The sequence below is a fragment of the Sturnira hondurensis genome, unplaced genomic scaffold (genome assembly GCF_014824575.4).
Source record: "Sturnira hondurensis isolate 20B ecotype Veracruz unplaced genomic scaffold, ASM1482457v3 Scaffold0006713, whole genome shotgun sequence".
NCBI classification, from domain to species: Eukaryota; Metazoa; Chordata; class Mammalia; order Chiroptera; family Phyllostomidae; genus Sturnira; species Sturnira hondurensis.
The window spans coordinates 4757791-4829879 of record NW_028079344.1 but is presented as its reverse complement, the minus strand read 5'-3'; the positions used below and the strand labels follow the sequence as shown (position 1 = coordinate 4829879).

Here is a 72089-nt window from a genome sequence, read left to right as displayed (position 1 = left end):
TCTCCTCACATGGCTAAGAGGAAGTCCTCACTTTGCCAAAACCGCCTGGCTCTCTCTGCCACCTGGGCAAGAGGGGGTCCTCACTCTGCTCAAAACTGCGTGGCTCTCCCTCCAATGGCTGCCACGTCTGTGTTTAAATCCCCACACCAGTCCTCCTTTGCAGCCCCATTTCCAACTCCTCCTACAATCGGTTACACCTGCCAGGACTCCCATATCCTCCCAGCTTTACTGGGCTGCCATCGTGAGTCTGGGGTGAGTCTGGGCAGGTGTGGCCCCAGGGTCTGGTGCCAATCAACTCCAAGCTCTCACACAGGTGCTGTAACTCAGGGGATCAGCCCCCAGTTACATCCTGGGTAGAAGTCACTCCCATCCCCCTGGCTCAAAGCATGGCCACAGCTATTTAACATATCTATGAAACCAGTTAAAGGTTATAGTTTTGTTAAATAACCATGCCAGAGGTTAGCTGCAAAACTGTTGCTATGCAAAACAGCTCTCAATGTCCCTGTTCCATTTGTCCCTTCCCCCAGCTGACACCTGGGTGGTGTGTTAATATTTCCCAGACACCTTGAGTTCTGGACCCCATTCCAAATCCTTTTGGGGGGGCTCCCCTCTTGGCTGTGCCCTGTTACAGAAGTACAGTTCCTCTCAGGTATTTGGTAGGAAAGCTTTGCCCTGCCCCCCGCCCCGCCCCACCACAAGGCTTTTTTCAGAAGTTGCTCCTGAAGTTCACCAGTCTCAATACCAGAGCTGATAGAAACAAAGCCAGTTTTGTACAAGTCCAATAATAGGATACCTTATGCAATCATTTGTATAATATTCAAATCTGGGAAGCTGGTCTACATTGGTAGAAGGCAGGCGGTGCCTTTGGAGGAAAGGGAAGAGCTATGGAAAAAGGACCTAGATAAAAGCTTCCACAGAAGTGCAAAGTGCTGAAACCAGCCTTGGGGTGGGAAATATTAGGGGAGATGAAGGAAGGAGGCAAGCGTGACAGATGTTCCTTTGAGCTGGGACTCTGGGTCTTGGTCACCACAGGGGCGCTGAGTGTGAGTGGGCTCAGTTACCTGTCCACCCACAAGGCTCTCTCTCTGGACGGCTCAGTGACAGGAAGTGCAGCAGAGGGCCAGGGAGGCGCTGAGTGCCCTACACCTGGGCTCAGTCTCCAATTCCAGCTCCAACAAAGTCACATTGTTCCTCCTCTGACACTTCAGAATCATCTTTGAAGAGCCTGCACATGGCCAATAGTGAATCCCTGAAAGTCCAGGGAGACTCCAGTTTCTTGTTGAGGAGAGGGGCCAGTCACCTGGGTGGGGAGGGGAAGATGCTGAAGAAGTCATGGGTGTGTAGGACAGCAAGAATCCAACCCAGCTTCTGCAAGTTTGCCTGGCTCTCAGGAAACAGGCCTCCCCCCCCACCCACACACACACAAAATGAGGGAAATTTGAACACTCCAACCAGAGTCTCAAGACCTTTACATATATGCTCTTATCCTCAGAATCTCATGTTATAGATGAAAGAAAATTGAGACCGTGGGAAGTCTGATTAATTTACTAAATTCATAGTTGGTAAGTTGCATGCTTAAATCTAAAATTGAGATCTGTTGGAGTTCAGAGCCTGCCTCTTCCTAGTGAGGCAGCGGATGTTGTGGGTGAGCGGGCTCTACCCACCCCAGGCAGACAGCTGCATCACCAGCCAGCCAGTCTCCAGTCCCTACTTCTTCCCTTTGCAGCCTATGAGGAAATTGAGTTTCTGCTTGAGCATGGTTATTAATAACAGCATCATTAGTGGCAAAGTCACACAAGGCAACAAAAAAAGCCCGTTTTACTTCATGAGCCGTGAGCTGTAAGTGCTCAGACAACCGACGATCAATAGGGTTTTATCTTAAGGTCAGACGGTCGGCTGATTCTGCCGAGGCCCCAGGCAAGATCCACACAGCTGTGGCAGCTCAGGCAGTCCCCCTTCCCCCAGCTCCTTCCCTTCCCCCAGCTCCTTCCCTCCTCCCTGCTTCTGCCTCAGGGAGCTGGCTCTCCTGGAGACTAGCGCCAGAGATCTTTTGTTACAAAGCGCTTTACAGATGACTGTGGATCCCTCTGGGTTGTGTGCAAGCTAGTTTATAGAGAGGCATTCAAGAGAGAAATTCCACAGGGCACCATAGGAACCCTTCCCTAGGAGGAGGAGCTGCTCATGGGAAGAATGGCAAGATGTTAAAAATACAACAAAAATTGCCTCTGTAAATGAGATACAAAATCTGTCTGGTTTTTTTCCTCCAATTTCTCAGGCCTCTTCCCTGTACTCAGCCACCAAGACCAAGTGAGGGACCATCATTTCAGCTTCAGACATCTCATTCTTGATTTTCAATAAGCCTACTCTGAGGACAGAGGGATGGCTGAATTCCTGGCAGAGAAAATACTTACAGTTTCTGTGGACTTTCACAGGCACAAACTTCCTGAGTAGCTGCCAAGACAGGTGAGCACAGAGGGCTGGGAGATCCTGCTCGGACTTGGAGGGCATCAAGTGGGGTGCTTCTGTAATGCCGAAGGAGGGTCTGCAGGCTGGGCCAGCACCCAAGCCACAGCAAGCTCACCCTGAACTAGCTGACTCAGCAGGTTGGTGGTTGCCATGGCAACAGGACAGTTACATTTCCCTCCCCTCCTTGGGAGAGTTCTAAGAAGAGGAAGGCCAGGGGTAGCTGTTACATTTGCTAGCAGGGGCATGATGGGTTCAGAGCCTTGGGAAAGAGCTTCAGGTGTATGTAAGACTTACAGCATTTTTTCCCCTAATGAATGAAAAAAATTATAAAATGGTGATGGTGGAGTAAAAGAAAGATAACACTAAAAACCTTAAAGGGACCAGCAGCTGGGCATGATGAAGGAAGGCATGGGATAGTGAGGAAACAATACCATGGTGGAGCTAAAAATCCTGGCCAAGGAGAAAAGGCAAAAGAAGAAAGGAACAACCTGGGCCTTTTGTGCCAAGGGAGGAAGCGAATGAGACGGGGAGGCACCTCCCTCAGCCTGCAGCTGGGGACAGTGAGTGACCAGGGAGGGGCAGGGAGTAGCCTTGGCAATGATAAAGCCTGGCTTTTGTTGCAGTTGGGACTGCTGCAGCCGCCCTCAGTGGGCAGGGCAAAACCAACAGCTTTGTATCCGTGCTGGTGATGGCTAGAGGTTTTGCACAGCCTTGAATTTAAAGTATTTCTTTCTATAAAATCAGACCTTTCTTGTAATGTCAAACTCGACTTAATTTAAGTGGCAATTTGTGCCACTTAAATTATATGCCAGGGCAAAATGCAAAAAAAGGTCAGGATAATTTTGAGTAGGCATGATTTATGGTTAATTTAGGCCAAAGCAGCAGGTTCATAGTTCCTATCAAATCTGCTCTCCAAATGACCGCCCTATCCATCAGGGGAGAGATGAGCTCTTCCAGGTGGCCAGTTAGGTGAAATAACAGGATTCATAGACATCCCCTAAGGACTTGCCCACACAGGCACCAAAACCTGTGTCCAGCCCTCCTGACTATTGAACGTGTAGATGAAAAGGGACCGAGTACTAGACCTGACAAACTCGGGGGAGGCCTGCACGGAGGGCATATAAACTCACAGGGAGACAGTAACCACATAGGATGGTGTGAACGTAAAAATTCCGAACAAAAAGTGAGTCGTGGCAGGTAGTCACGTTCTAGATCTGTGGCTTCTGAGACAAAGGAGACCAAGTCATCTTTGCCTTAAGCGAGCCTTTCTATTGTCTTTTGCACCTAAGCTAATGTACCTTTAAAACGTCAGTTATATTCGCCTCCAGATCCCTCAGGACACAATTTCCCACCAGAGGGCAAGGCCAGAGATGCCTCACTGGTCTTGTTCCCCAAATTCACCTCTATCTGCTTGTAATTTTACATATTAACTATTCGGCACCCAATGTAAAAGATGTGTCTCTCATCTTACTTTTTATCCAGTCCCAAGGATTTCTGTGCTTTGCTTTCTCTCGCCCCCTTGACCTACCACCAGCGAATTTCATGTAACCCTCCTGTGCCGCCTCCTCTTAGTCTAATGTACAAAATAAGGAGCAAAACCGCCATTCTCTGCAGCATTTCTCAAGGCGTTGAGATTTTGCTTCCTGGCAATTGTCATCAATTTGGCTCAAATAAACTCATAAAAATTCTCTACAGATTTAGGCAACTCTTTTAAATCCTCACCCAAGGACATTTTTTCATTGCTTTTAGAGAGAAAGGAAGGGAGGGAGAGAGACAGAAAAACATTGATGTGAGAGAGAGAGATGTCGATTGGTTGCTGTTAGAGTGGTCAGTGACTCGGGCTGTGAAGGAATTCACAAAGAGAAGAAAGTGTAGAGAATGCAGTTTTCATTCACTCTCCAAGTTTTCCCTCTCTCCTCAGAGTGGTGTGGTGTGGGAGATACACCAGCACTGAGGGTGGGGCTCTGGGCCTTCGCTGGATTGTAAAAAGGTGGGGGAGCTGCTGCCATGTGGCCCCTGGGCTGTTGGGGACCTAGGCACACAGGAGGTTTCGGTGGTTTTGCACACGCTGCAGTTGACTACAGTGTTATCTTTTGCCTGTGGCTGTGGGAGGCATTCAGTCACGTTCTGTTCTTGCTTTCTAGTAATTTCCAGTCCTGAGGACAGAAGCTCAGAAGAATGAAACAGCAGGCATGTCTAACAAGGTCATAGGCCTGCTGGGCAAAATGGTGCCACAATAGCAAATGGCACCGACTTTATCCTTTCAGTTACCTTCTCACACACACCCCAGCTGGGGATCAAACCAGCAGCCTGGGGATGTGCCCTGACTGGAATCAGACCTGCAACGTTTGAGTCTGGGGAGGATGCTCCAAGCAACTGAGCCCCACTGGCCAGGGTGGTTTGGACAGTTCTCACATCAGACAGAGGAGAGCAGAGACTGCTGCCTCAAAGTGGACCTCTGGGATACTGGTTATTTTAGGCTGGTTCATTTTAAGAAATGGCAGGCCTGAGAGAAGCTCTGAAAAACCAGTAGAATTTATACTTTGTAAAGAACACTTGCAGTTGTAAGAATGACTCCAGAAAGCAGGGTCTTAAATCTTACCCTTGCTTTTCCCCATAACCTCCCATGACTGACTTTCCACCCTCAGCATCTTCTTTTGTCTTTAGGGGAAAGTGGGGTTTAAAGTGATGTCTTCCACCATCCTGGTGAGTCACTCAGGGTTCCTGGGTCCCTCCCATGTGTACAGCAGGCATCCATGTTATTAAACTTTAATTTGTTTTCTCCTGCTAATCTGTCTCCTGTTAACTTGCTTGTTAGCCCAGCCAGAAGAAGCTTGACGGGTACAGTAAAATTTCCCTCCCCAACACTGTCTCACAGAGGCTAACCTGAAAAGCCCAAACTCTTGAGGAACAATGGCCAGTATATACTTTATAAATTCACTTGAATTTCTAAATCACAGTTATTAAATTATTAGCCATATAGGAACCTTTCTAGCTTTCCAGTCCATCAGAGAGACCACAACTTGAAGGAGTGCCTCATTCCAAAACCTGCTCTCAAACACTCTGTGGCTTTCTTTAAAGGATGTGGCAAAGAAGTTATCCAGTAGAACACAAAGTCATATATTCTTTGGTTTCTTTTTTTTTTATGAAAATGCTTTGTAAACCACAAAGCTCCTGATAAAGAACAGGTTTTATTATTAAAAGATAAAAGCACCAATCCTATTAATATACCTGTTAGAACTTCTTATATTAAAGTGACAAAATCTAACTCAAACTGGCTGAAACCACATGGGGGCAGTTTGACTTACTCAATTGAAAAGGGCTGAGGTGGACCTGATCCAGGGAAGGACCGCATTCAAATGATGGCAACAAGGGCCGCTTCCTCCTCATCTCCCACAGTGGCAGCCAGTCACATCTGAACGAGATACCATCTAGCAGGGGTGTCCAACCTGCAGCCTGCAGGCCCATGCAGCCCAGGATGACTTCGAATGTGGCTCAACATAAAATCACAAATTTACTTAAAACCTTTTTTTTGCTCATCAGTTTTCACTAGTGTTTGTGTATTTAATATGTGGTCTGAGACAACCCTTCTTCCAGTGTGGCCCAGAGATCCCACAAGGTTGGACACCCCGATAGAGGAAGGCTGGTTTGCTCCCAGGAGGTTCTGTTGGAGAGAGGTAGAGAGGGAGAGGAGTGACAAACTCTTTGGGGACTTAACACAAGTATCAAACTTTATTGGCCCTCTTTATATATCTGGGGGATAAGATGCCAATCGGATAAAAAGAATCAAGGCTTATCGATGGATCTGAAGGCAGAATCATGAAGCCAAACAAAACACATTTGAAGGAGTTTTTTTTTATCAGAAGGAAAATGAGTGGATGCTGAGTTGCATAAACAACTATTTATACAGCCCACCCTTTTGACTATTCAATACCCACACTCAATTATATCCCCATAAATATACCTTCAAAAGTACACACTCTCTACATAAATACAGTCAAAATCTTTTCCCAAAAGAGACAAATCACAATTTCATCTGGTCTGGTGATGCATGCATCAGCTTGCAGTGCCCATGGCGTCATGGATGAGACATGAGACAAACTCACATGGACTACTGAGTTCTGTGGAGGAAAAGGGACGGAATGGCTACTCTCTCAAGGGGGGAGTGCCTCAGAGCGGCTTGGCCACCCTCTCAAGGGGAGAATGCACTGACCCTCACCTAAGACAGGCTTTTATTGGGTTTAAATTGCACAGGAATACAGGTACAACTCATTAATCATTGTCAGGCAGTAAGGATCAAACGATAGATAGTATACAAAGAACTATTAGGGCTTCTTCTGAGTCAGGGTCTATCAGCTAAAAGGCTACAAAACTTTGGGAAACAAACTCACTTCCTGCTCAGACCCTTATCATTTAACTAAGAGCATTCTTAGCAAAGCAGGCTTCACAGGATTTTACATATTCTTTCTCAGGCCTGATCACCCTAGGAACCCACCATTTTCAGCACAGGGCTGCCCCACCCTCTGTCATTGTTTCAGGCTTAAGTCAGGCAGAGGAGGCAAGATAGCCAAGGAAATTTTGGAGACTTCTTTTGGACTCAGGGGAGTCAGGCCTCATCAAAGCTGAAGGGGGGAGAGTCCATCACCCCCTTTCTCCATAGCCCCCCAAGTTCTTCCCTGGAGCCTCCACGTGATCATGCCTGTCTTAGGTGGTTCCCCCCTTGGGGAATCTTAACCCATCATTGGCTAACTGATCAAGCATTAAGGGCCAGGTATGAAAAAAGGAGCAGAAGCTGCGCTCCTGCCAGGGAGATAAGCTTTGTCTCCTTAGTGGCTTATGGTCCGAAGATCACTCACTCAGCCTTAGCCATGGGGGGGTTACAGCTCCTGAAACCAGGCAGGGTTCTAGAGAACCCACCAGTCTGGTTCTCTAGACATTGTGCAGCTCTTGTGTATGAAACCCTTGTAGTCCTGTGTGGCCCAGTGAGGCTAAGTGGTAATTTCTCATTCAGTAACAATTTACTTTCAATATTATTTTGTATTAGTTTCAGGTGTACAGAATAGTGGTTAGACAAATCATATACTTCATAAAGTGTTTCCTCTGATATTTCTAGTACCCACCTGGCACTGTTATCATGCAAACCAGAGCTCGGCCACTTGGTGCCTCCAATCTACATGACCCAACAACTAGTGCTGAAGGAAACAGGTTTTTATTAACAGGGTTCCAACCTTGGGGTTGCTGAGAGCACTCCAGCGTAGAACCCTCCTCTCCCATAAGACTCAAAGCATTCCTTGCTTCCCAAAAGGCTACAAGCCAAAACCATGCCCAGAAGTTCCCCATGTTCTAATTTGTCCTTAAGCTGCTTGTGCAAATAGGTCTCCATCCTCTGGAATGTGCCCTTGCAGATTTCTTGGCCGCCATCTTCTCCTCTCACAGCAGCCCTCTCCTTCAGGATCTGGGGTGCACTGCTTCCCATCCCCATGTAGCAGTTCAGGAAACCATGTGCTGTGTTACACTGTCCCAGTGTGGGACCCCACCTCCAGGAGTGGGCTCCCATCCTCTGTGGGGTCTCAGTCCCTGGTGGGCCCCACAGCTCCTGATGCCACAAGTACTTCTCTCCATGTGGGGAGCAGGGCCAGAAGCTCAGAACATTCAAATGCTGAAAACCCAGGGGGAGAGAGAGCTTATACCAAGCTCTAAAGCCCCTTACCGAAAGTCCCCATACCAAGAATTGCCTTCTCTGTACGTCAGAGGCAGGAGTCTAGAACTCAGCATCGCTGGTCACAGTCCAGCTCCAGGCATCTCTCGTGTGTCTGTGCTTGGCCCAGCGGGTTCTTGCAGCTCCATCACTTTTGCTGCTGTCCTCTCCAGGCAGACCTCGTGGCTGACTCCTGTGCAGTCTTCCTCCTCCTCATGTCTTTCCCTTCTCTGACCTTCATCCCACCCTAATTTAAATGCTCAGTGGAACTTCCCACGTGACCTACACCCTGCTCTTCCTGTGGTGTGTTAGTGTCTGCCATTTTTGTCAGCTCCCCAGTGTCTTTGACCATCTTTCAGCTGCCATGTTTAGTCAGGGCAAAAGTTCCCAGTGACACACAGGCACCCAGGGTGGCCACCCACCCCCATGGCTATGTCACAAGTCACTGCACATTCTGATAGTCAGGTACACAATTCTGTATCTCCTAAGATCTTCTTTTCAGGAAGGCATGGCTACTAACTTGCCTTTTGTTATGCAATGTATCTTAAAGGCTGTACCATCTGCTTTCCCTGCCTGTAGATTATTTGTATTTAACCTTTGCCATTTTAATTATGATGTGTCTTGGTGTAGGCCTCTTATTTATTTTTAGGCAGAGGGAAAGGGAAGGAGAAAGAGAAGGAGAGAAACATCAGTGTGTGGTGGTTTCTCATGTACTCCCTACTAAGGACCTGGCCCGCACCCCAGGCATGTGCCCTGACTGGGAATTGAAGCAATGGCCCTTTGGTTCACAGGCTGGTGTTCGGTCACTGAGCCATGCCAGCCAGGGCCTCTTTGAGTTCATCTTGTTTGGGATTCTATGCACTTTCTGGACTTGTGTGTCTTTTTCTTTCACCAGGTTAGGGAGGTTTTCAGTTATTATTTTTTCAAATAGGTTCTTAATTCCTTGCTCTCTCTCTTCCCTCTCTGGGATCCCTGTGATGCAGATGTTATGGTTAATGTAGTCCCTAATGTCCCTTAAACTATCTTCCTTTTTTAAACATTTTCTCTTTTGCTGTTTCGAAGGAATATTATCTGCTACCTTGTCTGCCAAATTACTGATTTGATTCTTTGCTTCATCTAACCTGCTGTTGATTTCTCCTAGTATATTCTTCATTTCAGGTGTTATATTGTTTATTTCTTACTGGTTATTTTTATGTCCTCTATGTTCTTTTTTAATGCTTACTATCTCTTGTTTAACTCCTGAGTTCATCCATGCTTCTTCTATGTTCTTTTTAAAAAATATATATTTTATTGATTATACCATTACAGTTGTTCTATTCCCCTCTTCATTCCCCTCCACCCCCACGCTCCCTTCCCCACCATTCTCCCCCCCTTAGTTTATAACCTCGTGTCTCAAGTTCTTTAGAGTCTATATTTCCCCCACTATTCTCGCCCTCCCCCCTGTCTATTTTCTACCTACCATCTATGCTATTTTCTGTACCTTCTCCCCCCTTCTCCTCCTCCCACTCCCCTGTTGCTAACCCTCCATGTGTTCTTCATTTCTATGGTTCCACTCCTGATCTAGCTGTCCTCTTGGTTTACTTTTGTTTTAGGTGTGGTTGTTAATAACTGTGAGTTTGTTGTCCTTTCAATGTTCATATTTTTCACCTTCTTTTTCTTATATAAGTCCCTTTAGCATTTCATATAATAAGGGCTTGGTAATGATGAACTCCTTGAACTTGACCTTATCTGAGAAGCACTTTATCTGTCCTTCCATTCTAAATGAAAGTTTTGCTGGATAAAGCAATCTTGGCTGTAGGTCTTTGGATTTCATGACTTGGAATACTTCTTTCCAGCCCCTTCTTGCCTGTAAGGTCTCTTTTGAGAAATCCGCTGACAGTCTGATGGGTACTCCTTTGTAGGTGACTGTCCCCTTATCCCTTGCTGCTTCTAGGATTCTCTCCTTCATTTTAGTCTTGGCTAATGTAATTATGATGTGCCTTGGTGTGTTCCTTCTTGGGTCCAACTTCTTTGGCACTCTCTGAGCTTCCTGGATTTCCTGGAAGTCTATTTCCTTTGCCAGACTGGGGAAGTTCTCCTTTATTATTTGTTCAAATAAGTTTTCCACTCGTGGCTGTTTCTTTCCCCCTTCTGGTACCCCTATAATCCGGATGTTGGAATGTTTAAAGATGTCCTGGAGGTTCCTAAGCCTCTCCTCATTTTTTTGAATTCTCATTTCTTCATTCCTTTCTGGTTGGATGTTTCGTTCTTCCTTCTGGTCCATTCCATTGATTTGAGTCCCAGTTTCCTTTCCATCGCTATTGGTTTCCTGTGCATCTCCCTTCATTTCAATTAGTTTAGCCTTCATATGTTCCTCTAATTTGTGGCTGTAATCTACCAATTCTGTGAGCATCCTGATAAATAGTGTCTTAAATTGTGCTTCTGAGAGGCTGGCAAACTGTTGGTCGCTTAGAGTTATCAGCTCTGGGACTTTGAGTTCTTCTTGCGCCATCTTTTGGGCTGTTCGTGCCTGTTAAGTAGCAGGATAGGAGCCCTAGGTGTTCACCAGAGCAGGGCAACTCAGTTGCTGGGTTGTGACGCTGTATGTGGGGGTGGGGTCAAAGAGGAACAATGGTGTTCCATCTGCCGCCTCCCACCGCAGCCCCCACAGGTGGCCGGTGCCGCAGCTGCCACCGTCACCTGGACCCGCACGTTTCGTCCCACTGCACGTGAGTGTGCCACCGCTGTCAGCCCTCCACCACTGGATTCACCCCCTGGGGCCTGCGTGGTCCGTCTCACTGTGCATGAATGTGTGACCGCAGTCAGTCTGCCCCATACCCTGACTGGGTCCGGACTACTTGTGTGCCTAGGTCTGGGGATCTGTCCTGCCTGACCCTGCTCGCTGCTGGCTCCACCCCTCTTACCGGTCCGGTTGAACCGTTCGTCGTTGTCGGACTTCCGTATAGTTCAATTTTCTGTTCTTTGGCTGTGTCTTTGTTCTCCAAACCTTTGTTGTATTCAAACTTGGTTGTGGGAGAAGGCACAGTGTTTCTACCTATGCCTCCATCTTGGCGGAAGTCTTTCTTCTATGTTCTTGGGGCATCCTTATAATTATTGTGTTAAACTCTTTATCTGACAGATTGCTTGCCTCCATTTTATTTAGTTCTTTTTCCTAGGATTTCTTCTGTTCTTTGATTTGGGGCATGTTTCATTTTCTCCTCATTTTAGCTGACTCTCTTTCTTTCTTTCTTAATATATTTTATTAATTTATTTTTAGACTGAGGGGAAGAGATGGAGAAAGAGAAGGAGAAAACATCAATGTGTGGTTGCCTCTCATGTGCCCCCCCACCAGATACCTGGCCTGCAACCCAGGCACATGCCCTGATTGGGAATCAAACCAGTGGCACTTTAGTTTGCAGGCTGGCACTCAATCCACTGAGCCACACCAACCAGGGCTCTGTATTTGTTTCTGTGTAATAGGTAGATCTGCTGCATCTTCCAGTCTTGGTATGTTGGCCTAATGTAGTAGGTGTCTTGTGGGGCTCAATGGCACAGTCTGAGTACCTGAGCTAGGTGCTCCAGAATGTCCCTTGGGTGTGTTATATGAGCCCTCCTGTTTGATTGCTGTTGGCCTGTCCATGTTACGGTTGAATCTCAGGATGGCTGACTATGAGGTTTGACCCTAATCACAGCTTACCAGGTACCGTTCAGGGGTAAGTCCACAAAGTGAACTTTGTCCAACAGGTTCTGATGCCTGCTGAAATATCCCTTTGGGTTTGCTGCGTGGGGAGCTAATTGGGTCATGCTTAAATGTGGTCTGAATAAGCTTTTGGCTGTGTTGGTTCTGAGGCCTCTTGGGAGAGACTCTGGAACAGGTCAATGTCAGACACTGTCCTTGACCATTTTGGACTACCTGGTAGAAGTTACAAAGTGATTCACAATTTGTGGCTGCCTCTGCTGGGCCTGAGTGCATGTGGGAGGGGTCAAACTCCTTATCAAGGCTGGCTTTTACCAGCACCAGGCTTGAGTATAGGTCAGAAAAAGCCCAAGGCACCCTGAGATCTGCCTCTTCTTGCTTGCTGGCTGTTAGGGTCTATCAGTGAAAGAGCCTCTGGAGGTACACTAGTTGCATTAGGTAGGATCCCCATGAGCCACCAGGTAGGGGCAAGTGCTGTTTATCGAGTTGATAGAGGTTCAGACTTGGTGCTAGTGCTAGGTATTAGGGCACTCAGCAAGTCTCAGCATGCACCAAGGTCAGCCACTCCCTGCTTAGGGCCTTTGAACATTTGTTTTGGGGTGGGGGTCTCAGAGGGTTGTCAGTGTAAGGCAGCAGAGTTCATCAGGCTAAAAAGGATTAAAATTTGGCTGTGTGGAGGGAGGGCTCTGGTACCTGTCCGACATTCAGTGGGGGAAAAATGGACTTCCTCAAAAGCCTTTCAAGAAAGTCTGCACGGAGAGGCAAAGCTGGCTGAAGGTGGCAGACTCTTCTTAAAGCCAAGGGAGTGGCAGGGCAGGGCCACAGGGAGTTGGGTGGGAGGGTCATTTCTCCAGGCTGAAGCAATGGTGAGGGATTACCTGACCCAGGAAAGATGGCATCTGTGGGCAGTGTGGGAGAGCGACTCGGTTGACCAACGCAATTTCAGCTACTTGCCACAAGGAAAGCCAGATTGGTGAGACGGGTGCTGGTGGATAGGGAAGTGGTGTTTCAAGTGCCGGTCACCTGAGAATTTGGGAGACTCTTTTCTCAAAGCCTACCTTAACATCCCAGTGCAGGCAGAAGTTTTTCTAAGGAGGGAAAGAAGAACAAAGAGATCAAGGGAGATCAAGAGAACAAAGAGATCAACCCTCTGAAAAGGCCTCTACATGCAGACCAACAGAGTGTATTCCTGTGACGACCTCCAACTGGTGAAGTGATGGTCTGGTATGCATCGTCCTGGTTTTCATTATCCTGGTTTTATGTCATCCTGGTTTAATGGTTGAAGGTCAGTAAATCTCCCAGAGCTAGAATGACTGAAGGTTGGAGTCTAACTTTGAAGTTAGTTCCAAGGGTTCTTACACAAACATGCTATTTTGTTGGGAACCATCCTGCCTGGTTTCAGGAGCTGAAACCCCACCAACAGGCGAGAAGGCCCCATGGCTAGGGGACCTTGGGACCATAAGCCAGTAAGGAGACAAAATGTATCCACCCAGCCGAGGTACAGCCTCTGTCCCCTTTGCTTCATTCACCCTGCTTGGCCCTGGAGGATGGCTGGATAGTTAATGATGGGTAAGATTCCTCAAGAAAGGAAGAACCGGGGAGCACGGGGGGTGGGAGGGGATGGGAGTAATAGACAGAAAACTGTACTTGAAAAATAATTAAATAAAAAAAATTGGGGAAAAAAAGAGAAAGGAACAACCTAATACAGACACAGTTGTGAAGAGGCCATCAGGGAAGGACTTAGGGGATTGTGGAGAAGGGACAAGAAACTCTCACCCCTCAGCTTTATCATGGCCTGAGTCCTCATCCTATCTGTAAAAAGTCTCCTAATCTCTGGGCTGCCTTGCTTCCCTTGCCTGATTCAGGCCTGAAACAATGCCAAATGGGTGTGCAAACCTGTGCCAGAACTGGTGGTTCCTGGCAGGGGTGCGATTAGGCCTAAGAAAGAATGCACAAAGTCCTGTGAAACCTGCTTTGCTAAGAATGTCCAATTTAAATGTTAAGGCCCCAAACACAAAATAAATTTTTTTCCCAAGGTTTTACAGCCAATTGGTATCACCCTGTGTGCCAGACTCTGACTCAAAAGGACCCCTGTGATCCCAGAAATGTTATCTGTAAACCATACCTCCTTTCTTTGCTATGCATCCCTGTGCAAGCTAAACTCAATAAAAGCCCATTAAGAGAGAGGCTCAAGACCCTTCTCCTGAGAGAAACTGGTCAGCCTTTCCTCCCCAAACAGATCAGGTCTTGGTAGACTGATTCTGATCCACAGTGGCCCGAGGGAGCTCTGTGGGTAGAAGCCCCTCCCCCACCACTGTTTGTCTACAAGCTACATAATACAGTCAGAATTTATAGAAACAATGTCCAAAGAATGGTGGGTGGGTCACAATCCCCCACTGTTACATCAGCACAAGGTTAATGGTGCTGTCCTGCTAACCCTCTCCTAAAAGTTACATAACCCAATCTGTCCTCATAAGACTGCAGTCCACTCTGAGCCATTGTCCCTTTCTGTAGGAGTCCAGGGTGATTGCCCACAAATAAGATTTTGTGTGTTGACCCTTTCAGAGTGTGTCTGGGTTTCTGGCAGACTCCTGTATCTCTCTGATAGATAGAATCTTGACTGATTTTCACAGCCAGATGTTACGTGGGCACCTCTTCCCAGCTCTATTCTCTGGGATGTGGAACCTAGCTTGAGGTTGGGATCCCTCGCCTCTCATATGGGACCTTTTTAGTTGAGATATCCCTCCTGATTCTCAGCTGAGGCACCTGCGTGCTGAGCCAGCCCTTTTCCCATTGCCGCCCTTCCTACTAGTCTCAATGTGCATTATTCTGTAAATCCTTGGTTATAAGACTTTATTTTACCTAGTCTTCAGATAATTATTCAGGTTGAGCTTTCTATAATTTAGTTGTAATTCTGTTTGGTTCTGGGAGGAGGTGAGTGTAACTTTCACCTACTTTTCTGCCATCTTGGATCACTACCCATTTTTTAAAAAATTATTTTATTGTCGATCAATTACAGTTGTCTGCACTTACCCCCCCCCCCCATTCTTTTAACTGAGTTTAACTTATGCTCTTGTTTCCTGGAATTGACCCAATCAATGGTGTTAATATCTGCTGCTTTCTGAACCACAGTCCTGGGAAGCTTAGCATAACTGACCAAAGAATTTTTCCAGCCAGGACTGCAGATAGTCTATCATTCTGGCACTGAGTGCAGTGAAATACAATGCAATTTATTGTATATTGCTACACAATGGATAATGGGCAGCTTGTGCAGGAAAAATCCAAACTTCATGATCCAGGGTTCAGGTGGGTTTAAGAGGTTAGGGGGAACAGGTATGTGGAAGTGTTGGTGGGGTAAGTTCTAACTACAGGATCCTGAGCTTGGCTATTTGTGGTCATTAGCACTGGATCTTCCTGGACAACTGACCCTTTGCTTCTGAAAGGTTTCTGGTGTTCAAATTCTGGTTATGTCCCAGTCCTTTGGTTTCATGTGTATGCATGCTTGCATGTGAGACTGGTTCCAGATGCAGCTGGAGTTAAAAGTTCTCTCCTGTGCAGATACTCTGGCTGCATGACTTGTAGTTTTGACCTACCTTCTGTGAAACACAACCCAGTGCCTTGTTAAATGGGATGGGACCAACTGAGCTGGTTCTGTCATTGCACCAGCAGTTACCGGGTAAGGGCTCATCAGCTATAACCTTTTCCCTGAGGGTCTATCTGCTCAGAGACACTGGTTCTCTGACATCATGAGTTAGCACTTACAGCTCTATAAGAATACTTTAGAATCATATCTAGTATATATAAATAGCTTCTATGAATCAATAATAAAAAACAGATAACTCAATAGAAAAGTGGGGAAAACATTAAAAGCACGATGAAAGCCCTGGCTGGTGTAGCTCAGTGGATTGAGCACGGGCCTGCGAACCACACAATCGAGGTTCAATTCCACACAATCGAGGTTCAATTCCCAGTCGGGGCACATGCCTGGGTCTCAGGCCATTTCCCAGCAGGGGACTCACAAGAGGCAACCATACATTGATATTTCTCTCCTTCCCTTCCTCTCTAAAGATAAATAAATAAAACCTTAAACAAATAAAATAAAAGTACGATGAAATACCACTATATCCATAAGAGTGGATAAAATGGAAAGGATAGGATGGAGAAGGCACTGTGACTGATCAAAAGCGTCAAAAGTGGTTTGCAAAGTTTCTTGGTACCACTAACATTTTGGCCAAATAATTCCTTGCTGTGAGGCTGTCTTACACATTGGAAGATGTTTAGCAGCACCCCTGGCCTCTACCTACTAGAAGCCAGTAGGGGGAGATAGCCAACATACTCAAGATATCCAAATCAATAAAGTTATTGGTGAAAATGGAAAAAAAGATAGGAAATTTTGAGTTGTTTAAAATTACATTAATATGATTATAAGTAATAATCACATTTATTTATTTAAATCTTTATTTGATTATTTTAAGGATTCTAGCATTTTTTAATAAAATAAGACATTATTATTATTCTAATAATAATATCAGCAGTTTAGTAATAGAATGGCTGGTATACACATACACTATAAATAGTGCATGTGTATAACTATAAATAGGTATCAATACTGTCAGAAGCTTCTTTGTTAGTATTTGTTAAAACTGAATATACATCACCTATGACCTGCCATTCTACTCCTAAGTATACCCAACAGAAATGTGTACATATGTTCACCAAAAAATGAAAAACAGAAAACCAAGACCATTTTTATCAGCCTGACTTTTAATAACCCCAAAGTATTGGAATGTTTATCTCAGAATACAGATGAATGATAATAGAATAGATAAATGATCATTTATTCACTCAGAGGCTTACTATACACAATAAGAAAAAATATACTATGACTTGCCATAAGAACATAGATAAATCCGCATACATAATGTTGTGTGGAAGAAGCTAGCACAAAAGTGTACTTTATGATTCACTTACACAAAGTTTCAAACCCAGCAAACTAGTCTATGGCATTGGAAGTTAGGATAGTGTGTAGGAAGTAACTTCTGAGGTTTTGGTGCTACTCTTGTTCAGTTCGAGAAAAAATGCTATACAACTTATTATTCATGTTCTTTTCATTATATATGTTGAATTGCATTAAAACTGAGTGAAACAGAACAGAACCAAATGAGAAAGCCTTTGGAAGAGACTGGACTTGAGAAACTGTTGTCCAATCCACAGGATCCTCTCCCCTCTGGTTGTCACAGCAGGCCACCTGCTGTTGATCCCACCTTCTTTTCCTGTCACCTTGCATTTCTCCTCTTGGCCCACAATAATCCCCCCAAACATTTTCCCTGCCAAACCCCAATTGTCAAGGATAGAAACCGAAGGAAATTCAGTATCCATTTTTTTACACCCCAAGTCTAATCATTGCCTACCACAATCGTATAGAAAGGGAAATCATGCTTTGCTTCCAGCTGGTATGAGTTAGATCATATCTCTTCAAGGTACTGGGGCTGGGATACATACAACATTCATTATAGCATTCATTCCAATTCTCCCTCTCTCTCCCTTTAAAACAGTTTTTGTACTTTCAGCCTCTTGTTCCTCACATAGTACTTGATGCTGTTGACTGTCCTCTTTAAATTATTTTTCCAGTCTTGCTGGGACTGTCATACTTTGTAGAAAATGGTCCCTGTCTTGTCTCTTTCATGCTCCAGTGGCTTCCTTACCTGCTACACTTCTCATGGTGAAGCCGAGTGCTGCTCTCTCTCTCTCTGTCTCTGTCTCTTCCTCTCTCTCTCTCTGTCTGTCTCTCTCTCCTGGTTCTGCAGCCCCTGCCCACAGCCACAAGTCGGTCTCTGAGTGCCAAAAAGGCATGCCAAGTAGATTTAGTGAATAAAATGCAGTTTTGTCTTCCTCTAATGACAGCTAGATTAAAAAGAAAACTAAATTTTATCAAAATACTTATTTTTAAAACTTTTGTTGCGCTGTTTATCTCTTATACTTCCTTATGTTTACAATCTTCATCCTTATGAAGACTGAAATGTGAAATACATTAAATAATACATTTTAATTATATATGCCTTTTATATAATAAGCATTAAAATAATAAAGATTAATTCAAAAACCACACAATTTGCAACTTGCATTTTTTATCATTAGTGCTCTGGCTCCTCCTAATGGACAGTTTGCATTATTGCAGAAGCTCTTCAGCAACTGTTCAGGATCACCAAAGCATTTTGTTAGTCATTTAACTTCCCAAGGGATTGGAGGTGGCTTAATGAATATATACTCTACAATAAAGTAAAGAAAAAATAGAGATTTAGTCCTACAATGTACTCAACATCATCCCTCATCAAAGGTAATAATGGATTCCATAAGAGTTTTTCTAAAGTTATTCCATGTTATTTCAAGGCATGAGGACAATTCCGGGTAGTCAAGATCGTAGGATTCTTTACCCAGCTATGAGCTATCCTGACCTGAGGAATAATACAAAAAGAAAGAAAGAAAGAACAGACTGCGAACCACACGATCGCGGTTCGATTCCCAGTCAGGGCACATGCCTGGGTTGCAGGCCAGTTCCCAGCAGGGGCGAGTTCCCAGCAGGGGATGCATGAGAAGCAACCATACAATGTTTCTCCTCCCCCCTCCTTCCCTTCCCTCTAAAGTTAAATAAATACAACATTTAAAAAAAAGAAAGAAAGAACAGAGAGTGCAACTCCTGAGCTCCGCACGACAGAAATGTGGGTCACATTGAGCAGCAGATACTTGAAGCTTGTGTTCAATTTTAATGGCTTCAAGTGTGGGTAATTTGTGTAGATGATTAAGAACGATCATATGTTTTAAATGCACCAAGGAGATGGTTGGGCTGCCTTTATTTTTATGAAAAATAAAAAGCCTAATAAACATGCTAGACTGAATGAATAGCACCCAGGTTGTTCCATCCAGAATCATTCTTAGTGTTCAGATTATGCATAATCACTTAGTAATTTTTTTAAAATTAATTTATTTTTTAAAATATATTTTATTGATTATACCATTACAGTTGTTCTATTCCACCCCTTCATTCCCCTCCACCCGCACACTCCCTCCCCCACCATTCTCCCCCCCTTAGTTTATAACCACGTGTCTCAAGTTCTTTGGATTCTATATTTCCCCCACTATTCTCACCCTCCCCACTACCTATTTTCTACCTACCATCTATGCTATTTTCTGTGCCTTCTCCCCCCTTCTCCTCCTCCCACCCCCCTGTTTCTAACCCTCCATGTGTTCTTCATTTCTATGGTTCCACTCCTGATCTAGCTGTCCTCTTGGTTTGCTTTTGTTTTAGGTGTGGTTGTTAATAACTGTGTGTTTGCTGTCCTTTCACTGTTCATATTTTTCATCTTCTTTTTCTTATATAAGTCCCTTTAGCATTTCATATAATAAGGGCTTGGTGATGATGAACTCCTTGAACTTGACCTTATCTGAGAAGCACTTTATCTGTCCTTCCATTCTAAATGAAAGTTTTGCTGGATAAAGCAATCTTGGCTGTAGGTCTTTGGATTTCATGACTTGGAATACTTCTTTCCAGCCCCTTCTTGCCTGTAAGGTCTCTTTTGAGAAATCCGCTGACAGTCTGATGGGTACTCCTTTGTAGGTGACTGTCCCCTTATCCCTTGATGCTTCTAGGATTCTCTCCTTCATTTTGGTCTTGGCTAATGTAATTATGATGTGCCTTGGTGTGTTCCTTCTTGGGTCCAACTTCTTTGGCACTCTCTGAGCTTCCTGGATTTCCTGGAAGTCTATTTCCTTTGCCAGATAGGGGAAGTTCTCCTTTATTATTTGTTCAAATAAGTTTTCCACTCGTGGCTGTTTCTTTCCCCCTTCTTGTCCCCCTATAATCCGGATGTTGGAACGTTTAAAGATGTCCTGGAGGTTCCTAAGCCTCTCCTCATTTTTTTGAATTCTCATTTCTTCATTCCTTTCTGGTTGGATGTTTCGTTCTTCCTTCTGGTCCATTCCATTGATTTGAGTTCCAGTTTCCTTTCCATCGCTATTGGTTTCCTGGACATCTCCCTTCATTTCAATTAGTTTAGCCTTCATATGTTCCTCTAATTTGTGACTATAATCAACCAGTTGTGTGAGCATCCTGATAAACAGTGTCTTGAACTGTGCTTCTGAGAGGTTGGCAATTTCTCGGTCGCTGAGAGTTATTGGCTCTGGGACTTTGAGTTCTTCTTGCGCCATTTTTTGGGCTGTTCATGCCTGTTACATAGCAGGATCGGAGCCCTAGGTGTTCACCAGAGCAGGGCAACTCAGTTGCTGGGTTGTGATGTTGTATGTGGGGGCGGGGTCAAAGAGGAACAATGGCGTCCCGTCTGTGCCTGCCGCCGCGGGCCCCCACAGGTGCGGCAGCCACCACTGTCACCGGGCCCACGTGTTTCGTCCCACTGCACAAGAGTGTGCCACTGCCGTCAGCCCTCGCCCCCTGGGGCCTGTGTGGTCCGTCTCACCATGCGCGAATGTGCAACCACGGTCAGTCTGCCCTGCACCCCAACTGGTTCCGGGCTGCCTGCGCGGGCACCTAGGTCAGGGGATCTGTCCTGCCCAACCCTGCTCGCTGCTGGCTCCGCCCCTCTTACCATCCCCGTTGAACGGTTAGATGTAGTTGGACTTCCGTATAATTCAATTTTCTGTTCTTTGGCTGTGTCTTTGTTCTCCAAACCTTAGTTGTATTCAAACTTGGTTGTGGGAGAAGGCACAGTGTTTCCACCTATGCCTCCATCTTGGCAGAAATCACTCAGTACTTTTAATGGCTTTTCTAAAATGGGCTGTGGTAAGTTATTTTGGGGACCAGTCATGGGGGAGATAGAGAAGTGACAAAGAAACCAGTATTTAGCCCTGGGTGAGGTGGCTCAGTGGATTGAGCACTGGCCTGCTCACCAAAGGGTTGCTGGTTTGATTCCCACTCAGGGCACAGGCCTGCGTTGTGGGCCAGGTCCCCAGGCGAAGGCATGAGAGAGGCCACGACACACTGATGTTTCTCTCCCTCTCTATCTTCCTCCCTTCCCCTCTCTCTAAAAATAAATAAATAAAATCTTAAGGAAAAAACAAGAAACCAACATTTAAAAGAACAGAACTGCATTCGCCACCTTCCTTTTGCTATCTCATTTATTCTTTACAACAAGCCTGTCCAACTGCTACACGCAGCCAAGAGGGCCTAGGACCTTGCTGAGAGAAAGATTCTCCTCATGTCTTCTTCTAGAAGATGTGTCGTTTTAGGTGTCACATTTAAGTCTATGACCTATTTTGAGTTAGCTTTTGTATAGGATAAGAGATGTAGATAGAGGGTTCTTTTTTTATACAAATAGCTCATTGTTCAAGCACCACTCTCTCTCTCTCTCTCACACACACACACACACAACCCCACCAAGAAAAAACAACAACAAATTATCCTTCTCCACAGAATTGCTTCTTTCCAACAACTGTTGAAAATTAATTTACCAAATACATGTGGGTCTATTTCTTGGCCCTATCCTGCTTCTTCCATCTCTATGTCTACCCCTTTTCTTCCCTGTTACATCTTGATTACTGTAGATGTACAGGTAGGGCTTGAAACCAGGTAGTGTGTCTTTTGTGTGGTTTTTCTTCACAATTTCTTTGGCTAATCTAGTTCATTTGCTTTTACGTATGAAGTTTATAATCAGCTTGCTGGTTTTTACAAAAAGTCCTTAGAATTTTGGTGGGATTGGTGTTGAATCTATAGATAAATCTGTAGAGAGTGGATATCTTAACAATATTGATTCTTCTAATCCATGAAAACATTGTGTCTTGCTATTTATTCAGAACTTAAAAATTTCTTTCATTAGTATTTTATACATTTTAGCATACAGATCTTATATACATTTTGTTAGATTTACACCTAAGAATTATTTCTTTTGGTGATGTTTAAATGGTACTATAAAAACTCATTCTCCAAACATTTATTACTAGTAAATAAAAGTATGATTGATTTCTGCTTATTTTGTTTCTCATGACCTAGCTAAACCCAATTATTAGTTCTAATAGTTTTGTTATNAAAACATTGTGTCTTTCTATTTATTCAGAACTTAAAAATTTCTTTCATTAGTATTTTATACATTTTAGCATACAGATCTTATATACATTTTGTTAGATTTACACCTAAGAATTATTTCTTTTGGTGATGTTTAAATGGTACTATAAAAACTCATTTTCCAAACATTTATTACTAGTAAATAAAAGTATGATTGATTTCTGCTTATTTTGTTTCTCATGACCTAGCTAAACCCAATTATTAGTTCTGATAGTTTTGTTATAAATTCTTGGTGAATTTCTATGAAGACAATCATGCCATCTGGGAATAGAGATGATTATATTTTATTTCCTTTTCTTGCCTCATTGCAGGCTAAGACCTCTAGTAGGATGTTAATTAAAGTACAAACATTGTTTCCTTGTTCTTAATTTTAGAGGAAAAGCGATCGGTCTTTCATCATCATTTATGAGGTTAACTGTTGGGTTTTTATAGGTGACCTTTAGCAGGTTGAGAAAGTACCATATTTATTTCTTTTTGAATAAGATTTGGCAGTTCGTATGTTTTAAGAACTTTGTTCACTTTATCTAATTTGTTAAATTCATGCACATAGTTTATGACTTTATTTTCTTTTAATGTCTTAAGTGTCTGTAATGATGTCCCCTTTTACATTGCAGATATGGGTAACTAGTGTCTTCTCTCTATTTCTTGATGAATTTGGCTAGAGGTTTATAAACTTTGTTGATCTATTCAAAGATATCTTTTCCCCCAATTTCAATAGTTTGCATTTTTTTCTTTTGGTGTAGTAAAATGTACATAGCATAAAATTCACCATTTTAATTACACATTCACATCATTGTGGAACACATTTTCAGAACTTTCTCATCTGAAACTCTACCCGTCAAACAGTAACTCCCCACCCCACTTCCTCCAGCCCCTGGCCACCACCATTTTACCTTCTGTCTCTGTTAAGAAACATGTAACAAAAAGGGTCAGTAAATTTTTTTAAAGACTCTGAGAAAAAGACAACAATAAGTCTGAAGGCCTGGGGCTCTGTCCAAACTCTACTCCTTGCTAGTTCTGCAGATTGGGGCAAGTTCCTAATCTCCCTGTATTACCGAACAAGGGTCCAAGGGTGGGGGGGGGCAATACTTGGCCCACTGAGGGATGCCAAAAACTGCTTCAGAAAACAGAGGCCCCTCCCAAGGATGGTATACTAATACCTACTGGGCTCTTCTGTCGGCTGCCAATTGGAAAGACATCTCTCAATGCCAGAGATTTGTGAAAAGGAAACAAAATGTTTATTTAATGCTATTCAGGCCTAATGCCTTCATCAAAATATTAAAGTCCTTTAGGGTATACACCTACACGCGCACACACACACACACACACAGCGCTCCCTTCTCCCAGTGTCCCAACTCTGGGTACCGTAAATCAGGAAAAGAGCACACGTTCGTTTTTCAGGTCGCTGGCACTGTGAGCTGTGTCGCCTGTCTAGGCAGGATCTTCAATTAATCCAAAGTCATGCGGCACCTTCACTGGCAAGAGTTCTTTGTACCAAGTTCCAGTCAAAGTCTCTCCTGCTTTCCAGGCCACTCGGCCAAAGGGAGCACCCCAAAGTCGCGTGGGCCTCTTCTACCAAAGCTGCACTCCACCAAAAGCGCATGTCTTTCTTCTTCACCTGGCTGCAGGGATCTCCATTCTGGCAAAGCTGTGTGGTCTTCCCTTTCACCTGGGAAAGAAGGGGTTCTAACTCTGGCAAAACCACATGGCTCTCTCTTTCTTGGCTAGAAGAGGGGGTCCTCACTCTGCTGAAACTGCGTGTCTCTCCCCCAATGGCTGCCGTGTCTGGGTTTAAATCCCCCCGTGCCCATCTTCCTCTGTACCCCTATTTCCGACTCCTCCCACAATCAGTACACCTGCCAGTATTTCTGTATTATTACAAGTTTACTGGGCTGCCATTGTTAGTCTGGGCACGTATGGCCCCATGTCCTAGAGCCAATCTCCTCCAAGCTCCCACACAGGTGCTGTAACTCAGGGGATCTGCCCCCCAGTCACATCTTGGGGGGAAGTGACTTTATCCCCCTGGCTCCAAGCCTGGCCACAGCCATTTAACATATCCAAGTGACCCGCCAAAGGCTATAGATATGTTAAATGACCAGGCCATGGATTAGCTGCAGGGCTGTGGCTTTACAAAACAGCCCTGCATGTTCCTGTTCCATGTGTCCCTTCCCCCAACTCACACCTGTGGGGGAAGGGGTGAGGACATCTTATACGTCTCTCCAATATTCCTATACACTTTGAGTTCTGGACACCATTCCAAATCTTTCCTGCCCCCCCCTTGGCTGCACCCTGTATCACCTGCAACTTCATTAAATAGATAACATCATACCTTCTACAAGCGATTTAAGGAACTATCTCTGAAACTTGGGTAGAGTAGGGAGAGAATCTCTTGATTTGGGGAAAACACTCTAGAGATGATAGGATTTCTGAATGTGTTTGGATGGTAAAGGGGTGTTACAGAACAGTCCCGGTGTAGGAGGGTGCAGCCAGGGGGCCCCCCCAAAAGGATATGTCATGGGGTCCAGAACTCAGAGTGTCAAGGAAATATTAAAAATATGGGATGTTCTCACCCCCACAAGTCTGAGCTGGGGGATGGGATACATGGAGCAGGGCCATTGAGTTGTTCTGCATAGCAACAGTTTTGCAGATAACCTCTAGAATGGTCATTTAACATATCTACAACCTTTAACCGGTTTCATAGATATGTTAAACAGCTGTGGCCATACTTTGAGTCAGGGAGTAGGGAGTGACTTCCACCCAAGATGTAACTGGGAGGCAACTCCCAGCCCCCCATTACAGCACCTGCATGAGAGTTTGGAGTTGTCTCCTGAATGCAGTTGACCAGGATGCTAATAGTCCAGTAATGACTTGACCAGGATGCCAATAGCCCAGTAATGCCAGCCTTTGGACACCAAGCCTACGACTTCCTGGTGACAGCCAACTCACCAGGACTCTGTAAGGACCTTTCCCTTACAGAAAGGACTCCCTCCGTGCTGCCCCCCTCCTATTTCAGGGTATCTACCCCTGACCCCAAGGGTAGGTAGGACAGGGTCCATGTCCAGCCGGAAGCAGTTACAAGAAGACGAGACCTTCGGCCATTGTCCTTTATATGATTTTAGAAGGAGAAAGGAATCTCAGAACCCCTCCCTAATAGTAAATCACAGGAGGAGAAAAATGATGAGGAAAGAAACCTCATTAATGCTCTGAATCCAGGGAAAGGGGGGACCTGTATGTTCCTAGGAGAGGAATGTTGCTACTATGTACATCAGTCAGGGATCATAGCAAAGAAAGTTAAAGAAATCAGAGAGAATATAAACTGCCCCACCAAAGAAACAGAAAGTTAGAATTAGAGAAATTGAGATAAATCCTGAAGCCTGGCTCCAGTGGCTACTTTCCTTTCTAGGACCCCTAATTATTATCTTCTTAGGTTTAAGCTTCGGAACTTAGAAGCAACAGTTATCCACAGGGCGACTGCCAGGATTTTGTCCCTCCAGCGATACCATTATCAGAAATTACAGCAGCCCCCTGACGCACAAGGATGACCATAGAGTGATGCTAGAGCAGTCAACAGCACTGCCAAGCATCCAAAGGGGGGACTGTAGTGGCCTGCCCAGGAGGGGAGCTGGCGGGTGAATCAATGAGATAACTGTAATGGCTAATGGCCTGCCCAGGAAGGGGGCTCGCAGCTGAGTCAACAAGATCAGGGAGAGCAAGTAACTGAGTAACTGAGGAGTAAGAACAAAGAAATTCCTGTTGACTCCTATCAGCAGTTCCACTTTCTTGCTTTCCCACCAGAAGTAACGGTCTGAGTGGCAGACCGCCCCTCACTCTATGTAAACAATTGTTCCCCACTGATCGGGGCCCGGAATTTGAAAACTGACTCCTCTGGGTCTTTGTGCGTAAAATAAAGTTCCGCTCCGTACACCCGAAAGCGGCTGAGTTGTTTTCTGTAACAGTATGGCTGCTGCACCTGGGTTTAAATCCCCAAGCCAGTCTTCCACTTCAGCCCCATTTCCGACTCCTCCCAGTCAGTTAAAACTGTCAGCATTCCTGTATCCTCCCAGCTATACTAGGCTGCCATAGTAAGTCCAGGCAGGTGTGACCCCATGGCGTGAAGCCAATCATCTCCAAGCTCTTGTGCAGGGGCTGTAACCAGGGGGAGTTGCTTCCTGGTTGTTGCTTCAACCCAGTTACATCCTGGGTTGAAGTCACTCCCATCCCCTTGGCTCAAAGCATGGCCACAGCTATTTAACACATCTTTGAAGCCAGTTAAAGGTTACAGATATGTTAAATGGCCATGCCAGAGGTTAACTGCAAAGCTGTTGCTGTACAACACAGCTCTCCGTGTTCTTGCTCCATGTGTCCCATCCCCTAGCTCAGACTGGTGGGGGTGAGAACATCATACACATATTTTTCTCTCATATTTCCTGAACACCCTGAGTTCTGGACCTCATTACAAATCCCTATTTGGGGGCCCCCCTTGGCTGCACCCTGTTACTGGGGGATTTAATAAATAGTCACAGTCAACTTGAGAGTATTTTTTAGAGAGAATTAGAATATATACACAAATCAGTGACTATAGTATAAGAATGCAAATGAGGAATTGGGAGGCTTCAACTAATGTAGAAGGCTGGAGAGAAGATCCAATTCACTGGGGTTTGAAGACCAATCGGATTTAGAAAGTGGAAAAAGGAGCAGTCCAGGATCATGTTTAGGTTTCAGAATTGGGAAACTAACACACCGCAGTTCCTTTCCCAGAGATACGAAGAGCAGGACGACTAGTTGGAGGGGACTGGCTCATAAGAAGGTTCTACCTGCTTTAATTAACATTGAGTTCTGAGGTGCATGTGGCAGACAAAGGTGGAGGTGCCAGTAGGTGGCTTGATCAATAGTATTTGGAGCTCAGGAGAGATCTGGGCTAGAGATTTGGGAGACATTGGCGTACAGGTGGAACCACACGTGTGGTGAGTGTCGACACTGAAAAGTAGGCTTAGAACTGAGCCCTGAGGTGTTAGTGGGCATGCTTTCTGCTCATGGTAAGGACAGTCCTAAGTAAAACTGGGGCAAACTGTTGTCTTACATAGCAACATGTTTTTTTAAATAAAGTTATCTTTTTTAAAAAGATTTTAGTTATTTATCTTTAGAGGGGAAGGGAAGGAGAGAAGGAGAGAAATATCAATGTACGGTTGCCTCTTGTGAGTCCCCTGTTGGCAACTGGCCTGCAACCCAGGCATGTGCCCTGACTGGGAATCGAACTGCGATCGTGTGGTTCGCAGGCCCGTGCTCAATCCATTGAGCTACACCAGCCAGGTCATATAGCAACATGTTATAGTTAACTCAGCCCTAAAATGGAAGGACTTGGATTCTTTCCATTTTCCTCACCTGTCTTTGATATTGTGACTGTCAAAGGCTGGATGCCTTTCCAGTTCTAAGGTGGCTACCGCAGGCCCAAGCATTCCATGAAGATGACTAACTGCAGAGGCATCAAGGTACCTATTAGTGTCTTTCTAGGAATAAAAGCCTTTCCCTGTTTTCCATGAGAATCCACCTCATGGAGTTGAACTCTTGTTTGTTGGCAAAACTGTGGACACTTGCCACTAGGGGCTCCACCCACCTCCGTCCTGCCCCCTCCAGCCAGTGTGGGTGGAGGAAGATGTGGTGGGGGCGGGGCAGCCACCTCTTGGGGTCCATGGCTTAGCTTCTGAGCCATCCAAGGGTCAGACCATCTACTTTCTGGTTAAGTTCAATCTTATGAGAACGGACTGCTGAGCAGTGGAAAACAGCAACATCATCATGGCCGCCCTGTGGGGAAGAGATGATGCGCGGAGGAAAACTGCAGCTGCACGTTCTCATCGGTGGGGATGATGGGTGACGGATGGATTGGTACGAACAGAGTAAGACTTAGGTGGTGTGAATTTCCTACAAATGAAACCAACATATTAAAGGAAAACACCTCAAATAGATTTCAAGGTAATCTTGGGAAAAAACAAGACCGGGAGACCATGGACACATGCTCATCCAGCAGCAGCAAACAGACAGAATTATCACGGTGGGTGTACCCAGCCCCCCTTAAAGCTCGTGGCCGTGAGATGCCTGATTACAATGGAGGAAGTGGGGAAACGACCTGGGGAGAAACGGAGAGGCCTGCCCCTCCCTGGGGACCATGACGCCTAAAAGACAAGCAGAGGAAGAGATCGTTAGAAATATTCTGAGGGCACTGTCATTAGGGGCCACAGAAGCCACAGAAGGAGGGATCTGGGAAAGAGAACATGACTACTATTATTTTATTTAAAAAATTTTTTCATGATAGTTGACAATATTATTTTGTATTAGTTTCAGGTGTAAGCATAGTGGTTAGACAATGATACTTTACAAAATGTTTCCCCTGATATTTCCAATGTCCAACAGACACCACACACAGTATCACAACATTACCGACTATATTCCCTGTGCTGGACTTGACTCTCATGACCGTTTGTAACTGCCAATCCGGGCTGCCCAGTCCCTTTACCTTTTACACCCAGTTCCCCAAACCCTCTTCTCCCCTCTGGCAACAGAGAACATAATTATCATGATGATTATTTTTGACTGAGAGACAGGAGGAGGCTGAGGAAGGAGAGGAAGCCTGGGTGGAGCTGGAAGTGACCCGCAGCAGGGCCCTGGGAAAGCAGCTGCTGAGGAGAGCTGGGAAGTGGTGCTGCACAGGCGGCTGAGGGAGGCAAAGGGATGAGGGTCAAGTCCAAGGACAGAGGGAGAAGGCCATGATTATGAAGAAAAATTAACTGGTGAAATTAGAATAAGGTCTGTAGTTTAGTTAACAGAGTTGTACTAATGTCAGTTTCTGGTCTTGATCATTGTACTGTAACTGAGCAGACAGGAGCATTTCACACGGTGCCTTCGTGAATGACCCAACGATTAATGCTGGAAGGAGCAGGTCTTTATTTACAATACTCCAACCTTGGGGGGCCCTCAGAGCATCTATGCTCAGAGCCCTCCTTTCCCACAAGACCCAGCACTTCTCTTGTTCTCCAAAAGGCTATAAGCCAAAAGCAAACATAGTTCCCCATATTCTTTGTAGGCCAGCCCTCAGTCCACTGAGCCACACCAGCAGGCCTCCCATATTCTTATCTTAGGCCAGCTGCACAAACAGTTCTCCAGTCCCTCCGGAAGGCACCAAAGTCGTCATCCTCACATAGCAGCTCTCTCCTTCAGGATCCGGGGTACGTTGTCATTGTTGGGAACAAGAAAAATAGTCTCAGCCCCAAGGAGCCTGCGTCCCTAGCAAACATCCTGTAAGTTGATTGCAATCTGTTTAGTTTCAAAATTTTCCTTTCAGTTGAGACAGACCCCACCCTGTTCCCCACACTCGGGCTCTGTAAGCCAATAGCTAACTGCCACATCATCTGTGTAATGCTTGCTTGCTTGCCTCTATATAAGGACTTAGCTGTAAGCGCTGGGTGTGACTCTCATTTGCAGCCCTTGTGGGCACTGTGTCGCTGGACACTTTGAGAGTTCACCCCTGTGCAGGTTAAACTTGGCCAATAAAGTAACATCTTTGGAACCCTGAAAGTCTCCGACATTTGTTCTTGTGGTTGGTGGATTCAACAGTCATCACCTTCCAGGTTAGAGTCTGGGGAGGGATACATGTGTCGTGGTACCACGGATCGTGGAGAAATTCAGGAAAGACCTAAGTCCTGAGAGTCCAGACAGAGTCCCGGTTTGCAAGGCAGCAGGTCAGCGTCTTGCAAGGGAGAGTCTTTGGAGTCAGCTAGAGCAGGTAGGCTCAGAGCAGCAACATGTCTCCTTCCTTACTGCACCAGGCGGCACGGCCAGGTCCTGACTGCAGGCTACATAGTTGCTTGCTTGCTCCTCCCTCTCACATGGCTGCGGCATCATTCCTCATGGCTGCGGCATCATTCCTCATGGCTCTTTGTGTACTCTCTTCTGAGCCACATGGCCGAATCCCTCATGGGAGTCCTCCTTAGTTTTAATCCTGACCTGGGACTTTCTACCTGACTTCATTCCTCCCACGATGAGCCACATTTGCCAGTCTTCTGCACAGTTTACATTACTCGGCTGCTATCCCTACACAGGGCAGGAGTGATTCGGTGATCCAGAGGAACTTGCTTCCTCTGGCTTTGTCATGAATCAGGATACACCCTTAAAGCCATGCCCACCTTGCCCCAGGTGGTAGCACAGCTATTAAAGTAGCTACCAAGTTGTTATAGATATGCAAAATACCTTAATCCACACATCTGCTTCCCCATCCCCCAACCAAGTTTTGTGGTTTTTTTCTCTTATTTCCCAAGGGGCACCCCCTTGTCCAGCACCCCGTTTCAGTACTATAGTTATTTAAGATGCTATCACTAGAGAAAGGGTACATGGTAACTCAATTTTTGCAATTTGCTGCATTCAAAATTATTTTAAGATTTTAAAGGAGTAATAGGTAAATTCTGAGTACTGGTTGTGGGCCAGAGTTGTTACCGGTTGTCAGATACTCATTTAATCCTCACAGTAACCCTACGAAGTTCCTAGCATCTAATATTATCCCCATTTCTCAGGTAAGGAAACTGAGGCACACAATTAACCTACTAAATGATTACATAGCTGAAAAATGGTCAGGTCAAGATTCCAACGTGTACAATATAGCTTTGAAGACCACATTCCTGACCACTATGCTGCAGTATTGCTCATGAAAACAGACTTATTTTAAGGGCCAGCTAGACACTCAGGATTATTTCAGGGTTATTCCGTAGGCCCTGCAGCGAGATGAGCACGCTAATGCTCCTCCGCCCACTGGGTTGCAGCGACCCCGGCGAGCTGGTGGAGCTGTGGTTGGGAGCCAGGCGGCAGTGGACTGGGAAATGAAACTGAGATGTGAGAGTGGAGACAGCATGTGTAAATGGATCCTTTAAAAGACTAGCTGCAGAGCAGCACAGGCTCCAGCTGGGGTCAGAATAGAGCTTTCCCATGTGGAAATCTGAGCTCATTTAGGTCCAGGGAACAGAATGCAGCCTAAAGGGCAAATTCCACCTTGAATATCAAGGGGAGAGATTGGATGGGCCATGGCTGGGGTGACAAGCAGGGACTTCCATCCAGTGTGCTTTTAGGGCAGACATTCCCCACAGTGCCTGGTGTTCTGTGGTCAGAGGCCTGTCACCTAAGAGTGAGGAGTGGCAGCAGGACCTTGGGGAGACCACCTGTATGGTGAGTCTGAGAGTTCTGTCCCAGTCTGGCAGAAGGCAGACTTGAGCCAAATGAAAGTAGGCCTAGTGGTCTTTGGCTTAACATTCCTTCTAAACCATTTCCTCCCTTATTTCCATGATTCCCCTTCAGGTACTCAACACCCTTCTGCTCCCAGCTCTCTCCTGTTCAATTGACAGCAAGATCCAACATCCAGTTATTGGCACTTGTGTATGACCGATTATAATTTGATGGAAATCCAAACTAGGAAGTTACTTATACTGGAGGCTTTTGCTTTGAATTGCAGAATGAAAAGCTGTTTTCTGTGTTATATTTTGACAAGATGGCTAGAGATCATTATTGGACTGAGGGGCCCCTGAGGACTGTGGACTTAACGAGCTGACCCTAAAGGAAAAGCCGGTGACCCAAAAGACTAACAGGTTTAAGACACACCAAGACCAGTCTTCCTCTGAGCTTTAGCACTAGAATCTGCCTTATTGAGGCAGCATTCTTTATTTCTGTCTCTAGAACAAATCAACGTTCTTTGATATAATGAAATGTGCCCCATGTTAATCATAAGAATTTGTTGAACTATGTTTGGGGTGGCATCGAAAGGTCTGCATTTTTTTTTAAAAGAAAGAGGTCTAGTAAAATTAGAGGCTTTATTGTTAATCTTGCCCATCAAAAGTTAAACACCTAGTTGCTGCAGTCAGTCAATGATAGTGATGAAGTTCTCTCCCCCGTTGGGAGCTCCTGATGTCTCACCTCGGCCATTGTGCTGGGGAACACTTGCCATCTCGCTGGGTGTGCACGCTGAGCTGTTTTTGCCAAAGCAGGTGCATTTGGGCTGCTTTATACTCCTCAGTTTGTCAGATAGGGTTATGATTTAAGCCCATGGAACAGAGATAACTGGTTCATAAATGGATCAAACCTATCAGTTCACTCTTTCTAAAAATAGAAAAGCGTATTTTCAGAACTGTTCTCAGTAATAATTAATTAGAATGAGATGTTTTAGGTTTTGTGTGTGCATGCAGACAGTTCAACTACATTTCCAGTAACTGCCTCTCTCTATCATGAGAACTGGCTTAATCAAACATTTACAGAAGGCAGTCAAGTATTTAGGAAGCTCTAACTGATTGAGACAGCAGCAATGCAGGCTTCCCTTTGGAGTCTCCTCTTAGCAAAGGGTCCTTTGGGTTTTGGACACATTGTTCCTCATGCCTGCCTTGCCACTAGCCAATAGCCTACTCATTCCTGAAGACCAAGGAAGGCTATTCCCCACACTGGCCTTGGCTCTGCCCCCTCTGCTTCCCAGGACTGTATCATCTGTTCTTTCAGGAACAGGCAGTGGACTGGGAAATGGAAAAAAACATCCACTGTCTCCACACATTTGTGTGCAGTAGGACAGACTGCATAGCCGGAGGTGGTTGCGGGAGGCAGCAGAGGGGGCCCCCCGCCATTGCTTTCCTTTGGCCCCGCCCCCATGTACAGCGTCACAACCCAGTGACTGAGTGGCCCAGCCTTGAACACCTAGGGCTCTGATCCTAATACATAACAGGCACGAAGAGCTCAAAATATAGCTCAAGAAGAACTCAAAGCCCCAGAGCCAATAACTCTAAGCGACCAGGAAATAGCGAACCTCTCAGATGCACAATTCAAGACACTGGGGATCAGGATGCTCACAGAACTGGTTGACTTTAGCCACAAATTAGAAGAACATATGAAGGCTAAACTAATTGAAATGAAGGGAAATGCAGAGGAAACCAATAGTGATGGAAAGGAAACTGAGACTCAAATCAAGGGTGTGGACCAGAAGGAAGAAAAAAAATGACCAATCAGAAAAATATGAAGAAACAAGAATTCAAAAAAATAAGGAGAGGCTTAGGAACCTCCAGGACATCTTTAAACGTTCCAACATCCAAATTATAGGGGTACCAGAAGGGGGAAAGAAATAGCCACGAGTAGAAAACTTATTGGAACAAATAATAAAGGAGAATTTCCCCTATCTGGCAAAGGAAATAGACTTCCAGGAAATCCAGGAAGCTCAGAGAGTCCCAAAGAAGTTGGACCCAAGAAGGAACTCACCGAGGCACATCATAATTACATTAGCCAAGATTAAAATGAAGGAGAGAATCCTAGAAGCAGCAAGAGATAAGGGGACAGTCACCTACAAAGGAGTTCCCATCAGACTGTTAGCTGATTTCTCAAAAGAGACTTTACAGGCAAGAAGGAGCTGGAAGGAAGTATTCCAAGTCATGAAATCCAAAGACCTATATCCAAGACTGTTCTACTCAGCAAAGCTTTCATTTAGAATGGAAGGACAGATAAAGTGCTTCTCAGATAAGATCAAGTTGAAGGAGTTCATCATCACCAAGCTCTTATTATATGAAATGTTAAAGGGACTTATCTAAGAAAAAGAAGATAAAAAATATGAACAGTGAAAAGACAGCAAACTCAGTTATTAACAAACACACCTAAAACAAAAGCAAACTAAGCAGACAGCTAGATCAGGAGCGGAACCATAGAAATGAAGAACACATGGAGGGGCCCTGGCTGGTGTAGCTCAGTAGATTGAGCGCGGGCCTGCGAACCACACGATCGAGATTCGATTCCCAGTCAGGGCACATGCCTGGGTTGTAGGCCAGTTCCCGGCAGGGGATTCACAAGAGGCAACCATACATTGATATTTCTCTCCCTCTCTCCTTCCCTTCCCCTCTAAAGATAAATAAAATATTTTAAAAAGAAGAAATAAAGACTTAAAGAACACATGGAGGGTTAGCAACAGGGGAGTGGGAGGAGAAGGNTTGTACCATAATATGTTAAAAACTAAATGCTAAAATTTCTTTATAATACAAAAAACAAGTAAGTAAATATAAATAAAAAATTAAACTGGAAGATTTTTTTCCAGCAAGTTTAGGCCCAAAATGTGGATGTGCATTATATACAGCAAAAAGTGATATTCGATCATTTTAGTGTTTTTAAAGATTCTGTTTATTTTTTTTTAGAGAGAGGGAAACACCATCCATGTTTGAGAGAAACATGGATGGGTTACCTCTTGCTCACCCCTGCTAGAGACCTGTTCCATGATCCAGGCATGTGCCGACTGGGAATGGACCTGGTGACTTCTTGGTTTTCAGACCACTGCTCAGTCTACTGAGCTATACCAGCCAGGGCTTTATTTGATCATTTGAAAAAAGTTTATTTATTTATTTTTAGAGGGGAAGGGAAGGAGAGAGGGAGAGAAATATCAATGTATGGTTGCCTCTCCTGTGTCCCCCGCTGGGAACTGGCCTGCAACCCAGGCATGTGCCCTGATTGGGAATCGAATCGTGATCCTTTGGTTCACAGGCCCATGCCCAATCCACTGAGTTACTCCAGCCAGGGCTTTTTTGATCATTTTTAAATGTACAATTCAGTGGCATTAAGTACATGTGCACCATTGTGGAACCACCCCCCACCCCCCAACTTATTTTAAGGAACTAAAAAAAAAAGAAAATCCTCACCCAAGAGTATGTTCATTGATTTTAGAGGAAGTGGGAAATATCCATTGTCTCCTGCGTGCACACCCCAACTAGGCCTCAAACTCACAACCTAGGTATGTGCTCTGACCAGGGATTGAACTCACCACCTTTCTGGTGTATGGAATGATGTTTCAACTGAGCCAGCCGACCAGGGCCAGCTCCAGATGGTTTCCATCATCCCAAACTAAATCTCTGTCCCAATTGAAGCCTAATTCCTTACTTCCCACCTCCCACCCCCCTGCCCCAGGCAACCACCATTCTCCTTTCTGACTTGACTACTCTAGGTCCCTCGTATACGTGGAATCACACCGTATTATTTGTCCTTTTGTGACTGGCTTATTTCATTTGACATAATGTCAAGGTTCAGTCATTTTGTAGCATGTATCAGAATTTCCTTCCTTTTAAAGAATATTCCATTGTTTGAACTTTTGTTTATCTAATGATGGACATTTGGTATATTTCCACCTTTTAGCTATTATGGATAATGCTGTTATGAACACTGGTTTATAAGTACAGTATGTTTTTTTTCCTGCTTTCAATTTTTTTTTTAAGATTTTATTTATTTATCTTTAGAGGGGAAGGGAAGGAGAGAGGGAGAGAAACATCAATGTATGGTTGCCTTTCGTGTGTCCCCTGCTGGGAGTGTGCCCTGACTGAGAATCGAACCGGCGATCGTCTGAGTCGCAGGCCCGCGCTCAATCCACTGAGCTACACCAGCCAGGGCTCCTGCTTTCAATTTTTAGGTGAATATACCCAGAGGCGGAATTGCCAGGTCACATGTAGTCTAACTTTAAAAAAAACCTGCCAAATTATTTTTCCATGGTGAAGGGCACTGTATTATTCTTGTCTCAAACACTGAAAAGATTAAGACGTGGAGTATATAAAGAACACTGTCAGATATTCAATTTACAATGATACAAATAAATGTAGCAACTCAACCATCATTCATAAATACAAAATTTTATTTGCACTTCATTAGTGTAGAAAGACCACAATGCTTTTCATATCACAACACTCAAGACACACCAAGTTATTCAAATACATAATTACTTATTTATCTTGACTAAACAAAACAGTGCAGTTTAATAAAAGGTATACCAAAGATAGAGTTCACAAATTCATTATCAGACCAAAAAAAAAAAAAAAAAACCAAACCCAAAAAACAAAACCACACTCTAAGCTTAATAGGAATAAGCTTCATCATAAGGGGGGGAAGTTTTATCATTACAAAGGTATAGAGTGTTTAGGCAAATACATGTATGTTCTTTGATATAGTAAAATGTATCTCTTTAAAATTCCTTTAAACAGGATTTGTTTACGACAGCAGCGTTGTTTTAAATTCTTCTATAGTTTCAAAAACATTTTTTTCTTTATTGAATCTTTGTAATTCTTAAAAGCAAAAGGTATATCCATTCAGAAACTACGAGAGACTCTGGCCTCAGGACCAAGTCCAACCTACATTCTAACCAGCAACATTCTACCGTTAAGTAACAGCACTAAGTGACCTTCAATGACGGCTACGGGTGGAGCTTTGCTTTGTGGCAGATACACTCCAATACTTGCAAGATGCTACAGCCGGGGAAATGTCTTGTAAATAAAGAAAAAGCACTTAAGATAGCTTTCTTTTTCTTCAAAAAATCTTCAGTTTTACAAATTTTCTTTAAAACAGTAAGCAAAGCACCACGTTCTTTCTTCTTATCAGAATATCTTCTGTCCTCATAATATAATTAATAAGGACAATTATATTATTTATTTCAAAAAACATTATACCTTTCATCTCTCCCACTTCATATTAGAAGTACTACATTTCCCAGTATGTACATTAGACACTGGGATAATGAATGAAATATAATAATTTGGAGGAATACATGTAATTTATAACCAAAACTTGCCAGGAATTGCATATTTGCATATTTACAAGTTAGTGTATAGCTCTGACTTGGATTACAAAGTGCGAAAGGAAATTTTCAAAATGATTGTAGTGCAGAATAGAGCAATTTCCCCTTCCTAGGAACCACTCCACTGTCTCCAAAGTAGCAAATCAACAGCATCTGACGTGTGGTCTTGGTGGAGGCAATTCTGGTGGAATCTCAGGTTCTGGTTGTAGTGAGAGGATACTATTGGACAACTCATTCCTTAAAATATCCAGGGGCATCTTCGGAACAGACAAGAGACAAAAATGCATTTTAACTCTACAATGTATACATAAGTGCTCTACAAATCGTACAATTACATAAGAATAAAGTGTTTTTAAATAAAGCTCTCTAATCATCGAAGTTTACTTAGACATTCAAATATTAAGCCAAGAAACAAAAACCAGGTTCAAGGTGTTATCATGTCACAGCACAAACACTGCCCCCGCTTACTTTACACCCTGAGGTGGAAGGGACAAGACAGACCTCACACACAGTATTTTTCACAACCCAGTACAATGGAAGCTTAGTGCACTAACAAGTGGGTACAGCACCACTGAAGAAAGTAACCTAATAAACCAACCATTTTATTAGAAGCTCCTGAATTATGTCTGAAATGAACAGGTAATATATAATAGTAACAAAAAGTTCTTAACTAAAATTTTTTTTGAATGCAGGCCTAAAGATGCAGTGAAGCTGTCTAGCAATTTTCCTGGCACTCAGCATCACGGAAAGGCTTTGGCAACGGAATCCGTGTCCTGCTGGAGAGCGGAGCTCTCAGTGAGGTGAGAACTAGGAGCTTCTCAGCTAAGATAACTGTATTCTGTTAGGTCTCTGCCATCTGTATCTAACTTAATCCTCATGGGAAAATGGGGGGGGTGGGTGGAGAAAAGAAAAGCAAATGTCAAATAAACATGACATATTGTATACCAGCTCCAGTCACTCCACCAACTGTATTTAAGGCTAAGCAAATACACTGGACATCAATACCAAGGACACCAAAAAACCATGGGGTGGGAAGAAGCTGCCAATAGCTGGCTGGATGTCACTGGCTGGATGTCACTCGCTGAGTTAACAACTTCACCTAATTTATGACACTAAGGAAAACCTGCGGTACTTCACTTTCAAAATAAGTAATTCTGAACCAAAAATAATAATAAAGGAAACAACAGGTTTCAGATGAAATACTTTCATGTAGATTTTTTTTACCTTTTTCAGAATGTCATCAACAAGTTTCAGAAATATTTCATCCACATTGAAGTTATCCTTGGCACTTGCTTCACAGAACCGCATCCCAGTTATCTGCTGTGCAAACTAAGGGAAAAAATTTTTTTCTCTGTGTGGGGTGCAATGTTGTCTCCTGTACAAGCATGAGGCTATGACAGGGGAATCATACCCTCTGGGCTTCAGCTTTAAGGGGAGGGGTGGACTAAAGGTTTGTAAAAGCCTGTTTATGCTTAATCATAAAATTCACAAGTCCAGCAAATCCCCACAGTATAAGTAACATAATGAAATCCCTACGGTGATACTGAGTGATACATGCCCAGTTTTCTAGAACTGCAATTTATCTGACATTTAAAATGTGAGTATCTCTGATTCTTCAAGGAAGGTTAAAATACATTAGAGTAAGAGAAAATCATGAAAGCAATTTTATGCTTTAAAAAATGTTATTTTGGCCCTGACCAAGTAGCTCAGTTGGTTATTGTTGTCCTGGTATGCCAAGGTTGTGGGTTCAATTAAGCAAGACACATTCAAGAATCAATCAATGAATGCATGAATAAGTGGAACATCAAATTGATGTCTCTCTCTCTCCCAAATCAATTTTTAAAAATATTTTATTTATTTTTACAGAGAGGGGACAGGAAGGAGTAAGAGTGGGAGAGAAACATCAACGTGTGGTTGCCTCTCATGTGCCCCCTACTGGGGACCTGGCCGGCAACTCAGGCATGTGCCCTGACTGGGAATGGAACCCGTGACCCCCTGCTTCACAGGCCCATGCTCAATCCACTGAGCTACACCAGCCAGGACCCAAATCAATTTTTTAAAAAAGATTTATTTATTTTTAGAGACAGCAAGAAAGAGAGGGAGAGAAATATCAATGTGGGAGAGATACATCAATTGGTTGCCTCTTGCATGCCCCCAGTGGGGGACATGGCCCTCAATCCAGGCATGTGCCCTGACTGGGAATTGAACTGGCGACCTTTCATTTTGCAGGCTCACACTCAATCCACTGAGCCACACCAGCTAGGGTTCAAAACAATTTAAAGAAAAAGTTTCTCTGTATAAAATGTCAGGTTAGATAATAATGCAGCATATACTAATGTGGTATTTTTTATATACTTCAAAATGAATTTAAGGAAGCAAGATATTTAAAAAAAGCAAACACAAGAAAGATGAGATTGACTGGTAACTATGTAACTATTTCACAATTTAAAAAATAACCTGTTAAATGAAAAAGTGCATCAACCAGTTAAATGTACAAAGTGTGGGAACTGTGACTTCTTCCTCCTGCTCCCCACACTTCTCTCACCTTTTCGCCTTGCTGTCTGGTGATTTCTCTGTCAGTTTCACAGTCCAACTTATTTCCAACTAAAAGAAGTTCTGCATCTTCTGAAGCATACTGTGGAATTTTAAAAGAATTTCAAAGATGGACATTGTCATACGCTGACAGGAACTATAAAACCCAATATTTTTCACTCATGGGTTCGTTCACTCTACAAATCTTTGAGCGCCCCCACCGCCCCAGGCAGACCTGACCGTGTGGGTGTCGGAGGCTCACAGCATTTTCAGGAAGCAGCATGTTCACAGGCACTCTGAACCACAATGTTTTTAGTCTCTGACCAGTAATTCCTCAGAATCTACCCTAAGGAAATGATTCAGAACACAGGCAAAGCTCTACGGTACTTAAGGATGATCGTTAACAAGAAACTATAAAAATCCAACAAATCAAAGAATTAACTAAGTTAAGGCCTATAAAAGAATGCAGCCATGAAAATACACGCTGTGGAAGAACTTTAATGGCATAGGAAGGCTGTCACGACAGACCACTCCCTGAAACACGCAGGGTGCAGCCCGGAGTGAGGCATAACGCCAAGTGGCTGTTCAGGACGGCAGAACTACAGATCTAGAAGTTTACTTTTGTGCTTTGGTTTTGCAAATATTCCATAATGTGAGTTTTATCATTAATTTTACAATCAGGAAAAGAGTAGTTAAGCTACATTTCTAAGTTTTAAAAAATGTCCAGGCACAATGGAGTTCTCTCTTTAAAAGGGTTAGAGTCTCTTGAATAACTCATTTAATTCTGTATTCTAAAAAAGTATTTGAGATGGACTGCAATAAAAGGCACCTGAGTGACGGGACCTTGGCGAGGCTATTCAGAGTCCTGGTCTCCTAGTTACTACTGCACAGGTAGGAGGAACAGGCTGGTGCAGAGTAAGAACAGTGCCGGCCTGCTACACAGTAAGCACCAAAGAAATGACTACACTTCCGCAAAACAGAGCAACAAGCAAGAGTCAAGAACGAAAGAGAGGAGAGCGCTAGACACCAAGACCTGGGCAGAGTCACAAAATGAAGTACCTAACGGGCACTTAGGGTCGAGGCCATTGCTTTTGGTTTTAAATTCATTACATTCTGAAAAGTTACACCAGCAACTAGGACCGCCCCTTTCTAATTTCCTTAGCAGCACGTCGTGTGGCTTCAGCATGGGGAAAACAGGTACTCAGTGACGCCATCACAGAACCAGCCTCCAGCTCCATTCTTTTCTGTAACCCCGGGCCCTTAACTTAACAGATGTTCAAAGAGACACTGACAGGCTTGATAAAACTGGCCAACATTCTCCAACGTTGTCTAACAGACGGTTTAATGCAATTTGTAAACAAAAATACAATTTATAATACATTAAATGTGCTTGTTATGCAAAGGAATTAAACATCAATTTATTGCGTTAAAGGGAAGAAAACTCAAAATATGGTCACTGTATACCCCATCTGACCCCAAACTACTGTCTTCTGAATGCATATTTTGGGCACACATATCTTACAGGGGAACTTACAGTTTACTACTTATATAAAATGGATCATGAGCCAAAGGGGAAAATTTCCTGTTCAAAATGAAAACCTAAAAGGACACCTATAATTTTAAGGGCACATGTCCTGAAGGTGACCGTGGCCCTTGGAGTGTCCACAGGCACTGAGTGTGGAGAAGTCCATCTCCTGGAGATTGTTTCTCAGTGGACACTCCCAAAACGAGCATCCATGTGAACTTTCTGCAGAAACAAGATGCCCTTTATCTACCTGCACAGGAGCAGCCACATATCGGGGAATGAGTGTGTGGCCTTTGAAATCAGACAGCCCAGGGCAACAGAGTAAAAATCCTGGTTTTAGTACTTATAAGCTAATTATGAGTAATAGCATGTATACCTACTTTGATGGTTTTACTATGGATTACATGACCTTTAGTATGTAAAAGCATATGCTTCATAAATGATTTCTCCTTCCTTTTATCAGGATTAACATCCATGAGCAAGGGGTTCACATCTCGAGAGAAAAGCGCAACACTTACCTTATCGATCATCTTCATCCATTTTGGCAAGTCATCAAATGTCTCCTTCTTAGTGATATCATACACTAATATGATCCCCTTGGCACTTCTGTAATAAGCTGAGGTAATGCTGTTGAATCTCTCCTGACCTGCTGTGTCCCTAAGAAATAGCAGCAAAAAAGTCAGTTCCCAAACAACACCCCTAGTAAGCCCCGCACATTCCCGAGCCCACACGGCAGCGGTGGCCCCACCAGGCCGATTCTTTTCCTCACCGGGCAGCTCCTCTGTGCACGTTCACCGTCACTAGTGGGGATCACTTTTCTGAGCCAGTTACATTCAAACCAAAAAGCGGCTCACTTAAGCTAATATTGACTTTAGAATGATTTTTTGACATTCTAGAATAAAGTAAGTGTGAGGCACCTTAATACTATAAGTTACATTAAGTACACTGGACCACACTTTTCTCCTTCACAAAGCCCCAAACTCTGTCCCAGCAGGTTCCATGTCCCCGGCCCACCCCACTGTGAGGAGAACTGTTGTGGAGGGAGTCTGAGGAACGGCAAAAATGAACAAGGAGTTGGTGGTAGGCTAATAGCCAACTTTTATTTTTAAGTCATAAAGTATTATGCTCAAGTTGATGCTTCTAGGTGGCAGAAAATGTATGGATAATCATTTAAACTACTTACACCTAGATGGCTAATGTATGATTTTGTTGATAAGAATCCTCCACTACTGAAAAATGCTGTAGAATCAGTCTTGTTATTTTCTTAATCCCACTAAACAGAATCAGTGGTCAAAGAGAAAGTGAGGAGAGATACTAAATAGGTTTACAAATACAAACTGCTACTTTGAAATCTAAGAGCTATGTATTCGCCAGGCTGCTGCTGACCATTTCAACATGAAGAATGACAGAAGGACACTAAGAGTGGACAGAAGTTGGCTGAGACCTATTTTTTCCATCTAATAAGCCATGAAACTGCTTGAGACAAATGAGACTCAACAGAGCACAGCTTATGATGAGAAAAACAATTTCCCTACAGATGATCTATATTCAGATCGCCCCTTCCCCCAAATCCTAACTGCTGGGATACTCCCAGGGGTCATGGTGGAGTAAGCTAGAAGCAGTGGAGTAAAAAAGTAAGGTTCCCCACCACTAGGCTATCCAAAGCCTCTAGCAGGATAGCATGCGTGTTAGAGGACAGTGTGCAATGATTTCCAGTGCATCTGACTGAGGTGCAACTTGCAGGACTGTGTCCCTACGACACCTTTTGGCAGTGGGATTGGCCATAAATTATGGCTTCATTCAGATTGAACTTACCACCAATTAGTTCACATTTCTGATGTTATGCCAAACAAACAAAAGAGCTCCTTGGCAAATTCATTTTGCATAAAAAACAAAGCCATTTGCTTTGTTCCAGAAGACGTCAGAGTCCCAGGTGGCCCTTGACTGCAAGGCCCCGGAGAGCCAAGGCTGGTCTGTTTTTGTCCATCAGGGTCCAGCAAGGTGCCTGACCCAGAGTGGCTGCCAATAAACATGTGCTGAACAAAAGGTTACATGACTAAAATGTAGAAAGTTGATGCCGTTGCAAGGCAAAATAAACTTTATGTTTTGACCCAGAAGTGCCAAAGAATTGGAAAACTGAAATGACAGAGACCAAATTCTTCAGGAATTTCATAAACAACTTAAAGACCACATCAATAAGCACATTCAAGCACGGTGAGGGTTCAAATACCATTTCATTTACACAGGGAATCAATGAACACAATGATATCTAGACTCCCAGGCGTTGACTTTCAAAGCAGGAAAGAATTAAATCTTTCAGAGTCTGGTGTGCTGTCGTATCACAGATTGTGGTTTGTTCACATTGAGATTTCACCACATAGTATTTTTAATGCTTTAAAAATATTCTGTGATGTTTGAATACTGTTAAGAAACAACATCTCTCACTTGTTTCTTTACATACATTTTTAAAGATTTTATTTTTTAGACAGAGGGGAGCGGAGGGAGAAAGTGAGGGAGAGAAACACTGACGTGTAAAGAAACATTGACTGGTAGCCTGTCACACACCCGCTACTGGGGACTCAGCCCCCAACCCAGGCATGTGCCCTCCCTGCCTGGGAACCAACCAGTTAGCAAGGTAGCACTCAGTGCACGGAGTCACACCCGCTAGGGCACTTCTTATTTTTTTAAAAAGCAAAAATTACACATTTTCCTACTCTAAAATCTGTGGTTAGCATAATATAGCTGCACCAAAAATTTAAACACCAAGCAGATATATACATCAGATCTTCACTGGGCATTTTGGAAATTATGTCCTTGAATAACTCTTTTTTTAATTTGAATTTTTATTTTTCTTATTTTTCTTATTTAATTCTTGTTCAAGTACAGCTTTCTGTCTTATATTCCCAGCCCTGTGAATAATTCTTTTTTTTTTAAAGATTTTATTTTTTTGTCTTTAGAGAGGAAGGAAAGGAGAGAAGGAGAGAAATATCAATGTATGGTTGCTTCTTGTGAGTCCCCTGCTGGGAACTGGCCTGCAACCCAGGCATGTGGCCTGACTGGGAATCGAACCGCGATCCTGTGGTTCGCAGGCCCGCACTCAATCCACTGAGCTATATCAACCAGGCCTGAATAATTCTTTATTTGAAGAAATTTTCAGTTGGATTTTAGTGCAAATCAACTTCACATTCATTTATATATACGTTCAATAAATTAGAATCCAGAAATTTGGGGCTCAAGAGCAGAGAGATTAGAGATAATAGAAGTCCTTAAAAAATATTATTTTATGGTAGAAAGAACACAACAGGAGATCTGCCCTCTTAATGGACTTTTCAGTGTAAAATACACCACTGTTATACAGGCACAAGGCTGCACAGCCGATCTCTAAAAGAAGTTTTAATAAAAACCCAACATCAAAGAATAGGGATAGTAAAAGGTATTTGTTACATAGTTTTAAAACTCTCTTGCATGAGGAACATACTTAGGAATCCTAGAAACACTAAGTTAGCTTCCTCCGATGACTTTAAGTCAGATACACAAAAAGAGGAGAGAGACCTCAAAGTGCAAAATCTGAGGTAATCATTTTAACACAAATAAATGAGTAAATAAGATTTACAAAAAAATCCCAATGAGAAAACATTAACTAGTTCACCACTCTCCATTTATGGTCATTCCTTAAATTACATCTTTTTGTGACTGGCTCTAAATGCTCAAAGTAGAAGAGCACCTTCTTTTGAGAGACTATTATTTCCAAAATATTTGGGTTCTGAACATTTTCTATTTGTCTCAAAAGTTCTTTTGCTTGATTTATTTCCCCTACTAAATTATCTGCTACCATATATGTTAAAAAAACAAGACACATGAAATGTCAGTTTTGTTCAACAAGTTTTTATGAAATGCCTCCTATACGCCGGTACCATAGAAAGCCTGCACAAGTCTCCTCTCTTCAAAAAACTTGGTAAGACGCCAATCTGATCATGCTCTTATCTTCCCATGAAGATGCAGAATCCTATTATTTCACCTGTTATCTCCATGAACCTGAATTTTCACTGTGGTGATAAAGAGCTGACTTTTAGAGATTTGCAGTTTTTAATGTCAGGTAAATCATCATTTACTATCGTTAGCACATGATTTTACTATTATTTCTACTTCCACTTTTGGTATAAATGAAAAAATCCCTGCAATTTTGTTTCCCCAATTTGGTAATACAATGATGCTTAAAAAATTCAGATTCCCGTTTGCTGTATTTAATATATCTAGCTGAATGACACAATTACTGATTTGAGGGGCAGGAACCAATTTCAGAACGTGAAACGCTCCACACCACCTTCCCAGCACAGAATGAAAGCAAAGGAGCTTGGTGTGCTGCCAGAACACTGGTGGAGGCAAGTTCGCCAACAGGAAAGACGGGCAGGACGGACAGAGCGGGGCCGGCTGCAAGGCATTTCAGAGCGGTGTCTGCCCAGGGGTAGGACACACACGTCATGGCTTCAAGTCCCATTTCAATGCTGTGACTCTAAGTCACTGTGTATCACTTCCAGGGTTTCCAGGATAGCATTTGGATGTAAATTCATGAAACTATATTCTAGCAGAAACATTTTTAGTTATACTTTAAGTATAACTTATGTACATACATGTAGAAACATTTTAAGTACAGAGTTGAGAAAATGGTCCTTTTCCTAGCCCCAGATAATCAAAGAACTGAAAAATGTGACCCAAAAATGTGTCAATGACATTGTAGCTTTTGGTACCTTAAAGCTATAAGAATTTACAGTAAATAGTTTCCTTTTTTTAGTTTGTTATATCCGAAACCATCAGGAGAAGTACATTTCTTGTGACAACACCTCTCCATGAACTGACTGGCCACACTTTCACGGGGTGACCATCTGCAAAGCCGGAGCACAGCTGTTACCAGCAGTCTCTCTGAAGAGCTCCTTCCAATTACACCGGCTCCTCCTGTGCCCTTGACCGGTGACAACAGTCAAGTGAAGACAGTCTGTCCTTGACAAAGCAATTACAACAGCAACAGCTCAAGGGTGGCTGCCGACTCCAAAATAAGCCACGTGTTGCTTTAAACAATGGACCACACTCCAGTTCTTCCTTTCTGCCTACTTGGTAACAGTAATGTCTTTTCCTTCAGGGAGGGACAAGTCCTACTATCTAGCTAAATCACTGGAATATGCCCCACAGAAAACCTGCAATCATCCTTTCAATAAATCGATAAATCTTGTCTTTATTCCTTCGGTTATACTCTCACCAGTGTTGTACAGTTTTGAAAATTAAGAGAACAAAGTCTGAGGAGTGATGAGCCAAGGAAAAGCAAAGGAAGAATGATTGGGACATTCTTTTACATCCAAGAAAGAAGTATTTTGGAGGTGCGCCATGCATTTCTTGGAACTGCACTACCACACTTTCTGCCATGAGGCAGGCCCTCTTAGATCAGACTCAAAGTACTGAAGGGAGATTCCAGAAGTGTCCAGTGTCGCCAGCACAGACTTTAGGGGGTGGAGCTCTAGGAGGCACAGGGCATTTGGACACACTTCTGTGAAACAGATCTCTACTGCCTGAGATGAAAACTACAGTGTTAGTTAAGGCATGTTTTTAAACACAGGCCACCACGTCGTCATTTAGACACTGCTGTCATCCACTAAGCAAGCTTCACAAACATTCTAATATTCGCTGTATCTCCTTTGTGAGGCAGCCACCATCAAAAAGCATCTCACCCACAGGTACTGTGTATACAGGTCGACCACACTATGAATACTTTTAAAGATTAATACTTTTAAGGTCTTTACCTTAAAGAGCTTATAAAACTGAAAACAGCAGCTCAAGTGAAGATACTTTGTTGCCATTTCCAGAGTTCAAAAAATGGGCAGCAATACAAGAAACAGTTTGCTACCTTTCCAACCATGGGCAAATGTGGTAATAAATATGCATTATTTCTGGTATCAGTTATGTAGGCAAGATTGTTAATATTTCATAATCAAGTTAAAACAAAAATATTAAAAGCAAAAACAAAACAAAAACAACAATAGCCAAAAGAATTCTAAAAGTAGGTTACACAGTCACAGATGACGAATAAAGACATTACCTCAGACACCGCCGGTGGGCAAGCAATGCTGGTTCGGCTGCGGCTGTGCCCCAGACAGGGACACGGATGGAGAATGAAGGCATGGCACTAACACTCAAGCATTAGGTGACCGATGATGCCACAGATGAGGCAGCGATTAACGCAGATGAAAGCAAACACACACACGGTGGACAAACACTCAGAGCTGAGATTGACCTGCCGAGAGGAGTTAGTAAGCTGAGTACACGGCAGCTGTGTTGTTAAAAACAAAAGGGCATTCTCGGAACACCTCAGCAGTTACTTTTAAACCTCCACCAGACCTGATATCTTCTCCACTGGGTTGATTCCCTAAGACCCCCCGTGGGCTGCTGAGAGCCAGCAGAGAGCTCTCGGGGCTGGACACAGTTGTAACACAGCCGGTTTGGTTCCTCAGGTGATTATTAATGTGAGAAAGTGGCTGTGGATTCATTTCCAGTGGACATTAGTGGGTGCTTATTCACGGGGCATCAGCAATAGAGCCAAAGGAAGTATGTGTGTGTGTCCCCCACAGTGATATTCACGATGTGCCACCAAGGACAGCCCCCGAAATACCCGGGGGTGATTTGGCTTTAAACTGTGCAAATCTGTTAAAAACATACTGGATTTTCTTTGAATACAATCAAACAAAATAACTTTAAAAACAGAAAGACAAGCACTTCAGCCATCATTTTGGTGACAGTTTTGTCAAATGATTTGAAAACAGAGGCATAAAGTCTCCAAGTTCACTACCGTTAATGTTCTTCTCTGCACAACTCCCCGTGCACATATGGGGTATGAAATACGTAGACTTTTCTCAATTCTCTCTCACCGTTCACTCTATTTAAAGATGGGCAAAGGAGAGGAAAAGCAGGAGAGGCCAACCAGCTCACGTGGTTAATTGTATCAGACAAGCATATGGACGGCTGAACACACATGGCAGTTACTGGGTACAGGTTCTCCACTCACCAGATCTGCAGTCTGATTTTCTTGCCTCTTAGCTCTACAGTTTTGATTTTAAAGTCAACACCTGCAAATAAAACAAATGAAGATGAAGCAAAAACAATAAAGACCGAATCTGTCAAAAAATCATCCCATTTGTACATTTTAATATCATTATCTGGGCCTTGGCCCGGTAACTCAGTGGGTTAGAGCATCGTCCTAATAGGCCAAGGCTGTGGTTTTGGTCCCTGGTCAGGGCACAGACGAGAATCGACCAATGAGAGCATACATAAATGGGTCAACAAATCAATGTTTCTCTCAAATCAATAAAAATAATTTGATCATCAGCAAAACAAACTGGAAAAAACAAAACAAACACCCCCCCCATATCACTAAATCTCAAAAGGGAAAAGCAAAAGTGTGCCAGTACCTGTAGCCACCCAGTCATTCCAAACTTCACCATACAACCGTAAGTCAATCTGTGTTACATTCTACCCTGAACTATTTATGTAGCATTTACTATTTATAACACAACTTAAAAATTATTTTTAATTATAACATAGTTTATTACTACCATAAGTTTAGCTTAAAAACCATAAGATTACATTTACTAATTACATTAGTATATAAATGGCTTTAAGAGAATGTTATCTTGGAAAAAACTGTTTTGTAGGACACTGGAAACAACCTTGATTTCAAACAGCCTCAGTCTAAATTTAGAAATTGTATTAACTGTTTTAGCATTCGCACAAAATTTAGTTAACACATAAGCATGACTTCTTTATTGTGTTGTCAATAGCGTGGAAGAGGAATTATTTTTTTAGAATCTATACATAAAAGTTAACACACCCAACTTTTATTTATTTTAGTACCAACAAGCAAACCATCACATATCACTGTCCCTTTCAAATTCAGCCTTTAAAACTTCAGATGATTTTTAAACCAAATTTTCATTTGTGTACGTTCCCTTACACACTTCTCAGTTACAGAAAAGTTAAATATTTCAGGCAGTATTTTTTTACACAATTTTCAAAACTAAAACAAACAAACAAACAAACAAACCAAAGGGATGCTGGCTGAATTTGAGAACTAGAAACATTCTCTACTGGAACCACTTCCTGACTGCTTCAGAGGATCCAGGGCCCCCATGCTGCCTGGCTTCCAACAAGCAGGGGGAAGGCGTCTGCCAGTGGGTGCCGAGTGGCCACAGAGACCAGGGACCCCACTCCCAGGCGCTCATCTCAGGGAACTGATGCAGCACTTCAGAGTCAGAAGATGGTGAAGGGAAAGGCATATGACTGTTTTTATAATTAGTAACACACTGTAGACACCAGTGCACCACCAAAGGACATGTTTACAACCCTGGGTGGAGGTGAGGTGGTAGCCTTCACCTGGACAACACAGAGAAGTTGCCTGAATATAAAATGTCACAAGAAAACAAAGCTAGAGCATACTGTATTACATTTCAATTCTTAATCTCTTACATCAGATATAATTTAAAATGTCACAAAGTGAAACCTAGTTAATTCAATTTCACTTTCAGTTCTGGAACAAATTTGCTTTCTGGGAGTCAAATGATATTAAAACAGCCTTGAATCAGGAAGAACGTTTGTGCACCACCAATATCCTCAGAGCGCCTTAATGGCTCAGCACCAGGGGAGGATAGAGCTTAAAGAGACACTGACAAGGCACAAAAAGCAGCCCAGACACATGTGCTCTGTCCTGATTTTAACAAGGCACAGCTTACTGACCAAATACTGTCCTCCTTACATTAGCTCCAAGTTGGGAACTCAGTACGTTACTCTTAGGGCAATTTACAAGTCAAATCCATATTTTTGTTATGACTATTCTATTTTACTTGTGTTTCCAGTTTTATTTTTTAAGTTTTAGTTAAGGGACCTGCAACTTTTGTAAAACGTTTATCACACAGGCTGCTGCTTTACTGCAAAGAACTGGCAGGTGATACTGGAGCTCTGCTTCAAATCAACGGAAAGAAGCCTTTGAGGACTTCCGGCCAAGATGGAGGCATAGGTAGACACACTGTGCCTCCTCAAACAACCAAAATAAGGACAACAACAATTCAGAAACAAAGTAACAATCCAAACTGAAAGAAAATGAAACTGTGTGGAAGTCCAACAACCAAGGAGCTAAAATAGACACATTCATCCAGCCTGGTAAGTGGGGCGCAGCCGGGCAGCCGAGCAGAGAGGGGTAGTGGCACAGGAAGCAGTGACAGTGGGCGGGCAAGACGGCAAAGGGTGCACATGGAGGCACCTCACAGACCCTGGGCACCCAGGTGGCAGCTGGCAGACCTCGGGCGTGGGGTGGAAACGGACAGACCCAGCGAGGGAGCAATTGAGAAGCGGGGCACCGTGTGCAAAGTGGCTTGCTGACTGTGCAGTGGTCTCACATTCGTGTGCAGGTAACTGGGGAGTGAGAGATCTCACAACCCAGGGTCCTAGCGCCAGGAAATAAAGCCTCAAAACACTGAGTGAAAACACTTGTGGGTGAGGTGCAGGGAGAGACTCCCACCCTCACAGGAAAGTCCCTGGAGAGACCCACAGGGTCCTAGAACACACACAAGCCCACCCACACAGGAATCAGCACCAGAAAGGCCCAGTTTGCTTGGGGGAAGCAGCGGAAAACGCTGAGGTGCAACAGACGGTGGAGCAAAGCACCATTTTTTTCCCTCTCTGACCCCGCCCCCACATACAGCATCACAACCCAGTGACCTGGGTTGCCCTGCCCTGGTGAACACCTAAGGCTTTGACTCATGTGTAACAGGTGCAACCAGACCAAAACATCATGGATCAAGCAGAAAAACAGCTGAAAGCCCCAGAGCCAATACTTCTAAGTGACCAAGAGATAGCTAATCTATCAGACGCACAGTTCAAAACACTGGTGATCAGTGTGCTCACAGAACTGGTTGATTTTAGTCACAAATTAGAGGAACATATGAAGGCTAAACTACGTGAAATGAAGGGAAATGCACAGGAAACCAATAGTGATGGGAAGGAAAATGGGACTCAAATCAATGGAGTGGACCAGAAGGAAGAAAAAAATGACCAAACAGAAAAGAATGAAGAAATGAGAATTCAAAAAAATGAGGAGGCTAGGAACCTCCAGGACATCTTTAAACGTTCCAACATCCAAATTATAGGGGTACCAGAAGAGGAAGAGGAAGAGCAACAAGTGGAAAACTTATTTGAACAAATAATAAAGGAGAACTTCCCCCATCTGGCAAAGGTAATAGACTTCCAGGAAATCCAGGAAGCTCAGACAGTCCCAAAGAAGTTGAATCCAAATAGGAACACACCAAGGTCACATCATAATCACATTACCCAAGATTAAAATGAAGGAGAGAATTCTAGAAGCAGCAAGAGATAAAGAGACAGTCATCTACAAAGGAGTTCCCATCAGACTGTCAGCTGATTTCTCAAGAGATCTAAAAGGCAAGAAGGGGCTGGAGAGAAGCATTCCAAGTCATGAAAGATAAGGACCTATATCCAAGATTGCTCTATCCAGCAACGCTTTCATTTAGATTGGAAGGACAGATAAAGTGCTTCTCAGATAAGATCAAGTTCAAGGAGTTCATCATCACCAAGCCCTTATTATATGAAATGCTAAAGGGACTTATCTAAGAAAAAGAAGATGAAAAATATGAACAGTGAAAGGATAGCAAACTCACAGTTATTAACAACCACACCTAAAACAAAAGCAAACCAAGAGGACAGCTAGATCAGGAGTGGAACCAAAGAAATGAAGATCACATGGAGGGTTAGCAAGAGGGGAGTGGGAGGAGGAGATGGGGGGAGAAGGTATAGAGAATAAGTAGCATCGACAGTAGGTAGAAAATAGACAAGGGGAGGGCAAGAATAGTATGGGAAATGTAGAAGCTAAAGAACTTATGACACAAGGACATGAACTAAATAAGGAATGTGGGTGGAGAGGGTGTGCAGGGTGGAGGGGAGTGAAGGGGGGAAATGGGACAACTGTAACAGCATAATCAATAAAATACATTTTGGGAAAAAAGAATCCTTTGAAACAAACTCCCAGCGCAAATAATTTTTGTTTTTCCTGCTAAGAATTGCTGAGAATGAACATGTCAGACACTCTTTCTCAACCAACTGAAATAACTTATCCAACTTTAGCAGTCCTACACTAGGTCTATTTTGTAACCACAAAGTTAAGTAAGTAAAATACAAGAAAACAGTACCATTATTCAAAATCAAGTAATAAGTTGTATAATTATCACCATGTTTTACAAATACATTACTGATTTTAATAAGAAAACAAAGTAAAGATGACAGTGAACAGGATTAATAATCGGTTTAGCCAAAATGAAGGCTGTCTAGTTTTAGCAAGTAGATTAAAAGGTTAAATAACAACAAAATGAAAATATCCAGATGTTAAATCCAAAACTCCATAAAAGGAAACAACAGCTCATTAAAACAGTCCTCTCTCTTAAATGAAATACCCCTTCCGTCTAACAGACACTAGGTGCCTTCTAATGCCTGGAAACTTACCCAGTTCACGGCTTAGAAGCACATCCTCGTATCAAAGCATACAACTAAACATTCTTAAAAACCTTCTTACATCAGGTCAAAAGTATATCTTAATGTCTGTTTTAAATATTTGCATGTCACAGACATTGTAACGATCCCTAATAAAAGGTAACAAGTCGCTAACAACGTTAAATACTCGGATCAGTTTTTTTTTCTTTTCACATTTTTTTGATTATACCATTACAGTTGTTCTATTCCCCCCCTTCATTCCCCTCCACCCTGCACACCCTCTCCCCTGCCATTCCCCCCCTTTAGTTTATGACCACGCGTCTCAAGTTCTTTAGAGTCTATATTTCCCCCACTATTCTCGCCCTCCCCCCTATCTATTTTCTACCTACCATCTATGCTATTTTCTGTGCCTTCTCCCCCCTTCTCCTCTTCCCACTCCCCTGTTGCTAACCCTCCATATGATCTTCATTTCTATGGTTCTTCCTGATCTAGTTGTCCTCTTGGTTTGCTTTTGTTTTAGGTGTGGTTGTTAGTAACTGTGAGTTTGCTATCCTTTCACTGTTCATATTTTTCATCTTTTTTTTCTTAGATAAGTTCCTTTAACATTTCATATAATGAGGGCTTGGTGATGATGAACTCCTTGAACTTGACCTTATCTGAGAAGCACTTTATCTGTCCTTCCATTCTAAATGAAAGCTTTGCTGGATAGAGCAATCTTGGATATAGGTCTTTGGATTTCATGACTTGGAATACTTCCCTCCAGCTCCTTCTTGCCTGTAAGGCAGTCTGATGGGTGGGTACTCCTTTGTAGGTAACTGTTCCCTTATCTCTTGCTGCTTCTAAGAGTCTCTCCTTCATTTTAATCTTGGCTAATGTAATTATGATGTGCCTTGGTGAGTTCCTTCTTGGGTCCAACTTCTTTGGGACTTTCTGAGCTTCCTGGATTTCCTGGAAGTCTATTTCCTTTGCCAGATTGGGGAAATTCTCCTTTATTATTTGTTCCAATAAGTTTTCTACTCGTGGCTATTTCTTTCCTCCTTCTGGTACCCCTATAATTTGGATGTTGGAACGTTTAAAGATGTCCTGGAGGTTCCTAAGCCTCTCCTCATTTTTTTAGAATTCTTGTTACTTCATAATTTTCTGACTGGTCATTTTTTTTTCTTCCTTCTCGTCCACTCCCTTGATTTGAGTCCCAGTTTCCTTTCGATCATTATTGGTTTCATGTGCATTTCCCTTCATTTCAATTAGTTTAGCTTTCATATCTTAATCTAATTTGTGGCTAAAATCAACCAGTTCTGTGAACATCCTGATCCCCAGTGTCTTGAACTGTGCATCTGAGAGGTTCGCTATTTCCTGGTCGCTTAGAGTTATTGGCTTTGGGGCTTTGAGTTCTTCTTGAGCCATATTTTGGGCTGTTCATTCCTGTTACGTATTAGGAGCAGAGCCCTTGGTGTTCACCAGGGCTGGGCCACTCAGTCACGGGGTTGTGACACTGTATGTGGGGGCAGGGTCAAAGAGGAGCAATGGCAGTCCTGTCTGCCGCCGAAGCTGCCACCATCACTGGGGCCCGCGAGTGCCGACCCACTGCGCGGGAATGTGCAACCGGGGTCAGCCCTCTGCCACTGGGTTTGCCTGCTGGGGCCTGCGCGGTCCGTCTCACTGCTCACTGTGCTGGTTTATCTGCATGCGAACGTTTGACTGCAGTCAGTCTGCCCCGCACCCTCACTGGGTCCACACTGCTACTCCGGCTGCCTGCATGCCTGGGTGGGGGATCTTTCCTGCCCGACCCTGCTCCGCTGCTGGCTCCGCCCCTCTTTCCGGTCCGGTTGAACGGTTCGTTGTTCTTGGACTTCCGTATAATTCAATTTTCTGTTCTTTGGCTGTGTCTTTGTTCTCCAAACCTTTGTTGTATTCAAACTTGGTTGTGGGAGAGGCAGTGTTTCCACCTACGCCTCCATCTTGGCGGAAGTCCTCGGATCAGTTTTGGACAAAGCAGAGAAGCTCCTCCTCACTGAGGAGTGCCTGGGACCTATGTCTATGAACAGGGGACAAAAAGGGCGGCGACTTCATTTCCATCTGCAGCACTTGCTAAAAACCCAGTTTCCCACAGGTATCTTGACCAACAGAGGAAGTGACAGGCATACTACTCCATCAGTTGACTGGGACAATCCCTGCCCTCAAGGAACTTGGCCAAACTGGCCTATTTAACGAAACACCCCGTGTACTTGGCAAAGAAATGCTTTTCTCTGCTGCCCTCCCTTAAAGAAGCCCCCTCACCTGCTCAGATACCCTGTAAGTCCTCAGTGATGTCCTCTCCGAAGCCTCATGGTGGCCCCCTTACCCTCATTCTTCACCTGTGTTTCCAGTTGGACTGGAATTCTCTTCTAGCCCTTTACCACCCTGTTCCTTCTTTGTTGGTGGTGTCCCCTTTGAGGACACAGTCATCCAAAAGCTTAGGACACTGCCTGGCACACTCCAGTGGCTCCATGAATCTGCTAAATAACCCTCCCTCCTCCCATCACATGCTGGGTATGTAAGGAGGAATGCTAGTATTTTTAGAAAAATTAGGGAAATTCAGGACTTTTTTTTTTTTTTTGGTTAAAGCCCAAATAAAACACCTAGGTAGTAAAAACAAAGGGCAGATGCTCTGAATGTGTCCGGTGGGCAGAGTGTGGAATGGGAGCAGTGAAACGCAAGGTTGCCCAGCACACACACCATCCCAGAGATGGAATACTTCATTTCTTCTACAACTCCTACCACTGGGCAGTCCTATCACGGGCATCTCCTCTCCCTACATATGCTCATGCCAGGAATTACAGCAACAGTCTGCTGAGTCACTTAGGTGGGAAGTGGTCCACTGAGTGAATTATTCTGACTACGGGAGCTTACCTTTTAAAAAAGATTTTATTCATTTATTTTTAGAGAGAGGGGAAGGGAAGGAGATAGAGAGGGACATCAATGTGTGGTCATCTCTCACACGCCCTCTACTCGGAACCCAGCCCACAACCCAGGCATGTGCCCTGACTGGGAATAGAACCTGCATCCCTTCGGTTCGCAGGCTGGCACTCAATCCACCGAGCCACACCAGCTGGGGCTGTGGGAGCTCACTGTTCTTCAAGCCAATGTTGTGGAAGTCTTCCTAGAAATCTTTGTATCAGAAAGGACACAGGTCACAGGGGATGGCCCCTGTATCAATAGGTGTGCACTACACTAATTTGAGGCACTGTGTCTTCTTTTTTATTTTAATGACCTTTAATAGTAACGACAGTGGACATTTGTCAAACATGCTGTGCCTGACATCCAGGACAAGGAATCCAGCAGCCCAGTGAGGTGTGCGCTATTGTCCTCATCTTAGAGAAAAACGCCAGAGCAGGGAGGACAAGGTGACCTGCATTAAGGTCACAGCACACACTACTTGAGTGGCAGAACCTATATTCAAATTTATAATACTGCCCACAATGAAAAGTTGTTATAATGGAAGTCGGATGCCTGAAAACAAGGAAAGTGTGAAATATTCTGCAAACGAGCCAGAATCTCCACAATCAAGCCATGAGTGAACAGAGCTTAACTTTGCAATGTGTCATCTTCTTTGTATCCATCTTTCATAAATCGTAGCAATAGCATGAAGAATTTGCATATTTAGTACTGGTAAGATTTGTAAATTCCCCTCCCTTAAGGCAAAACATTCCCAAAACATTACTATATTTCTTTTTTGCTGGGCCACAGAAGTTACAAAAGTGAAAATAGCAAAAATCAAGAGGCTTCTTTCTGCACATTCCTTTCCAACAAACGTTAAAATATATATATATATAAAAAACATCTTGGTTCATGCCTATGATTTACAGCTTGACAGACATCTCCCCTCTTTTTCTTCTCTGCTCTACAGCACCACCAAAGATCTGATTTTCTTACTTAACATTCTCAGGAAGTTGAAGGATTTCAGACTCTGAAGTAAGTCACAACTCAAAAAGTACTCACAATTGTTACTGCCAGTTTATAATAACTACCTGAACTTTGTACAGCTTTTCTTCCCAGGATATATATTTATGCAGTGTCATCCAATTTGGAATACAGTATTTCTACCAAGGGAGAAGATTTAACATTTTCAGAGTTGAGAGTAAGAAAATAAATTAAGAAATGTGTCAGGGTCACATAAAGGAAATTTGAACATTAGAAAACAAGGCACCTGACCACGAAGCCAGTCTTCCGCCGAAACACCACCTACCAGCACAGAGTACAGCAGCAGTGCCCACAGGACGGCACCACGGAAGGAAAAAGCAGTGGAAACAGGCTGTCAGTAGGGCCACCCGTCAATTTCCGTACTGAAAGCACCAAACTTGAGAACTATTCTTAAATACTACCTGGCTCTTCCTACTTTCACTGTTAGGGGTATTCAATGAAATAGAAACTAAGTACAGTTATAACTATAAAACATTCTGATCATTCTCAGAAGTGTGTGCCATCAAAATAGTGAAATGATTTCACGTCACTAAAAAATGCTTATCAGGCCTGAGTGTACCAAAGTCTATCTTGAGTTTAAAAGACCTGTCTCTCTTTCACTCCAGGTTGGACACACTCCACTTCGGTGCACGAAAACCACCTGCGTCTCGGGTCCCTGACACAGGCAGGAGCACAAGGAGAAAGCCTTGCATTTGCCTGGAACCACAGACCACATCAGGCAGGGAAGGGTCTGCGGTGATCAAAGCAGAGGCTTGGGGAACAGAGTGTGTCCCCCTGGGGAACCCATCAAACAGGCGGACAGTTCATTTCCACGAACCACACATGTATAAAAGAATTCCACAGAACGGGGTTTATTCCCTTTGTAGCAAAAAGATTAAGAACTCTTATGGTGTTGAGTATGTTTCAGGTACTAGTCTAAGGGCTTTATATTTACTCACGGTACATGAACTCACTGTAGTATATACTCCTAACAATTTTATAAGGTAGATAGTATTTATTGTCCCCATTCTACAGATGAAATAACATGTTGGAGGTTAGTTACTTGCCCGAGGTCACCAGGCTGACATTAGAGCACAGCTGTGAACCTGGGCCAGGTGGCCCTGCCTATGTGTCCCTGCTCAGCCTCATCTGATGAGTAAGGGAATGGCTGGAAGAGGGCTATAAACATATATTCCATGTTGAAAAAAAATAATTCTGCATTTCCAGGGAAACTATAGAAGTAAGTGAGGGCTGCTGACTGGCTCGACAGACTGCTCCTCCACGGGCCGGCCTCCCTCAGCTTCCTCATCTGAAAAAGCAGTCATTTTGACCTCTTGGTCATAAGAGTTAAATTAAAAAAATGCAGAGACTGTCAAATAGATTTTGTACTTTACACAGGTTACATGTTTACACTTTATTTCCTATCTATCTCTAAAGGGCTACTTCAGTTACTTCAGAGTTTTTGCACCTATAGTATAAATTAGAAGGGAACATAACTGGTACTTTCAACTTCCTTTTCTAGGCCAGATACGTAAGATATTCTACCCCCACTTATTCTAGGAGATGGGAAGAGAGTGTAAGCCTAACTTTTTTTTCTTTTTATAAATAAGGAAAATGAAGTTACGTCATTTGCCTAAAGACACTGACCACTGTGGCAGAGCTGGGACTTGAACCCAGGGCTTTGTGCCCACCTCTGAAACCCACGCTCTCCCCACAGTATGCCATCACCTGAAGGGGCTCCTGGAAAGAGAGCGATGGCCAAGGAGAGGGGTGAGTGCTTTTCAGAGAAAACGTGATGACAGGTGAGTGATTCTTTACCAGTCAACAAGACAGCGGAGTCCTGCTGGGTAGCAGGACTGAAGATGGGGAGACAGCGTAAGAAGGCCAGAGCTCCCCAGTGACAAGCAGCCTGACTACATTTTTTCAGGACCAGCAGCTGAACTGGAAATAGAATTGAGGGGTCCAAGAAACAAGTGAATATAAATCCCTGGCTGAAATGGCTGGCTGCGAGTCTGTCCTTGAATGTTAGGTGACAAGATAGATGAATTGCACCCGAGTCCTGACTTGCAGGATCCTGAAGCTTCTGCATTAAGTGAAGCCTGGAGAACCAGGGGAGTTTTGTTTATCAGCTATTTCCATCATTAGTTTGCCTAAGATGGAAACACAGGTTGCTGTTTTATTTTGTAAACTAAGAAGGCATTATGTAGGCACCAGAACCCAAACAGTGGAGGCTGTCAGATTTGGTGGGAAAGGTCCTCTATGGAATATGGTGGTGTTCTGTTAAGCCTTACTGTTTTCTAATTTTAAAGAAAAAGGATTTTTAAAAAAGTCACATTCAGTTAAGGGCACTAGTTTTGGTCTATTTTGGTTTTCTAAATATTTTCCAAATGTCAGAGATGTGCAATCAAAGAGAGAAAGGAGAATAATCAATTTCTTCCTCTGCTGAAGTACAAAAGCACAGCAGTCTACCTCCATGGCTCACGTCTCTTTCTGAAAAGGACGAGCCAGGTGAGCAGGCCTCAGCTGCATGCCCTGTAAGTGGTGGGCAGAGCGGCACCTAACGTTAGTATGAAAAGCCTCTCCAAAGTATTGTGCTGACTACTGCACAAAGCTATGTCTTCTTCACAAATTCAAACAAATAATTAGCACAATGAACTGGCACCCGAGGCTGAAGAATAATTTGCACCTCTCAGAGGAACCAACTCTGTCTTCTCAAGCCAGTTCCAAGATCTCAAGCCGACTGCTCCTGGCAGACTCCACAGGCTGGAGGGAGAGATGCAATCTCTCAGAATCTGGATCTCTATCAGGCATAATGGAACCTTTCTTCTTCAGTGCCAGTGCAGAACAGTGAGAGAAAGGCTGAACGCACCTAAGCCAGGTCTTTAAATAGATTTCTGTTCCACCTAAACAATGCCACCACAACTACATTTCCATACTTTCTTTGAAAGATAGCTACTTTATTTCACAAAAACCAGGCACACTCTGCACAAGCCTATCAGCGCACGTTAAGTTCACTAAATAAACCTAATCGCACGATGCACAGCACATGCTGGCATAAAAAGCTAGATGTTAACCAAGATGCACCAGCCCCTGCCACACTCACTCTCCCCGAGTCATCGTGTTGCCTCACTCTGGCAGGGAAGTGAAACACTGGCGGCCGAGGTGCTGGGCTTTTGCAGTGGGAATTCTGGACGACTTTCCCTAATTCTTTCAAGTGAAACATTCAGGCAGATCAGCGATGGCTTGGAAGACTATGCATAAATGCATAAGAGCAAAATAAAACAGTTTAGAATGTGAATCCAGTAGATGTTCACACTGAGTTTTCTAAAAATCTCTGACCTAAGTTTCCAGGATAGAAGGAGTGATAAATGTCCCTTACCAGTGATTCCACTGCTTCTAGCTTAAGTTGACCAGGTGAAGTGCAATTCATCTATCTTGTCACCTAACATTCAAGGACAGACTCGCAGCCAGCCATTTCAGCCAGGGATTTATATTCACTTGTTTCTTGGACCCCTCAATTCTGTTTCCAGTTCAGCTGCTGGTCCTGAAAAAATGTAGTCAGTTGACCACGAATGGGCATCCTGTACCTTGAACTCAAATCTGGACTCAGGAAAGATATTCTCACAGAGACTACACGGACTACTGCCAGTAACTGAGTGAAACCAGGGCTTCAGTAAAGCACCATCACTTTCTAAGACCAGCTACTGTCAGGGGTCACCTATGAGGTTGAACATACTGCTACAAACTGAGAAAAACAAAGAGCGGGGAAGGTCTCGAAACTAAATTTAAAAAACGTTTTAATTCAAGTATTGCCTTTCCTAATTTGGGGGAGGGTCTACTTCACTTTAAGGCTATTTCTTTTGAAAAGTTAGCAATAGTGCTTTTATTTTTTAAACGTCCTTACTTGGAATAATAAAATAACTGGCAATCCTATGTTAGCCTCCTGCAGTTTGGGGAAATTTATGGCCCAGGAAAACCATAATTCTGGTTTTGATGGCCTTAATCCTATGTTCTCTCTATTTAAAATGTCAAATTTTGGCCCTGGTTGGTGTGGCTCAGTAGACTGAGTGCCAGCCTGAGAACCAAAGTGTTGCCGGTTTGATTCCCAGTCAGGGCACATGCCTGGGTTGTGAATCGGGTCCCCAGTAGGGGGTGCAGGAGAGGCAACCATACACTGATATTTCTCTCCCTTTCTCCATCCCTTACCCTCTCTAAAATTAAATAAAATCTTTAAAAGATAAAAAGTCAAATTTTGGAAAATTTTTATACACAGGTACAAGATTTAAGATATGTAGGTGACTGAATATTTAGGTAAGAAATCCAATTCTTAGAGCATTATTTTAATAACTAGAAGACAAGTGATGATAGGGGCACAGTTAGAGAGTCAATTTCATTGATACCAAAGATCAATAATACCACTATCTTCACAGGGCTGTAGGACCAAATTAGATAAGCAGGAAAGGGCTTCACGATTTGGATGCACCAGAAACGTCACAAAGCAGCCTCAAAGTACGCTAAGGAACATAGACCTCATCGTTGCCCTGCCCCTGACCACTTGCAGACCAGTTGTGTCATGGTGGCTAAGTTGTTTACATCTTTGAGCCTTTGCTTTTTCACCTGTAAAATGGGGATAACTTTCAGTCTCATTATAAGGATCAGAAAGAGTATACTTTTGCTGGTACATAGTAAATGCTCAACAAACTGTAGCTACTACTAATAGAATGTTTTATCTTATAAGTAAGACAACTAAATTACTTATCCAAAGTCACAACCTAGTGAGTGGCAAAGCCTAAATAAAGAACTCAGGCTCCTCAGTCTTACTCTAGTGTATTTTCTGGAATGCAATGCTGCTGGAGGGGGTGGGATGGGGGGTGTGTGTCTGACAAAACCATTTCAGTACAAACAAAATTAACAGGTAAAATAAAACAATGGTGGACCAATATATAATTTTACGGCTGTTCTTTGGTATGTTAGATAGTTGTGAATTTCTACAGCCAACTAGTTTTTTCCCATTTCTCAAACTTTAAAAAGCTGCTTCTGTACTTTTTGAAGAACTTGTTAAATTATGTTAGCTATATCAAACTAAGTAATTCAATTTCATGAGTACAAGACACCAAGTATTATTTGAGTATAATAGTCCACTTAGACAATTTCTATTAAATAGTCTTTTAAGCTCAACCAAATCAACTTCTGACTTAATAATTTTTAAAAAATCATCATTTTGCTCACTTAAAATAGGTTTCCTCAAATCCCTTAGGACAGGGGTGCCAAACTCATTTTCACTGGGGGCCATATCAGCCTTGTGGTTGCCTTCAAAGGGCCCAATGCAATTTCAACTCCTTAACAGTTAAGGAGAAGTTACATTTATACAGTCCTAAAATTATTTCCGCCCTTTGAAGGCAACTGTGAGGCTGATATGGCCCCCAGAGAAAATAAGTTTCACACTCCTGCCTTAGAATTTCTACAATGATCTTGTACAAAAAGTCCAGGTGAGTCTGATTCACTTTTAAAAGGCACTTTGGAGGTAGTCTCTTCTAGTCTCTTAATTACACAGGCCATCACTTAGTGAGGTCTCTTGGTCTGCGCATGAGCAGGCTCTTCCCCACGTGCATGGTCTTTCCCAGACTCTGCTGTCATTAGCAGACACACCTGCAAGTCTGGACAGGGTAAGGGAAAAGTTCTACCCAGGAAGAAAATCTTTCTTTATATGCAGCTGACTATACTGCCTGGAGATGAAACTTGACAGACTGGCCTCAGAAGTACCTATGAGCTAACAGTTCACACAGCAGGCATTCAGGTGAGGCAAACACAGTTCCACACCACACCCAGCACCATATTTAAATAGCATTTTTCTAAAGGAACTTGAGGAATGAATTTATCTTTACAGCATTCCAATGGTGAGGAAACCTTCCCTGACCAGCCCTCAACCTACCTTTGGTTGGAATGCCTTCCATTACGTTCCCCAAATATTCTGAACGCATCTCTACCGCTGCCCTTATCAACCTGGACCATCTCGTTCCCCAGGACTCTGCACCACATCTGGATAGACTACGTCCTTTTCACCACTGAGGGGTCCCCAGTGGCTATGTTAGCACCCAACATACAATAAGTGCTCAATAAGTGATATGGTAAGTGGAAGGAGAAAGCACTCAGCAAGAGAGCCTAAAGGGGGATTAATTAGCTTTCTCAAAGTGTCTTCACACTCTGGATCAGACCAGAAACTATCATCTTTCTCTGAACTTCTCATAATAAACACTTATGAGGTCAAGTACTATAGGCTATGTAAAGAGGAAACAAAAATGAGCAAGACCGAATCCAACCACACAAGGGAGCTTGTCGTGGTGGTGGGGGAGGTATGTGCATGTGTACATGTATGTACTTGTTTGTTTGTTAGGGGATGAGAAACAAACTGCCTGGTCTCCTTGCCTCGTACTTTCTCATTCTCAAATATCCTATGGAATCCTGCCCAATCAGTTCCACTGTCTTCATGCCAAAGTCAAACTCTGAGGCTTTATAGCTCCACTTGCTACAGAACAAGGTCCACACTCCTCGGCCTGGCAGTCAAGGTCTTGGGGCATTCACTCCTGATGTCCCCTATTAAGTCTTTCCCAGAATATGGGGGCGCTGCTCCATTGTGGCCCCAGCTCAGAAGGCTCTTCCTCATCTCTCCTCTGCCTTACTGTAATGCATACCTTTGCTCACCTCCTGTTTCACCTCCACCCACCCCAGCCCTGTTACCCACCCATTGGTGCCTGTGCTGATTTCTTTCCATCACACAGTGCAACTATATTATCCCTCATTTTTATATACTTTAAACATGGAGCCATAAGATTGATAATTCTGAATTGCTTTTACCTCTATTTTATATAAGCCAGGTACTAAAGTACCAGTATAAATTCTCATTTGATGGTTTATCTCCCTGTACTTTATATGATCCAACATTAGATATTTGAAACAGGTAAACTTATGCTACTGAACTTTAACATCAGGGTCCCAAGGCCAACATTTAAAAAACAAACAGGGTACAGAGAGTACAAGTATTTCCAAAATGATCTATTCTAAAATAAGCATTAAGGGGAACCAATTCTCACAAACTAAACAAAAAGACAATTCAAAATTTGACAGTTAATTTTCCATTAAGACATTTTAAATGTAGTACTTTTTTGTTACATGGCAATTAAAACCACTTCACCCCAAATCGTACTTCCTTGAAACTACCACTGCATACAATACTACATACATGTACAAGACTACAGAATACTTTTAACTCTGGATCTCAAATTTAAATACTATGCGATGTTTCTTGAACCTCCTCTAGGGAAATCCATCACTGCCTATCACTAACCGTGAATGCCCTTTATTCTGAAGAGCCCCCTCATCTACGTGGTTCCCCATCGGTGAAGGCTGCTAAGGGGTTTTCCACAGAATCAACTGTTACCTACACACACCAGACAGACCTCAACACCAAGTCCTCTACTTCTGACTTCATTAAAAAATTCCCCCTGCAGTTTCAATTTTAAGTCCTGAGGACATTAAACTCCCTGACTTGAGTGTTCCTGTATTTACCTCATTGTTGTACTTCACCCATCTGGGTGTACAGGATGACTTATCTCCATCCCTGGGTTACTTGAGGTCATGGACAAGTACAACTGAAGACCCCCCTGCCCCGAACTTATAGTTAAAGCAAGAAATTTAGTGTAGTTTTAGTCTTAATGATATTCTCTACAGGAAATTTTAAACTTCATTATTTCAGCATATCATAAAAGTGAGTTCAAATTTAGAGAATAAGCCCTGGTTTACAGAACACTCGCGAGCTACAGCTAAGGCACCAAAATTTGCTGTAGACGACCCACTTTGGCCCCTAGCTGGGGGCACGGCTTCAACTTCACCACACCCCCTGTCTGCTGCTCCCTCGCACCACCTTTTTCCTTGCGTGAGTAATGTTAAGGGTCGAGAGTTTCCGTGGAGAGATGCTCACACTGTGCCCGAGCGCTGAACGGGACCAATGTATCACCCCACCTCATGACCGCCCTTGCGGGACGCGGTAAGACTCCTGAGTTCAATAACCCGCTCCTACCGGGACCTCGCCAGGGGCCTGAGAGGTTTGTGCTGGGAGAGGAGGTTCCAAGAGCAAATATGCGCAGAGACTACACTAAATTTCTCCTTCTGGTTTTGGGAATAGAATCGAGGGCTTCCACGGGGTTCTTCCCCCTCCCCTAGATATCACCGAGAGGTCCATCCACCAAATGTAAGGCCACCAAGGGCCATACAGTTGGGGAGGGAAAAGCTCAGAAACGCAATGATAAGCGAGGCCGGCTCAGCTAGGGCACTAGCCCTGGGGCACTGGGGACCCGGGAAGGGCAGTGCCGGCGGCAGGAGGGCCCAGCCCCGGTTCCCTTACCCACGGTGGACTTGCAGGCCTCGCAGAAGGTGTCGTCGGTGAAGCGCTCCATCAGGCTGGTCTTGCCCACGCCGCGGGAGCCTATGATGATGACCTGCAGCTTGAAGTCGGCTGGCCTGGGGGGCTGCTTCCTCCGGCGGGCCTGGCCACCCGACAGCGCCGGGGAACCCGCGACCAGGCCGCCGCCGCCGCCCCCTGCCCGTCTCTGCAGAGCGGCGCCCGGATCCATGCACGCATACGGCTCCCGCTCGGCCCGCCGCCCGCCGCCCCCCGCCCCCCGGACGCGCGCCCCGGGCTCCGGTGCCCCTTCGGCCCCCGCCGCGCGCCAGGGATCGACCCCGGGCTCGGCGTCTGCCCACTCGAACGGCCCCGGCGGCCCGCGGGCTTCGCGCTGCAGCTGCGCTGCTGGCGACCTCCCAGCGCCCGCGTCCAAGCCGCCGCCGCCACCACCGCCGGGAGAGGAGGAAGGGAAGCAGCTACTCCGCAGCAGCGGCAGGAGCATCCCGGACAAGGAGGGGCAGGAAGCGCAGGCGCGGGGCGGGAGGTGGGGGGAGCCGCGCCGGATTTGAGGCCGATTGCATGCGCGCCCCCTGCCGACGGGAGGACCACCCGCCCTGCGCCCCTCCGCTGGACTGCGGGCTTCACTCTTCACCTACTTTGATTTCTAGTAGCCTGCTGCTCTTCGGCTTCCACTGTGTTCACCTTGCCAGCTCTCTCTTCCCTCTGTTTTGTTTCTGGCTCTTTTATTTCTCCGTTCTCCCCCACCTTCCCCTCTTTTCCTTTTCACTCCTTTCAATGAGCAGTCCTAAAACACCGTGCCCGTTTATTAGACATCTCTTCCCTTAAACCCGTTACCCTCTCACGTTATCTCTCCCAAATCATTGTCGCAGCTCTCAATGTTACCGGGACGCGCTCGCAAGTCACTAAGCCAAGCCTCCACTGTCTCACTCGGCCAATTCGGGGCCCCTGTCCAGATCCGCACTCACGCAGATCCCACTCACTGGAAGAAGCCCCGCGCGCTCGCGACTGGGCGTTAGACTTCATCTTTTTCTATCATGGGTCTTCCATTTCCCACAAGAAACCCACAAAAACCAGCTATTTTTACTCCCGATTGCTGTCCCATTCAAGTTAGGAAGTTTTTGTTTCGTTTAACTTTAAGCATAAATAAATGGAATGCTCCTTTGGGAAGAAAGCGAGTGAGGAGTTAGAACTCAAACAGTAGTAAGAAACTCCAAAACTTTAGGACTTAGGGACTCGGGTATGTTTTGCCATTTCTATTTGAAAGGATTTAAGGATACAGAAAATCACTGCTCTGATTTCTTGCCAGGGATTTATTTAGCAAATTCCTCAGCGTAAACTTGGGCACCTACCTCAGAACACAGGGTTCTAAATATGATAGGAGCTGGCACATTTGGTGATGATGATCACATAACTAACCAAATTTCAGCTTTATTTAGAACTGGGTTCAGTAAGCATAGTATACGTGGATGTTAGTCTACCAACCTCATTTGTAAAAATCTAGCATTGCCCACGAAGTAATTTGAAAATTTACATTTGTAAGAGTTTACATTCTTAGCTTTCCAAAAAACAATCACAGTAGGATGTTTTCAGATTTTGTGAGGCTGTCTTGTGAAGTTGAAGACTTCTTGCCCAGCATAAAATATCTTGTCCATAAAGCAGCTCTCTAATTTCTTCCATTGGGATAACCCACAGGTTAAATGGCAGAGGTTCAGGTAGTACCTCCAGAGGGCACAGTTAAAATCCAATGCACTACTTTACACCAACTATCTGTCACTATTTAGTGTTCCAGCATATAGAACTATACCAGATACATAGTGCAATTCAGCAAATATTTGTAAAAGAATTAGTGCTCTGTCCTAAATCCGGGTCGCAAAATAAAGGTGACATTCCATTGTCTTACTATTTTCCCTCTGAATTCCTTCCTGCCATTTTGCAAAGCCCCTTTTCTTCGCGATCACCTTAATACCACCATCACCACCCAAGACAGAGAAGCTGCAACTTTTACAAAAGGCCGGAAGTGGAAGAAGGTATAGAGCAAAAAATAAAGAGTCAAGGACAGAATCTAGGGATCACCAATACTAACAAGATAGGCAAAGGAAGAGGGGCTTCCCAGAAAGCAAGAAAAAAATCTGAAGATATGGGGTCATGGGGAAAGGGGGAAGAGGGAGGGATCAGAAGAGTCACGTATCACACAATGGTCAAGTAAAATAAGTATGGGTATTCCTCACTCCGTGTGGCATTGAGGGGCCACAGAAACAATCAAATCCAAAGAGTCAAAATGGTCCTCATAATCTATGGGAAAATGATTGTCCTATGACCTATACGATTTTTGTCAAAACATTGAGAACACTCTGTTGAGTTATAAGAAATGAAAAATATAGTAAAACTAGTATTTAAGACATTAACCGAAAGCATCAGATACATAGAGAATTAAAGCCCTGGCTGGCGTGGCTCAGTGGATTGAGCGCAGGCCTGCGAACCACACGTTCGTGGTTCGATTCCCAGTCAGGGCACATGCCTGGGTTGCAGGTCAGTTCCCAGCAGGAAACTCACGAGAGGCAACCTTACATTGATATTTCTCTCCTTCCCTTCCCCTCTAAAGATAAATAAATAAAAAATTTAAAAAAGAAACATTGAGAATTAGAGCACTTTATGTTTCCTGTGTAGAAAACATGAAGACTAGCTTGAGCTGTACTTGTCTTCTTGTCATGTAATTTTTACCCAGAGTGGACATCTTTCCTATGCGGTAGTAAACTGTTATACTTCTGAGTTTGGTTCAGCTTCCAACATTTTATTCTTTGTGTTCTCAATGTGTTGTGAAGTATCTTCAAAAGTTCATTCAATGTTAAGTTTCTGCTGGCATCACTTCCTCAGGGCCGTCCTGTCCTTTTCATCACAACCGCTTTGCTCCTGTGTGTTGATAAGCTGGTCTTCACTGAGTCCCTCTGTCTGAATGTCTAAAATCTGTTGAAAAGCAGCAGAGTCACCAATCCCTCAGTCAGCAATTTCTCCTGTAACTCTATTTATGTATATTAGAATTTTATTTCCAACATTATCACTTTTATTTCTCTGTTTTACTTCACGTCTCTTGGCCAGCTTCCTCTTTTGACAATCCATATTTGTAAAATGTCTTGTGGGGCCTTGGACAGCATGGCTCACATGGTTGGGCATTGTCTTGCAAACCGAAAGGACACGAGTTCAATTTCTTTTTAGGGCATATGCCTAGGTTGTAAGTTTGGTCCCCAGTCCCAGTGTGTATGGGAGGCAACTGATTGATGTTTCTCTCTCTTTTTTTCCTCTCTTCCCCTCTCTCTAAAATAAGTATGTCCTTGGGTGAAGATAAAAATTTAAAAAATAGATCCTAACAAAAATTACAATGTTTGAAATGATAGGCAACTAATTAAAAATAATAATAAAGTAAAATGTGGATTGAGCACTGGGAGATGGAGGAGGCAACACAGTGGCACTCTTTGCTGCCTCTGTGGGAACTGAATAACATACACAGTGAGCAGCCACCAACAGACTTGGAAAGAAGTGATGTTATAATAACAAAGAATCTGATTTCATGTTTCAATATGTGAGTGCTGACATCTTTTAAGCCTCACCCCTCCCTCTTACCCTCATCTCCCGCATGTGGACAGGATGACAAGAAAGCCCAGGTGCTGCCTCCTTTGGGAGATTCAGGCCTCTTCTTGCCTAGTGCAGGAGCTCTCATTCTAGCCCACCCCTGGACCACAGTAAACACACGAGCCAATCTCCTTCCCTCTGCTCTCAAGCCACTTTAGAACTGGCTTGGGAGGTCCATTCTGTTCTTCCCAGAGATCTTGAATTGTGTGAATAACAAATACACTCTCTTGGCTTGTGCATGATGTCATTAGTCTTGACATATACACCCAACTTTGGTGAAAGTTGTATGTTCGTGACAGACATGGTGATAACTGATTAAGAAGCACAGCTGGTATTTATGTAGTTCAGTCTGTGGATTGAAGCTTGTACTTTATGCAATTACTCATAGTTAATATACCATGGTAAGGGAAATTTGAATGGCTGGGGAAATGGTGTCATTTAACCAAAATGTGGTCATTGAAATTTCTGCTTATCGGAACCATGCAAAGAGAGGACTGTCTGTTTTGAAAAGTACTCATTACAATGAGGTTGGAATCAGATTGCATTGTTATTCTCTGCTAACAGAACTCTGAGTCTTGTCTACATACTCACAGTGCTCTGTGAAGTCATGTGCTTCAGGTAAAGCTTGCCCAAGCATCGAGATGGGGTGAGGGGAGGACATTTTGATTTGTTAATGTCAATCACTCAGAATCTAGTTTCCTTGTTAGTAGGTGGCTTTGGAAATGGTATATAACTAAACTCTGATCAATAAGACATGCAGGGAAATCTTTGGGAGGATAGAGCTGGTAAAATGTTCTTAGCTCTTCGAAAAAGACCCAAGGAAGAGATAGTTGCTTTTCTACCTCTGAAGGGTGTAATGCTTGTAGGAGTTGCTGCCATTCTGAGGAGAGATAGATGACAAAGTGGAAGGATGAAAAGACTTATGCCTTAAGAATTTTATATATATTTTTATTTTTAGAGAGAGGGGAAGAAAGGCAGAAAGAGAGAAACATTGCTGTGGGAGAGAATAGAAACATTGATCAGTTGCATCTCACAGCATCCAACTGGGGACTGAACTCGCAACCCAGGCTTGTGCCCTGACCAGGAATCACACTGGTGGCATCTCACTTTGCAGAACAGCACACAGCCAACTGAGCCACATTAACCAGGGAAAGACCTGTGCCTTTGATGTGGCTGTGAAGTCACTGAATTAAACAACCATGGAGACCACCCCCACACACCCACACCCACTTCCCCCTCCCTCCACACCCAGGAATACTGTCCTGTGAAAAGAATGAATTATCTTGTCTAAGCATTGGAGTTAGGCTTCTTCATATTTGAAGTTGAAAGACTCCTAACAAATATAGGAATGCATCCTTACAAATATGTTTCAGAGACCATCTTGAATCAACTTAAATCTGTTTTAAGAAATATGATTCATAAACTTTGATACTTTAATCATTAGTAACAAATTACTTGTGATGTGCCTGGCCACTGATAACAACGTGCCAGTGCTGCAGTTCAGACCTGTGCTGTGTACCAGCTATGAGGGGAAGACGACAGTTAGGAGCCGTCAGAGGAGAATACAAAGGTCAGTACATTTCCCAATATTGGAAATCAAAATAACATTCTATTGGAAATAGAGACATATAAAAAAGCATTGTCTATAAACTCAGAGTGGATTGAGGTTTTATGGGGCTTAAAGCTTTTTCGATTTTGAGTTCTCCTTTTTGAAGAAATTTCAAAATTAGAACAGCAAAATCATTAAGAACTGTGAAAGGTCTGAGATGTTATGTAACTTGCAAGCTAATAAGTTAGTTTGACCCAGGTTCACGGATGCTGGCAGAAGACAGAGGCTCCTGGGTCAGAGGCAAGCAGGTCTCAATCTTGTTCCTCAGCTTTTATTGAGATATAATTGACATGTAACATTGTATTAGTCCAAGGTGTACAATATAATGATTTTATATATGTATATACTGCAAAATGATTACCACAGTAAACTTAGTTAACATTAGTCATCTCACATAGTTCTATTTTTTCTTGCAATGAAAACTTTTAAGATCTATTCTCTTAACAACTTCCAAATATGTAAAACACTGTTAACTATAGTCACCATGCTCCATGTTACATCCCCAAGACTTATTTATCTTATAACTAGAAGTTTGCACATTTTTGTAACTGATATCATGGAGTATTTTTCTTTTCCTGTCTATTTAATTTAGCATAATGCCCTCAAGATCCACCCATGTTGTTGCAAATGGCAGGATTTCCTTCTTTTTTAAGGCTGAAGAGTACTCCATTGTGTGTTTGTTCTTTCTTTATTTTAAGATTTAATTTATTTATTTTTAGAGAGAGGAGAAAGGAGGGAGACTGAGAGGTAGAAAAACATCGATGTAAGAGAGAAACTCATATTGGCTGCCCCTCTCATGCCCCAACCTGGGACCTGGCCTGCACCCAGGCATGTGCCCTGACTGGGAATTGAACCCGTGACCCTTTGGTTCACAGCCCATGCTCAATACACTGAGTTACACCAGCCAGGGCTGTATCACATATTCTTAATCGGTGTATCTATCAATGGATTCTTAGGTCGCTTCCATGAACTTGGGTGCACATATCTTTTCTTGTGATAGTGATTTCATTTGCTTTGGATGAAGATCCAAAAGTGGAATTGCTAGATCAGATGGCAGTTCTATTTTTAATTTTTCAAGGAACCTCCATACTTTTTCTTATAGATGCTACACCGGTTTACATTCCTACCAATAGTGGAAGATATAACACACCTTATTGGTTTATTGTATTACTTTATTACACCACAGTGGGCAGCATGAGCTTCATATTCACCTCAATCTGTTTTGTTGCCAAGTCCCACAGGTGCTGTGGGGCTGGGCCCAGGTGGATACCACACACAGCTGGGTTTGCATTGCAGCTAAGGAACCTCAAGCTTGGGAAAGCCCGTTCTGTAGTGGGGCTGCTGCCCAACTTTCGCCACAAGGAAGTCCTTGCCTTTATTGCACTGGTCAGCAGGCAAATCTCTCTCTGCTCTGAAGGGAGACAGAATCTCCTTCTTCCAAAGTTGTTTACTCTACGTTCTTAAAAATATCATCCTAACAACAGCTGTTAGTGTCCCTGTTTACAAGATGTGCAGAAATATGAGAGACCCATGGAGAATTGTCTCCCAACAAATACTCTGTAAAAAGTGAGTGTTTATTTCAAATGATTAAAATAAGTACCAACAAATAAATTTGTAAAAAGTTGATAAATGCTCTGAACATTATTTAAAATTAGGATCTGGGGAATGGGCCACAGGCAAGAAGAAGCCCCTGAAGCAGCCCAAGAAGAAGGCCAAGGAGACAGATGAGGAAGATAAACAATTCAAGCAGAAGCAAAAAAAAAAAACAGAGCAGAAGAAACTCAAGAAGCTAAAAGTGAAGTCTTCAGGAAAGTGCCCTGTGGCCACAGGTTTAATTAAGAAATCTGGCAAAAAGTGAGCTGTTCCCTGTGTCTGGGGCAATGGTGAGCCTCAGTTCCATTCTTGTTTTTTTTAAGATTTTATTTATTTATTTTTAGAGAAGGGTAGGGAGAAAGAAAGGAAGAGAAACATCAGTGTGTGGTTGCTTCTCACACGCCCCACACTGAGGACCTGGTCCACAACCCAGGCATGTGCCCTGACTGGGAATCCAACCAGGGATCCTTTGGTTCACAGGCTGGTGCTCAATCCACTGAACCACATCAGTCAGGCTCCTGTTTTTACATCTGGATTCCCTGTCATCACCTATTAGCTAAAATGAGGTGTTGTCTTGGAGCCTGTAGAATATTTAAGAGTAAACTTTCCTAAAACAAGTTCATAAATAATAATCATTCAGTGGCTCATCTCCTTAGTTCTTCTCACTCTGCCACTTCATCCTTAGCTATGAGGTCAGAGAAAACCCAGAATCCTGCACGGTGGCACTGGATAAAGCTTGTGTGTGGTACTGCCAGCGGTGGACATGTCTTTTTCCTTAGGGACTCTGAAA

General features: G+C 43.6%; 1 protein-coding gene across 1 annotated transcript; it reads right to left on the bottom strand.

Moving 5' to 3' along the window:
- Positions 1–35557: 35557 nt before the first annotated feature.
- Positions 35558–64965, bottom strand: RAB12 (RAB12, member RAS oncogene family). Its single transcript, XM_037050342.1, has 6 exons — positions 64450–64965; positions 47623–47683; positions 41090–41228; positions 39060–39149; positions 37739–37843; positions 35558–36771 (listed from the first exon to the last, which is right to left on the bottom strand). The coding sequence occupies exons 1-6, from the start codon at positions 64949–64951 to the stop codon at positions 36658–36660; spliced, it is 1011 nt and encodes a 336-aa protein (XP_036906237.1). The 5' UTR covers positions 64952–64965; the 3' UTR covers positions 35558–36657.
- Positions 64966–72089: the final 7124 nt, after the last annotated feature.

What these genes read in the sequence shown, in the direction of transcription:
- RAB12 (XM_037050342.1), bottom strand. Translation starts at nt 64,951, where the DNA reads ATGCTCCTGCCGCTGCTGCGGAGTAGCTGCTTCCCTTCCTCCTCTCCC. An exon ending in GGCCTGCAAGTCCACCGTGG is followed by an intron (nt 47,684 to 64,449) that starts GTAAGGGAACCG and finishes TTTTATTTGCAG; the next exon opens with GTGTTGACTTTAAAATCAAA. An exon ending in AAAATCAGACTGCAGATCTG is followed by an intron (nt 41,229 to 47,622) that starts GTGAGTGGAGAA and finishes GCTATTTCTTAG; the next exon opens with GGACACAGCAGGTCAGGAGA.